A 64,577-nucleotide genomic window follows, 5' to 3' on the forward strand; every position below is an offset into this window, starting at 1 on the left:
TATCAATTATCATCAACAATGACAAGCCAGCTAGAACCTGCCACTCGTTTTCTCTCCCTCTCCTGCACACTCAGACGCGTTCTCAATTAAATGGAGTAGCATAGGGCCTATGTTGAAGTTGGATCTTTATAGAGAGGACCCGAAAAGTATCATCTTTATGTAACATGCTGTTGGTGCATGTTGACATTGTATACTTTCTCTAACAAAACAGTTTGCAGTACAGCTACTATTTATTGGCTAAATGTTGGTCCCTCCTCTGTCTCTTGGTGCCCTATGCACAGTGCGTGATGGGTGTGGTGGTGGGGATATATGACCGAAAACAGAGCCGTATCATGCATGTAATGCCTCATGCATCACCGGCCAAACTGGCTAGTAAGTTTTTATTAACACCCGCCAAAATGAATTTTAACCCGCATTTGGCGGGTTGGCAGGTGTTAATTTAGAACCCTGCTTCTACCATCTCTGTTAGCTCAAATAAAACAACATAATGGTGGCCCAGGACATTTGCACAGTACTCTACCTTTTTAAACTGTTTTAAATTGTTCTGGAGAGAATTGTTTTTAAAAGCTTAAACTGTTTACCATGTTGTAAGTCGCTTTGGTTAAAAATGCATCAGCCAAATGTAATGTAACTTTACATTTCCACCATATGACCACCAGGGGGAGATGTTTCACCAGGGTTAGGTGGCAGGAACCATCAGTGCAGCACTCCACCAATCAGGCCTTTATGGTAGAGTGGCCAGACAAAAGCCATTTTTTGGCGGGAATTTGTCAAAAAGCACCTGAACGACACTTAGACCATGAGAAGTAACATCCTCTGGTCTGATGAAACGAAGATTGAACTATTTGGCCACATATTCCAACAGCGTATGTGGAAGAAACCAGGCACTGAGCTGCACTGATGGTTGTCATTCTCCAAGGGATCTTCCATATCCACTAAGGAACTGTCTGACTAAGGCTATCCGTCCCAGATTACTCAGTTTGGCTGAGCGACCAGATCTAGGAAGACTGTTGGTTGTTCTAGATTTTTCTATTTGAGATGATGGAGGCTACCGTGCTCTTGGGCACTTTCAATGCTACAGAAATGTTCTTGTACCCTTCCCCAGGTCTACTGTCTACGGACAATTCTCTCAAACTTGTGGCTTGGTTTTCACTCTGGCATACACCATCAACTGAGAGACCTTACACAGGTACACAGACATGCAGTGCACTAGCATGCACCAATCAGCGCTTTGAAAAGTCTGGAAAATGCTGACTGAACACCATTAAGTATAGCCCAAGTAAGTTAATTCACTGTTGCGCCTCCAATATTTTTATTAAACTTTGGGTTTGTCCACAGAATCTCACAAAGATTGTATATGTGTGCAGTTTTTTGAAAATGAGAACACATTGACAAGACAATTTACCAAACAGTTTTTAATGAACATGATTGGTATATAACAGGGATGTCAAAGTCAAATACATTAGAGGGCCAAAAAAACAAATTTGCTACAAGCCGAGGGCCGGACTGGTTCAATGTTTATTAAAACATATTAAAATGACTGCACGTAACCTATTGAACCAAGACGTGTACTGGAAATTTTTTAATTATTAATTGATTAATGACTGTGACTGAAGTGCTGGCAAAGTTTGCACAGAAATGTACGATTTTTCCCCATCCTCACCGACCTTGTCATAAAACTTGTTTAAATGACCATATGATGCCTCCTTGCTGCTTTGTCGTCTACATCAGCCTTTCTCAAACTTCTTTGACCTGAGGCCCAGTCAAGGCATACTTTGGGGTCATAGGGCCCACCTACATGAACCCAACCCCCCCCCCCCCCCCCACCAAATTATTATAATGATATCACAATTATTATTATTTTTATACTATATTGCTATATATGCTCTTCAAAACAGTCAATGTTTAAAGTGCTAAGATTGTTCACAAAAGTTTGTGAAAACATGCACATCAGAGTACTGCTTTACTAATGTAAAATATAATTAGGCCTACAATAGTTTAATTGTTTTTGCATTGTTGCATGATGCTTGTATGAGAAATACTTCTCAAAACAACAGCAGTTATATGGGTGCCGTTGTTTAGGGATGTTTCCCTCATGCAAGCATCATACACTGATAGAATATTTATATGCTATTTAATTACATTTAATTTGAATGCCTGAATGTAAGGATTCAGGAATTACATTAATACCAGCTTTTGTGAATGGTAAATGGCGGATCAGATCATGCTTAAATCACTGATCTGGAGATCTTTAACTAAGACTAATTAATAGCTTTTGGCTGACTTTGATACTTAATGCCAAACAGTGTTTTATATAGTCTGTGCTGTTTTTTTATCGAAGTTGCATACATCCACGTCGTTCTATTAAATGTCGTTTCATAATTAAATAGTCTTCCAATAGGTTGAAGCTTAGCTTTGCTACCAAAGTGCACACGCATGCATTGAATAAACGCTCATACCACGACACGTGTGCCGTTCACAGACACCAGAATGAACGAGTTCACAGTAATGTTTATCAGGCCGTAGTAATACAGTACGTTCAGTTCACGTTCGCTCAAAATATGAACGAGTTCATGAACTTTCGTTCAATGAACGCGCTCAGGCACAACACTGGGGAGTGGGGTAGCTGAAAGTTGACATTTGCCCTGACTGAATACCGATGAATAATGAAGTCGAGGCCCACTTGCGGCGCCGCAGTGAGTTCGTGGGCTACCGTTGCATTGTGGGGAATAGAGTATTGGTGCGTGCAAAACAGCAGCCGGCGGCTGTGGCCTGCGGGCCGGTTCTAATACTAATCAAATATCATCCCGGGGGCCGTAGATAATTCATTCGCGGGCCGGATTCGGCCCGCGGGCCTTGACTTTGACATGTCTGGTATACAACTTCAAACAATTTAGATGAATAAAGAAAATCATCGGCAACAGGAAACAGCAGGCTCTAGCTAAGTGTAACACATTAGTAAAGTCTTACTATGATCACATTACATTTGTCTATAAAACAGTTATCACATATTACAGTTTGTGATGTCCTTCCCCAGATCTGTGTCTTCACACAACCCTGTCTCACATCTCCTGTCAACGGACAATTCTCTCAACCTTGTGGCCTGGTTTGCACTCTGGCGTACACCATCAACTGAAATACCTTACACTGGTATGCAGACATGCAGTGCACTGGCATGCACCAATCAGCGCTTTGAAAAGTCTGGAAAATGCTGTAACTTACTGTTGCGCTGCCAGTATTTTTATGAAACGTTGTCCACAGAAACTCATACAGATTGTATATTGTAAGTTTTGTGAAAATGAGAAAACACATTGACGAGACAATTTACTGAAGCATTTTTAATGAACATGATTGGTATTAATTAATGTTCATTAATTAATGTTAAATTGGATTGATTAAAAAAAAAAGTAAGTAAAGTCTTACTATGATCACATTACATTTGTCTATAAAACAGTTATCAAATATTACAGTTCGTGATGTCAGAAGGTTGTTAGACTGAAACACTCCCCTCAGACCTATCTCATAATTGTTACAAACTTATAGTTGTATAATTTAAGAGCTGTAGTGCAAATTGTGAGTGCAAACTTTTTTGAATTTTAATTCTTTAAAATAATTACATACAATCTTAGAATTACATACAAAATATTTGTATAATTAGTGTGCCTGCTTTAGCAAATGTAGCAATTTTATTGAAAACTAAACAGGTCACACACTTTTTGCAATATTCATGATCTTAAGATCAAAGAGCCATCATTAGTGACACATGTCAGGACTCCACACACACACACACACACACACACAGAAAGAGTTCGATATGCACAAAGTTTAGTCTACACACCCACTGTTGCAGGGCCGTAGTCACCATAGACATTGAGGGGGACGTGTCCCCCCCAATATTCAAATATGACCAAAATGTCCCCCCCAATATTCGGACATAGAAAAATAAAGAAAGAATAAAGCTCTATACTAGGCCTACAGGAAACCAACACGTATCTGAAATGTAATCAAACATAAATAACGCACAAATTAGTGACCTATGGTTGCAGAGTAGCCTACACCCCTGAGTGGTTTGTCCTGGTGATTTTCAGTTTTTCGTTAGTGGCGTGCGCTAATAAAAGCTTCCATTTACTGCACCCTACTGCGGTGAGGTAGTGCTGTCAACAATATCGCAAAAGCTACCGGAACAATTTTCACAAAACTTCTCCGAAAGGAAATCCCATACATGTTTGGAGCCAATCAGACTGAAAGGGAACATTTTCCATATTGTATCCTATTCTCGCAATGATAGCGAAAGTGAAACGTTTTATTTTAAATAATGAATTTGTGCAAGCCTGTGTCATTTCTTTCACGTCTTTCAACATAAATAATGCATTCATATGCTAGTAGTAATGCCAGAAATTACCGTGTATAGGCCTCTTAGAAATGATTGTTGCATCTTGCATATTATTTAGATGCGTACTCAATCGCGCATCCATGCAGGCAAAACGTGATCAAATGTGGCGACGTTTACAATACGTGATAGCCTAGTTAATGTGAATCGCGGACAGCAAAGAAAGGAATTTGCACCTCCATTCACCAATTAAAGGCTGTAGTAGGCCTAGTGTTTCTACATGTACATGTTGGCACAAAACGTAATTTCTGTCAGAAGCCAGTCTATAATGCATACAGGGGTAACATGAGGTGAGTCAGCCAGAAGAGGGGCCTGTCTTAGTAGCCTATTCCTGAATCCTGCCCCTTTCAAACTACGTTAAAATTGTGTGATTAGCCGCCAGCATAATAAAATCTAAACTAAAAGACAAAATCTTAGGCTCCAAACCTATGAGTCTAAGCCTAAGTTTAAAAAAATCTTCAGGTGTAAGTAATAAGTCAAAGAACCACATTCTGTGTAATATAGAGGTTATCAAAAGATACTCTAGTTTGTAATTTCTTTTAAAGTATACATTTTGAACACAAATGGAGTCACGGGTCCAGGGATGGACCATTGAAGTTGCTTCTTCTCCACCCTTCTCTTTTCACAAAACTCTCCGGGGGGGTGCATTCTGTTTGGGGGTCCCTCAGACCCCACCACAGATTTGGTCCCCCCCAATGTTGACATCATGACTACGGCCTTGCACTGTTGTCATACAAATGTAACTTTCGAAAACATACATTTTTATACGTTGATTAACAATTAACAGAATACACATTCTTAAAGTTAATATAAATCACATAAAAAATTGATTTTTTGATTTTCAAATTTACATCTTAATGCGCAAAAACATTGTAAAATGGCATAATCTGCCAAAGATGCCCTGATTTCACCCGCTACCCACTACATTAGAATGTTAAAGAAATATCAAGGGCTATACCTCTAATACCCCCCCATTTCCCTCACGGGATCAAAAGAGAATATATACTTATACTCCTTCCATCAACTCAGACAGATTATGTTCCAGGATTCTGTATCACTCATTTAAAAAAGATGCTTAATTTAAATGGTACAAAAATACCAAACTGTAAGTACATTTTGCCTTCCCACGTTAACAAACATTTCATTTGTCACAATGTGTGAGTTATTCAGTCTTATTTCTTTTTATCTGATTTTCCTGAGAAAGCATTTATGACTCCATCAAACAATTTACCCACTCGAGTTCGCTCTGCTTCAACTTCTTCCTGTCCTTCCTTGTGTCCTTCATCATGAGCCTCTGTCACTTTTCTATCCAGCTCCTTATTAAACTCCTCCTCTGCTTGTCTCCTGGCTGCGAACTCCGTCTCTCTCTTCAGAAGATCTTTCTCTCTGTCATGCCTCTCTTTTAGTTCCTTAATGCTTTCTCTCTCCCTCTTTTCACTGACTCTAGTGTCTTCCTCTATCTGTTTTTTCTGCTGCTTGAGCTGTTCTTCCATCTCTGATTTCTGTTTCTGCATATCTACTGATTTTTTCTCCTCGTCCTTCAGCTTTGCAGCATACTCCTGCTCTTTCTTTCTCATCTCAAGCTCTTTCTCTGTAATTTTGAACTCTGCATCCTGCTCTATTTTCCTCCTTTCTTCTTCTTCCCTTTTCCTTCTCAGTTCATCTTCAGCGTCTCTTCGCTGCTTTTCTGCCTGCCTGTCCTTCTCATCTTCCTTTTACATTCCTCTTCATGCTTTCTTTTCTGTTCTTCCAGATCTTTCACTCTACCTTGCTCTGCACATTTGATCTTTTTCTCCAAGTCTCTATGTTTCTCCTCCTCTTTTTTGACTCGGTTTTCATATTCTTGCTGTTTCTTTTGCTTCTCCTCTTCTGCTTTTTTCATCATTGTGTCTCTCTCATTGTCAAATTTCTCATTTTCTTTTCTTTGTTTGTCTTGCCACTCTTTTTCTTGCTTTCTCTCTCTTATTTTCCTCTTTTTTTCCTCCTCCTCTCTCTTCCTCTGTTCTTCTTGTATCTTCTTCTCCCACTGCTCTTGTTGTCTTTGTTTTTCCAGTTGTATTTCCTCAGTCCGCTGTTTTATCCATTCTTCATTCTTCCTCATGTGTGCTTTGTACTCCTTTTCCATCACACAGCGTTTACGTTTCTCTTCCTCCTCTAAGTTTGTCATTGCCTCTTTCATGGCCTGCTCCTTACACTTAATTTCCTCCTCTCTCCTTCTTCTCTCCTTCTCTTTTCTCTTTCTCTCCTCCTCTATCTCCTTTTTAAGTTCATTCATGGCTGCTTCATGTTTTGCTTGTAGTTCCTCTTTCTCCTTCTTTATCTCTTCCTCTCTCTCCTTCAGGATTCTGTCCTGCCTCTGCTTGAGGGCCTCTTCTGCTTTCTGGAACATTTCACTGGTGTAGCATTTACCCCCATTCACCCTCAGCATGGTGTTTATCATATCCAGCAGTTTGGGAACCTGGTCATTGCTGCTTTTGTCTCTGTTGTTGAACGCAAGGTACCTATTTCCACATTTTCGAAGAAGGGCTTTTATATTTGAATAATTTTTAAAATACTCATCAAGAGGCTGTCCCTGTAGATCATCTCCTCTGGTGAATAACACTAAAGTGTACTTGTCTGCTTCCTCACCAAACATCTCTTGTATAATCTTCACAGCATCTCTCTCCTCCTGAGTGAAACGCCCTAATGCTATGACCAGAAGGAACACATGTGGGCCCGGTGCTGCCATGACGATGCATTTTCTAATCTCTTTCTTAGTGTCTTCATTATCACTTTCTGTATCGAACAAACCTGGAGTGTCAACCACAACTATCTGTCTTCCACTGACCATAGCAGTCGCCTTCTGACATGCAGTTGTGACTGAATTAGGGGCAAGACGGTCTTCAAACTTAGAGCCCCCAAGTATGGTGTTTCCAGTGGCACTCTTCCCCTGTCCAGTCTTCCCCAACAGGACAATGCGTATATCACCTGTAATTTCTTGACACAAATAAATTGTATATCTTTAAGATCAAACAATTAGTTATAATACTAATATCAAGCAATATGTTTATCATACATTTTATTTGTGAATAGGATTTCAATCTGTCCAATCACGTCATCATAACCTTGCAATAGGCTAATTCTCAATTCAATGTCCTGCCACCATCTGTGGAGCTTACAGACAGTAACTAGAAAATGTAATTCCAAGGAATTACCAGTGCATGAAAATGCAAAACATATAACATAAAATGCAAAACAAAGGAAACAGTGGGCGGGAGTCATAGTTGATGACAACTGATAGTTGGAATGACTTAACAGTTAAATAGTTAAATTATTTAGTAGTAAATTATTGTAGTGAGGACTTTTATTTTGAAACAGTTGTGGGCAGAGGAAACAGTTGGCGGGACTTATAGTTGATGACAACTGGCAGTTGAAATGGCTGAGCAATTAAATAGTTGGATAGTTTAAGTAGTTTAATTATTTAATAGTGAATTATTCTAGTGAGGACTTTTATTTTGAAACAGTTGTGGGCAGAGGAAACAGTTGGCGGGACTTATAGTTGATTACAACTGACAGTTGAAATGGCTGAGCAGTTAAATAGTTGGATAGTTTAAGTAGTTAAATTATTTAGTAGTGAATTATTGTAGTGAGGGCTTTTATTTTTAAACAGTTTTGAAAGAGTTATGGGCAGAGAAAACTGTTGGCGGGAGTCATAGTTGATGACAACTGACAGTTGGAATGGCTGAACAGTTACATAGTTGATTAGTTTAAATAGCTAAATTATTTAATAGTGAATGAATGTGCATAGGTAGATAGTTTAATGGATGTTGATACACAGATAGTTTAATGGATGAAATTAAGAAAAAGAAGGGAAAGGAAGTGGGAAAATCGTTTCAGTGGTTCATCAACTTGTAACAGGGTGAACGGCATTTGCTTCGCAGCCCTCTATCGGCTATAACCGCTCTATGTAAGTTTGCCAGATCGAGTAGCGGATCTGTAGTTCGATGGAATGAGACATAAGAAACTACAAATTTGACTTGCGTTTGATGTCGCAATACATCATACTTTCATAAATCATGCAACATATTCTACTTTGTCTGTGGACATTATTTGCAAAGCCGGTGCTGGATAAACAAATAGCGTGCGTGCGACAGAGGGAAAGTTCTTTGGTGTTGCTTTAAAGTGGACCCTTTCACAGCAACAGTGGTGTGATTGGCTGGTTTGTGTGACGTCACCTACGTCTACAAACAACGCTGTCTGATTAACCCTGCTGTAATCGCGGGAAAATAAGCTAACTTTAGGTTATACTTTGATCTATTTTTATGTCTCTTAAGTGTAACGCTATTGCATTGCTGTTTGACAGTAGTGAAACAACCGTAAACTAGCTCATATTTGCGAGTTTGGGCAGTCGTGGCCTACTGGTTAGCGCTTTGGACTTGTAACCGGAGGGTTGCCGGTTTGAACCCCGACTGGTAGGCACGGCTGAAGTGCCCTTGAGCAAGGCACCTAACCCCTCACTGCTCCCCGAGCGCCGCTGTTGTTGCAGGTAGCTCACTGCTCCGGGATTAGTGTGTGCTTCACCTCACTGTGTGTTCACTGTGTGCTGAGTGTGTTTCACTAATTCACGGATTGGGATAAATTTCCCTCACGGGATCAAAAGAGTATATATAGTTATTTAGCTAATGCTATTGCATTGCTGTTTGACAGTAGTTAAATCAACAGTAAACTAGTTCATATGCTAGTGGAACATCATATCAAAGTAACTGCAGCAGAAGTTTATTCTTCCTGCCGCTCTCAGAGTAGCACTTGCAATATCAAAAGCAATCCTCAGCCAAAAGCTATATTTATGTGCATAAACGTTCTGTTGTGTTGCCGTGTGCGTTATTGAAAACTTAAGTGTACAACCTTATATCCATACTGGTGTTACATTTATCTTGATTTGTGTAGTCAACATGACAGTATTTTACTTTAGTAGCCTACAGTTTCAGTATAGCATGCTCATGTCTGTTGTAATGCTAGTAACCTGTTGCACAAATATCCCCCTACTGAAAAAACCAGCCTGACCAGCTAAAGGTGGTTTGCTGGTTGACCAGCTTGTTGACCAGCTTGTTTGACCACCATATGATGGTTGACCAGCTAGACCAGCAAATCTCTTGCGAAAACATACCTTCAGCTGGTTTACCCACCTAACGATGGTAATTCAGCTGGTTTTGCTTGTCGTACCACCTCAAGCTGGTCATTTTAGCTGGTGTTGCTGGTCTACGCTGCTGGTTTAACTGGCTGTGCCAGCTTATGTTGGTCAAACCAGCAGGACCATCTTACACCAACAATGTCAAGCTTGGCAGGCTGGTCACCAGCATGACCATCTTGCACCAGCTGTATCCCACACGACAGGGTGGTCAAACCAGCATGACCAGCTTCCTCAGATGGTCACGCCAGCATATCCAGCTGGTAGTCCAACCAGCTACACCAGCAAAGACCAGCAAGAGCTGGAAGAAAACCAGCAAAGACCAGCTTAAACCAGCTAAAACCAGCTACCAGCATAAGCTGGTTTATAGCTGTTTTTTTCAGCAGGGCCCTGCTGAAAAAAACAGCCTGACCAGCTAAAGGTGGTTTGATGGTTGACCAGCTAGACCAGCAAATATCTTGCGAAAACATACCTTCAGCTGGTTTACCCACCTAACGATGGTAATTCAGCTGGTTTTGCTTGTCGTACCACCTTAAGCTGGTCATTTTAGCTGGTGTTGCTGGTCTACACTGCTGGTTTAACTGGCCGTGCCAGCTTATGTTGGTCAAACCAGCATGACCATCTTACACCAACAATGTCAAGCTTGGCAGGCTGGTCACCAGCATGACCATCTCGCACCAGCTGTATCCCACACGACAGGCTGGTCAAACCAGCATGACCAGCTTCCTCAGATGGTCACGCCAGCATATCCAGCTACACCAGCAAAGACCAGCAAGATCTGGAAGAAAACCAGCAAAGACCAGCTAAAACCAGCTGCCAGCATCAGCTGGTTTCTAGCTGTTTTTTTCAGCAGGGATAACATTCAGTACTATGACTATTGGACCTGAATGCTATTGTTATGCTCCATTTGTGGTCTTAGAGTGCCATCTAGTGGCCAATGTATATAAAGACACGGTGCAACTTCTGATTTCTATTGCATTGGCTTCGGTTGATTCCCATTGCTGTTCAGCATTTTGGTTGTTGGCACAGCAATTATTTATTGCATAGCAATTATGTATATATTGCAGAGTGAATATTGTTTAGTGCTCATTAGTCTGTATATTGTGTGCATACATATGTATATATATTTATGTATATTTATGTATGTTATATTCTTTATGTACAATTTATATTTATATATTCTGTATTTCTTTATTTACAGAAAACCACACACACACTCACACACATATACATACCTATTTAAACACACAAAGAACACATACAATTGCAAGCAACAAGCACTTTATTCACCAGCTTGAACTGGATTTCAATAAATCTGTTGAACTAAACCAAAGGTTGCAGCGACTCTCTTACCGGAGTACATAGCCAGTTCAGGTAGCGCCAGCGAATAATGCACACGGACTTCACAGTAATCAGTCCTTTGGTCTTTAAGTAATGTTACCCTAGCATAGTTATTTTGGGAGAAGAAATGTAAGTCTAACAGTGGCTAACAGTCTGCGCGTAACGTATATTTATGAATGGGTTTTCCAACTCTCGGTCAGAGTCAATCTTACAGTTGTAGACCTATGAAACCGTTTTTTTTTTTATGTGTATAGGGAGAGGAAAATACAGATCGTATTGAAAGTATTTCCCATATCGTAGCCTACTAGCTCGCTCGCAACAACAGCAAAAATGAAACATGGAGAGTGGATGTCTCCGCAGAGACACCACTGTTACATTAGATGCGCACTCAATCGCAATTCGACGCAGGGAAAAAAAAAGCAAAGACTGGTAGAAACCATAGGTAGAAACGAAGGTAAATTTGATTAAAGCAAAACTTGGCCAATAACATTGTGTATGCACTTGCGGTGAGCCTAGTGAATTGCAGACTATAGCCTAACCAACGAAAGTAAAGGAGATTTGCACCACATAAAGGCAGTGTTGTGGGTTGTGTTTCTACAACATGTTAGCACCAGAGTTCATTTCTGTTATAAATGAAGTAAGCTAAGCCTTTTCTCCATTGCCAACGTGAACTACCGGTATGTTCAAGCAGTGACATGTGGTTTAATGCATGGGTTAACGTGACGTGAGTCAAACAGAAGATGGGCCTGGGTCATTCCACGTCAATTCAACCAGGGCCCATGCACTTAGGTCTCAAACAATTCTGAAAAAATTACTAGGTGTATCTATGTTATCCAGGAGACACACTGTAAAATTACTCTTATGTAAGATTAATACTTTCCAAGAAACAGCCAGTTTTACAGGGTGAGGGCGGAACTAAACCATGTAGGAGGCTCAAATTTTGCATTCTGCATAATATGTAGCAAAATCGTCACGTTTGGTCTGGATGATCCTGCATGGTCATAGCTGTCCCTCAAAGTTGATTAAAATTTTATTGGAGTTTTTGGCTGGGCTCTGTTTAGGCCTTCAGAAGACATATTTGTACTCAACATAGGCTGCATAATTGTGTGACTCATATTCTGACTAGATTCTGAGTATGACATGCCAGGCTAACCAATCACAAGTCTGCATCAGTCTTTATAATAACATGACTCTACACTTGTCTGCTGCTTTTAGGTGCCGATTTTTCCTCCCTAACCACCACCAGTTTGGCCTTGTCCAGGGGGTAGGCTCCGCCCCTGCCGTCTCATTCCACTGGGGTCTGCACACTCCGTGACCTGGACCGAGGACGAGGCCTATTTCATTGCTTATGTCTTTTGTAAATACTTTGATGGATTAAAACATGTGTTAACTTTCATTGTACCTCTCTGAGTCTTTCGGGTAGAAATGACTGGGATTTGGTATTCGGTTCGGAATTCGGCCAAAACTTAAATGATGGATTCTGTATTCGGGAGAGCCGTAAAAATCAGGAGTTGGTGCATTCCTATAAAAAAAAGGTTACTAAGTTGTTTTCTTTTCCATTTAAATGATACATAATGAATAAATTACCTTGGTTGCAGCCTCTCAGTGAGCTGATCTCATCGAGCTGAATGTGGTAGTTCTGGTGAATTCTCAGTTGTGCAGTGATATACATGTCAGTAGTGTAACAGCCAGGATCATTCTCCTTTCTTATCTTTTCTACCTTCTCCAGCAGCTGCTGCACCTTTGAGTTCTTGTCCAAGATGTGATAACGCACTTTTGGGATTTCAGTGATACCCTCTCCAGCTTCTACAATGTCTCTGATACCCTCAGTGTCCTCCACACCTTCACCAGTTACCACTATCTGACAGTAACCCCTGACTTTTTCACCAAAGAAGTGATTCACTCTCCTGAACTCCTCTTTGTCTTCATCAGATAGTGGACCTCGAGGAACAAGCAGGAGGAAAGCGCCCACTCCTGAATCACAGAGACGCACACACTGCTGCACTGCCAGCACATCCTCTTTGCAGAACTGTGTGTTGGCCAAAGAGGGCAGCTGGACCAGAGTAACATGACGTCCACACACTTCTGCTCCTCCCTTCCCCCACACTGGGCTGGACTCTGTCTGGTCTCCCAGTATCAGGGCTGCTGCTGAGGCCTTGGCTGCTGCGTTGCTCCCACACAACACCAAGTTTAGCCCTGAATCTGCAGAAGAATGCAGAATGTGATGAGAGAAATTATTCAGAGTTTTGAGTCATCACTCTAACATTAGTCTGGGCTACATCACAAATATGGGATAAGAGAACCCGGAAATTTTGAGTAAACCAACGTTTTAAGTTAGAAATAAGGGTCCCTGGCATGTAGAAAGTGCCAGATGCTAACTTTCATATTTTCCGAGTCCACAATAGGGCTGTATGCGCTGGCAAGAAGACTATTTTTGCAGCATGTAGCATATTGGTATGCATTGCTAACCCGAGCCAAAATGTCAGTTTAAGCAACATCAACCATCTTTATCAAAATAATTAAATTAATTAAACCTGTGCACTTCATCTTCTGGTGACTGACCAGTATGGTGTTATTATAGTGCCATTAGTCGAGAGCTCAGTGAAACATGTTCCGAGCAAATAATATTAATTCACACGTGCAGACACAGCACCAAGCGAGAAAAAAACAGCTGTATGGCACGGTTACATGTAAGGATGCAAACAAACAAACATTACAACTTGATGATGGGATAATGTTGAGCCAGATATTTTATACCATGGCTTATGCATTGCAGGTTTACGTTGTGCCATCAATAAGAGAAGCCATTTCATTTTTACAATTTTAGTATAGCCTATTTACTATCAGAAAATGTCCATTATTTAGAGTATTTTGTTTATTTGTGTAGTTTACAGTCTATCGCCAAGCATTAACAGATGTCTTACTACATAAATTTAACATACCGGTATATTAACTCACACTCACCAACATTACAACTTGATGATGGAATAATCTTTGTTGGTTCTCCGTCCTGATCCTGTTGCTTTGAACATTCAGTGGAAGGTTCAGGTGTCTCTGTGGATTCTTTCTCTTTACATTTATCACAGGTCACAAAACTCCAGTTATTTCCTGAAATAATTTCTTTTATAGCCTTCAGTGCACCCCGCCGTGTTTTTTTTTTAAACTGGTATGTCCTTCCTCCACATAATTCAGTTATGCTTTTAATTTCCTCTTTGTCTGTCTTGGGATCTTTGTCAGTGAAGAAGACAATTGAGTTCTGAAATGCCTGCTCTGAGAAAGAGTTCACAATGTCAACCATCCTCTGTCTCTTTGCAAAGTCCTGAGAGTTCACCACCAGCACCAGCGCATGAGGGCCAGGTGCACAGAGGGCCACACACTCCTTTACTTTCTCTTTGATGTCTTGATCTGAGAGATCTTCTGTGAATAGCTCACCAGTGACGGCTACAGTAATAACACTATCCTGCACAAATCTAGTGAATGCTATGTTATGATTCTTTGTAGGAGCTGTGGTAGCTTCTGTCTCGAACACATCTTTGTCCAGGAGGGAGTTACAGACTTTGTTTTTCTTCACCCAGTCAGATCCCACCAATGCAATCTTCAATGTTGCTGTAAATTGAAGAAAGGTATAATTGTGGTTAGTCTCTCTAAATATACTTCAAATATGTTATTATGATGATAAGGAGCCTTCAACATCATCCATGTTAACATACGACCAGGGATGGACAGTATTTGTGATACATGTATTTAAATTACGCATTTCAAATACAACATGGTATTTTGTAGGCTTGGAGTGATGTCATATTCGTTTGAAAACTTGAGCTGGGTTGCATTCCAGTTGTCAAGAAGTCGTAATAACAATATGCTACAATATGTTTGCTCTAATGTCTGTTGTTAGGTATTACTACAAGATATAGCAATGCCAGTTTGTAATGCAGCATTACACAGTATTTTATACCAGTGGTTCTTAAACTTTTCGTCTGGCAACCCCCCAAAAAACATGGGCCAAGTCTCACAACACCCTTCTCTCTAACCAGCGAAATTTGGTTTCGAAATGTTGCAAGATGGGCATTGGAGGCAGCCTATCTCTAGATAGACTGTGTCAATAGCAAAGGCATAATATCAATGTAGCCTTTGACTAAAAACTAGGGCTGTCAAATGATTATTTTTTTCTTAAAGTGTAAGCTCAGTGTAAAATGACCCATAGTCCTGTTGTTCAAGCTCATCGCATGCAGCCCATATCAATTCAAATTCAATTCAAAGAACTTTATTTTTCCGTTAGGAACTTCACATGTGGAGGAGCAGCAGGGTGTGTCCATACCCAACAACACATACAATAAACAAACACACACACGCGCGCACACACACACACACCATCAGCCCACACTAGACATATGGCAGATAATAAAAACTTTGCTGAGCCTGGTGAATAAATAAGTTGTTAATATCTCCACAGTGGAGGGACAATAAATAATAGTTCAAAAGAGTCCAGGTGTTAAAAGAGAGAGAAGACAGTTCAGCCATTCAAAGGTCTAATGGATGCTGGGACAAAGCTTGACAGGGCTCTACTTGTCCTTAGTGTAGGTGCTCTGTATCTGTGGCCTGAGGGTAGGAGGCCATACTGACTGTGTAGAGTGTGTGTGATGTCCAAAGTGATTTGTTTTGCTTTTTGCTTAGACGTTTTGTTGTATATGCTGATGAGTGATTCCTGCTGTTGTCCAGTTATTTTGCTGCTTTTGATGATTCTGTTTAGTGGGTTTCTATGGATGTTGGACAGTGCTCCAAACCATCTGCGTTACCGGAGCTTGGCCTATGCGAGAAAGCTGAACTCCAATCCAAAGACATTTTTAAGGACATTTAAAACAATTTGCAACTTTATTTTGTACTTTATGTTTATTTGCAATAAATACCGACAAGCTTTCAACGACAACATACTTGGATTTTCTTGGATTCGAGTCTGACCCTGTACCCGCATTCTCCAGGTGGTTTCCTATCGTTTTATAGGAAGAAAACAGGGGGTTACAGGAAAAACTTAAACATTGTTTTTAGCCACTACATAATTTGTTTGACATTATTTTGCTTAGATTTGTAGATTTGAGATGAGAAATAAATAATTTACTATCTGATTATACCACTGTTGTAACCATTAATAGTGTCTGGTCTGATATATCAGCCACCTGTAAAACTAATTTATACCATTAGCCTGCTACTGTAGCTTACGTAAGCTAATTTAGTTTGACGTCCGGCTTTTGCTAACGTCATACTGTAGTGTTAACCAAAGATTCTAGAGTGCTATGCAGTGTTGCCACAGTTACCTTGAAAAAGTAATCTGATTACTGATTACCAGAGTTGTGGACTCGAGTCACATGACTTGGACTCGAGTCAGACTCGAGTCATGAATTTGATGACTTTAGACTCGACTTGACAAAATCTAAAAAGACTTGCAACTCGACTTGGACTTTAACATCAGTGACTCGTGACTTCACTTGGACTTGACCCTTTTGACTTGAAAAGACTCGCTACTTTCCTCGAACCAAAAGATCAAAAAGTATGCTCACACGACACTGACCGCTCTATCTCCTTTTGCACCTGTGTGCATCTGTGTGCATGACGTGTGTGGCACGACATCCAATCAAATTAGATCCACGTTGTTTTGATCTGACAGCATCGATATGTGAATGGCCATGAACACAATCATCTACGTCTACGATACACTAAAAACGAGGCTTGGTTGCCTCGACTTGCCGCGAACCTAGACAACCGTTTTGATTACATAGACTCATAGCCTATACCTCGGTTACGGTCTCGTTCAGTAAGTAGGCTAGCCTGATGCGCGGTCTGAAGCCAGCAACATTAACTTCTCTAACATTTAACTTTATAACTACCGAGATGTATTTGTAGCCTATGTGATGTAGGCTACTTCCCCATCAATAATGTGTAAATTGCCATGAACGCAATCATCTAGAATAAGGCTTGGTTAATAACTAACTTGCCGAGAATCTAGACCGTTTGATAATATTAGACTTACCCTCAGTTACAGTCTCGTTCAGCCTGGCATTGTCTTCGTTATTAGCCTACTATGATATGAATCCAGCAACATTCACTTCTCTAACATTCACTTCACTTCTCAACTTTAAGATAATATGACGTGTAGACTAGTATGAGATAGGCCTACTTCCCCATCGATAATGTGAATTGCCATCATCTACGTTGCACTAACAAGGCTGGTTATAATGAATAAAACTTGCCGACATGAAAGGGTAGCCTACAGCAGCATTTCTCAAACTGGAGACATGCCAGGTGAAAAACAGTTTTTAAAAAAAACTTGTAGCCTAGGCCCAGGTAGCACCCGATGCGCAATGGACGCACTCTGTTATTCATAGGGAAGCGCTCGTGTCAAGGCAGCTTAGTCACGATTTTGAACGAGGTTGTGAGAGTGGTGAATTTCATCAAGACCCGGCCCTTAAAAGTGCGTCTATTCTCCGCACTTTGCGAGGAGATGGGAGCTGACCAAAAGGCTGTACTGTTTCACAGCGAGGCAAGGTGGCTTTTACGAGGTAAAGTGCTTTCGAGCGTGTTTGAGCTCCGAGTCGCCTCTTCTTGGAGGAAGAGCGCATGTTTGAATCTGCAAGCACGTTCACTAATGAACATTTCTTGACGAAGCTGGCCTATCTTAGCGATATATTTGGAAAGCTCAATGAGTTAAATCTTCAGTTACAAGGCAAAGACAAGCACCTACCTCACCTAGCAGATAAGATTACTGCATTCACCAAAAAACTTGAGGTATGGAACAGGCGCCTCGATCGCAACAGTATTATGCCTTTGAGAATCTGACTGAAACGTCTGCTTCGGGAGCCACTCTTGTGATCCCGTGTATTAAACAATAGGCCTACATCACATCCCTGCAAAGTTTATTTCAAAAATATTTCCCAACCAGCAGCGCTCACTGGATTATGGATCCATTTAATGCAGCATGTTGGTTTTTCATTGAATATATTGTACAATGCTGTAAAATATTGGCCTATGCTTCCTAATATGTTGCTGGAAAACAGAAATATGTGTGTTTAATTTACAATGGCACATTATGTATTTATTTATTATTACATCTGCAGCACCAGCAGATTGGAACTCTGGTGAAGAGGATATATTTAGAACTTGTCATTATGTCAATACATTTGACAATTTTAAGCTTGACCTACCACTTTCTTAGAGCGATGAGGGACAGGTGGGGCTCGAGAATGCCCCCTTGATCAAAGTGGGGAATGAAAGAAAAAGTTGGAGAACCACTGGCCTACAGTAACATTTGGTCTCATCCTCGTGACAGCCTGCAGCCTACAGTTATTTACTTCTAAGCATTTATTTAAAGTAACTACCAAGATAACATTAGGCCTATGTGTAGGCTATTTGTAGGTATGTGATATAATACTTTCCAATTGATAACATTTCCATGAATATAATCATCTAGTTTATGCACTAGAAAGGCTTATGTGATCGGTTGATTACTGGAACTTGCCGAGAACCTATAGTGAACGGTAGAAAAAGTAGCAATGAGACTCGAGCACAGCCAATCAAGCCAGTGTTGCTTTGTATGTGAAAACCAGAGCGGTAGATAAAACTGATAGAGACATATATTAGGCTACATGTATATTATTTATTTTTTAATTTGAGGATATATTTTATAACGTGGTGACATGGTTGAAAATGTTAAAGGAGAATTCCGGTGTGAAATTGACCTTAGCTGCACTGAAAGATGTTGCCGAGTACTTACATGTGTCCAATAGGCACCTTCGGTCACCCCCTAGTATTCCGAATTGCGCCGAAGGTTTTCAGCTAGCTGTGGGGGCATAGCGTAACCTATGCAGCTAAATCGCTATTTTTACACCATTAAAAATGTTCCAAATAACTCCACACTGCATTGGTAGACTTCTGAGGGTCCTGACATTTAAAACGAGATACTGAGAACTTTGGACTCTAAAAAATGATGGGTTAAAAATAACCCAAATATAACCCAGCCGCTGGTTAACTATTGGACCAACACCACATTGAGTTATCCTAACCCAATGGTCTGGGTACATTATTAAACCCAGCAGATTGGGTATGATTCTAACCCAAAACGCTGGGTTATATCAACACAACATTAGTTAAATTGGCACAATAGACTGGGTAAAGGTAACCAATGTGCTGGGTTATAACTATATACATGTTGAGTAAAATTCACACAGTATATTGGGTATAGATTCAACCCAAACCACTGGGTTATATCAACAGAACTGCTAGTTAAAATTACCAGTTGTCGGGTTTTCCAAACCCAGTATTTGGGTTGCATTGAGAAAAAATGGGCAACAGATAGCCATGCAATGAAATAAAACAGTTAGACAGAATTATTTATTTGACAGTTTACTTTATTTTTTGAACGGATAGCCTACTCTAAAAGCAGCATCAGCATGTGATAAGTTACTTCCATGAAGACAGCTAGATTCCAGGGTCCATTTGGGGGTCAGCCCTGTCAATCAAAGAAAGAAAAAGAGTGAATTAATCACTGCTATTTACAGAACCTTATATCAAGACTTTCACGAACCATTATCAGTGAATGATGTTGACAATGACAAACATTAAAAATCCCCCAGGAGACAAAATATTAGCGCAACACACTCGGAAACCATGACCACCTCATGCAGTTGTTTAACAGCAGACTGACAAACGTTACGTTCAGTAATGTTAATGTTAGTGGCAGTGATAGTTCTACCGTTAGCTAGCTGCTAGATCATGTTAGCACATTCAGTTCGTGAAATCCAAGTTGTGTGTAACATTAATGTTACCACCAAAAACCACCCAGTAAGTTACATGGCTATAATATGAAGCTACCATGAATGCATTCATATGTTGTTTGGCGTGATGATTACCGTACGTGTGAAGAGACTACTTCGACTGTATAGCCTACATTAGCTGACACACATGATGCACTACCACGAAGCATTTAATTAGCCTGCTACAGTAACGTTAGCATACCAACCGTCTGCTAACGTTAACCTAGCCAGCTGTTGGTATGCTAATTTTAGTTCGTTTTAAAAGTTTGTTTTGTTTCTGTTCAGCAGTTCATACCCAGTGAACACAGAACTATGTTTTTAAGAGTCTGTCCTTGTGTAGATTTAACATTAACATGAGCAGTAATTGTAAGTTAATGTTAGCTAACGTTAGCTGGCTTGAATGACACAATTCTTAACCTGCTTGAGGCAAAACAAAATTGGCAGGCAATATCAATTCATATCACGAAGGGTAGCTTCTATCTCCGGGTGGACTTTTAAAATCCTTCTGAATAATAATAAAAAAAAGTTAAAAGCAGATACATACCTTCCAAAATCGCCTGATTTCCACTGCATGTTGACAGCTGCTGGACTGCATGGACGGTTGAAAGAATAACGATTTCCCCCGAACTCTCAAATAACTATGCAGCTGTGTTAAAGTTACCCTGGTGCTGGGTAGTGTACTCACGTCAGGTGGGGGAGAGGAGGGGCGCTGTCCTAAATTATCAACCCAACAAGCTGGGTTACAGAAAATAACCCAACATGAGTAAAAACAACCCCACACAATGACCCAACAGTTTTAACCCAGCGTTTGGGTTGAGAAAATAACCCAGCATTTTTTAGAGTTGGAAGTTTATTAAAAAAGACTGTTTATACAAGCAGTAACTTCAGAGAATCTCTCCGCTGGCCGCCATCTTGTAATGAAGTCGCGATCAGTCGACTGCCGAGCACGAACTAACAGGAAGGACAGGGGAACAGATTGCAAAAGTAATTACAAAATTACTAATTACAAAAGTAAATAGGAAATATATAGTTACTGTCTACATGAGCATAATGAGTACACGGTATCAACGAAGCTCAAAAGGTTTTACATCAGTGATGGGAATCTCGCGTAATGTTGTTGACAGAAGACGTGCTGCACACTTGAAGGAAACAGCTGATCAGTTACGTGATTATTTACATTACTTGTGGACTGGACTTGGAAGTTTGCAAATCTTGAGAAGATGGCAGAATACGAAGAAGACACAGAGTTATATGAGGAATTTGAAATCATCGGATCTGCAAAATATAAATGACTATTACTGCACACGTGAGGAGGAGTGACCGGCCGGCATGTGTGCAGGCTACACTGACATTACGGAGGAAGACGAGGCGAAGAGCAGGAAGGATGGTTCGCGTATGTGCAATACCAGGTTGTGGCAAGAGGATGAGGAGCAACAATCCAGAAACGTTTCACAGGCTACCTTTCCAGAAGCCCACTTTGAAACAGTGGCTTGTTGTTTTGTAACTCGATGTCGAGACACCTGTCATATTCTAAAACAGAGGATTACCGTGTATGTAGTCGACATTTTGATGCAGATGAGTTTGCTATCCCTACAAGAGGATCAAACCCCCCAAGACGGGTACATCTGAAGAAAAATGTCATCCCGAAAGCGACGGTAATTGCTCGGGAGGTATGTATGAAATTGTTTGACTATTTGCATGTAAAGCACACTGTTTTGGAATCATGTAACGTTACATGACCAAACTTTGCTTGCTAACAAGCCACTTAGCTTTGTATTCCGGAGAGCAGTTTATGCTGACGTTACTTTTCCTAGCCCACCATCAGAAATGTAGTTTGGGAGGGAGGAAGGGGTGGGCGTTGTTTCAGTGTGTATTTTGATAAATGGAATAGATGCATGCGTGGGGGACCGAACGCTGTAACCTACCTGGCCGAACGTGACTCGGTGTCCGCCGAGGTGAGTGGGGGATGGTTGCACCCATTGCATTGGGAATGGTGTCCAAGCCAGTCACACAGAAATTTTGAATAGTGTAATAGTCATTTATATTTTGCAGATCCGATGATTTCAAATTCCTCGTATAACTCTGTGTCTTCTTCGTATTCTGCCATCTTCTCAAGATTTGCAAACTTCCAAGTCCAGTCCACAAGTAATGTAAATAATCACGTAACTGATCAGCTGTTTCCTTCACTTGTGCAGCACGTCTTCTGTCAACAACATTACGCGAGATTCCCATCACTAATGTAAAACCTTTTGAGCTTCGTTGATACCGTGTACTCATTATGCTCATGTAGACAGTAACTATATATTTCCTATTTACTTTTGTAATTAGTAATTTTGTAATTACTTTTGCAATCTGTTCCCCTGTCCTTCCTGTTAGTTCGTGCTCGGCAGTCGACTGATCGCGACTTCATTACAAGATGGCGGCCAGCGGAGAGATTCTCTGAAGGTACTGCTTGTATAAACAGTCTTTTTTAATAAACTTCCTGTGCACTTCCAAAGTTCTCAGTATCTCGTTTTAAATGTCAGGACCCTCAGAAGTCTACCAATGCAGTGTGGAGTTATTTGGAACATTTTTAATGGTGTAAAAATAGCGATTTAGCTGCATAGGTTACGCTATGCCCCCACAGCTAGCTGAACCTTATGCAAGTTCGGCGAAAATCGGCGCAATTCGGAATACTAGGGGGTGACCGAAGGTGCCTATTGGACACATGTAAGTACTCGGCAACATCTTTCAGTGCAGCTAAGGTCAATTTCACACCGGAATTCTCCTTTAAGGTTACACTTAGGTTTTGAAATGAGTGTTTGAACAATGTTCTTCCAAAAAAAGGTTTAATAAATATATACAAATCTTAAAAGCATACAGTACATGATCTGTGTAAATATTATTTCTCTGTTGTTAAAAGGACTCGAAATGACTCGAAACTCAAACAGTAGGACTTGGGACTCGACTTGAGACTTGTCGGTCTTGACTTGGGACTTGACTCGGGACTTGCCTGTCTTGACTTGGGACTGACTCGGGACTTGAAGGCAAAGACTTGAGACTAACTTGTGACTTGCAAAACAATGACTTGGTCCCACCTCTGCTGATTACTGATTTTAAAAAGTAACTCCCTTAAGACTCCTTTAAAAAGTAACTTAGTTACTTTACTGATTACTTGATTTTACAAGTTACTTTATTAGTTACTTTCAGCAGCTGCCGACAACACCCCCACCGCCTCAACATAAAAATGATAACCGGTTTTGCCAATACTCACTATACTGGTAGTGCATTTTAACAGTAATGTCAACAATGTATAGCAGACATCCCAACCAACCTTACCTACTTGTTTGTTCAATAATGTCTAGTCAGTACACCAAATAAGGAAGGCCTATTAATAGAAATTCTGATAGTAAAATATGTAGATTTTGGTAGTTTGGCCTTTTCATGTAGCCTTGGCAGCTAGCCATCTAGTATAGGCCTGAGTAATATGCAAATGAAATTAGCATTGCTCATGGCCGGTTAAATGATTGCAAAAGTAACTTAACAAGTGCACTGTTACAAACAGTGCAGTGTGCAAGACTATCATTATGTTTAACTCTTATGAGACAATTGGGTACACTTTTGTCTGATGTGAAATGGGTCTTAAATGTTCCTTTTTGAGGGGCACTGACTCTGCCATGACGCTCCTGTTCCTAGATACACTGACTGAACTGATTAATTAAGTTCGGGAGTAAAGAGATATAAACCCACCTACACTGAAAACTGATTGGTTGATTTAGCAAAACAGACCAGGATGCTCTCTGTCTTGGATGCGCTTCAGGCACACACACCGCTCCTCTCTCTCTCCCTCTCCGTTGTGTGCGCATTAAACTCAGATGCACACGCAATTTGAAGTACGGTCTGGCTTACGTGCTCTTGTTCGCTCTAGGTTCCGGGAGATTTTATATAATTTGCGGCCGTCAGGAATATGTGGGAGACTCCCAAACTTCGGGAGACTTGGGATGTCTAGCTAGACAGCACTTTGTCAACAGCACAGGATGTACAATGTACCTTAATGGTGTCATGTTTAGCTGACACAAACTCAAAATAATGACTGTATAGATAAAATGTGCATCTCTCTCCTCCCTCCATTGTTGTTTACGTTTGTGTCGCTGCGTGGTTTTACACGTGAGTTGTCCTCATGCTGAAAAGGTTGGCATAGCCTACATGACATTAATCCCCGAGACAAGAAGAAAGCAAAGAATATATTTTTTTACTTAGGAAAATGACAAAAATAGTAACGCACAGTGACTTAGATAAGTAACTTTAATCTGATTACTGGTTTGTAAATAGTAGCGCGTTAGATTACTCGTTACCGAAAAAAGTGGTCAAAATAAACTACTAAGTAACGCGTTACTGGCATCACTGGTCGTGGCCTACCGGTTAGGGCTTCGGACTTGTAACCGGAGGGTTGCCGGTTCGATCCCCGACCAGTAGGAATGGCTGAAGCAAGGCAACTAACCCCTCACTGTCATAGATATACATATAAAGGCTAGATGGCTTATGGCGGAGTCTCTAACGGCATCACCGGCGGTCATCTTGTCACAGACAAGCTGTCTGGTGGGCTCTGTGGTACCTGATGTAAGGTGAGTGATCTGCACGAACACAAATACTCTTATCTCGCTGAAATCTTGACGGATTTACAAACGGTTTGGTTTTTTACAAACGTTATTAACATAGCTATAATCTGGATGATTGAAAATGTTTAAGTTATAATTTTTCATAAGTATGCAGTGTCATAACTACATCTCTGACGTTTATAACAAACCAAACCATTTGAAAATCAGTAGAAAATAGAGTTATGGTTATTTAAAAAGTATCTCTAACAGTTATATATTGACTCGACTTACACACGTGAGTTCCTCAGTGTTCGGTTTATTAAACTTAACTTTTACCACACACACATTCCCTGTATATATCTCTTCTTCTACTAAAGGCAGAACAATGCCCCTCTTTTTAACATTGAGGTCTATGGCAGAATCCAAGAATTTCCCAGAATTTTTCAAAGCCTTATTTTTCTGAGCAATGGATGCACATTTCGGACATGGTATCATGATCTCCAAACCCTCCTCCCCATTTCAGGAGAATGTCGTGACAGTATGACCCTCCAGTCGGGAGAAACTCAACATTAATGAAGGTGTACACTAAGTTTGCTTTGTACTCCAGCATCTGTCTGGCGTGGAACCGAGGCGTTCAAACATCAGTCATACGTCAGTGACAAGCCCCTGTGCAGGCGGGGACTGAACCAGAGCCCGTCTCTGACTGAACTCCACTTTGCCCTCATAAACATGAACTAGGACGACCCATCTTGCTACGCATTAATTATCTTTGATTGAAACACAATGTTATGAGTGAGCGAGCTGACTGTGGCAAGATGGCCGTGAGGTGCGGACGTCGACCTCCATTGGCCAGCAGTGCGGACGAGACATCTAGCCTTTTTTATATATATCTATGCTCACTGTTCCCCGAGCGCCACTGTAGCAAGGCAGCTCACTGCTCTGGGTTAGTGTGTGCTTCACCTCACTGTGTGTTCACTCTGTGCTCTGTGTTCACTAATTCACGGATGGGATAAATGCAGAGACCAAATTCCCTGTATACGCAGGTATACTTGGCCGAGAAACCTGATTTACATTTACATTCATTTCTACGAGTGTGAAATTAAATAATACAGCAGAATGCATGTTTTATCGCACTTTTGTGTCGCCATATCCCTACACCATAAGAAAAGAAACCTGTAACTCACCCATTAGAATTCACTCTGAGTATTTTGTTCAGCGAAGTTATTCACGATAGAACTGAAATCCAACTTCCTAGCAAAAGGTTAGATGAACATCCAAGCACTATCCGCATCAAAGATACATTTTCAGTGAGCCTAATCATGAATGACAGAAAATAAGAAATACGATCAATAGGCAACATCTCCCAACTCCCAACAGACCTTGTTCCTTTGTAAATTTTATTTATTTTTTAAATATTTTTTCCGGCTTTTCTGCCTTTAATTGACAGGACAGTAGAGAATGACAGGAAGTGAGTGGGAGAGAGTGTCGGGATGGGATCCGGAAAGGACTACTGGGCGGGAATCAAACAGTAAATTTGTACATTTTGAAAATACAAATAAACAACAAATAAGATAAGTTGTGGTTATGTATTAGCTTATTATTATTTCTGACCAACATTTCAATTTGGAACATCTAAAAAAGGGCTATAAATAGCTGTCATTCAAAGTTGAGTGACAAAATAACGTTGGCCCAAAGTATACAGCGTCATGCCAACGTGTGCTAAGGTGGACTACAGAAGGAAAGTGGAACAGAAGTTGCAGGAAAACAACTTGAAGGAGGCATGGGACTGCATGAAGGTTATCACTGGCCTGAAGAAGAGCAGCAGCTCTTGGACCTGGTCAGGGCGAACCAGTTGAACCACTTCTACAACAGGTTTGACTGCCCAGCTCCAGCTCCAATGGCAGTGGTCTGTCCACCACCCCCTAGCCCCCACCCCCACACCCCCTCAATACCAGTGCAACACTCACCTCCATCATCACAGGCTATCGTACCCCCACCATCACTGGATTTTGCACCCCTGCCCCACATGGCGTTCACGCACAATGAGGTGACAACGACTTCAGTCAACAGCCATCAGACATACAGATCCCAGATGCACCCCTCCCCTCCCCTTACACCCCCCATCATCACAACAGATCAAGTGAGATCCCAACTAAAGACACTGCGCAGCAATAAAGCAGCCGGGCCTGACAGACTGTGTCCAAGGCTACTCAAGGCCTGTGCTGCTGAACTAGGGGAGCCATTGAAGCACATCTTCAATTTGAGCCTATGCCTTGGACAAGTTCCAACACTGTGGAAGACATCATGTCTCACCCCTGTCCCTAAGAAGCCACACCCTAGTGAGCTTAATGACTACAGACCTGTCGCTCTTACATCACATGTGATGAAGACAATGGAGCGATTGGTCTTAAGCATGCTCAGACCTGAGGTATGCCATAGACCTCTCCAGAATATATCCCGCCTCCTAACATCCGTATCCATCCAACTTCCGGGCGTGGATTGTCTATGGGAAATAACATGGCGTTTTGAAAGATCGTACCTGTCAAACTCTGTAGGTGACAAAGTAGAAAAAGCTGCTGGGCAGATTGGCCTACACACTTCTGCCATCTAGTTTCCACTGGATTTTTTGATTTTCGGTGCCGTTTGAGTAGTATAGTCTATAGTATACTACTTAAACGGCACCGACAATCAAAAAATCCAGTGGAAACTATATGGCAGAAATGTGTAGACCAATCTGCCCACCAGCTTTTTCAACTTCGCTACCTACAGATGTTTTACCGGTATGATATTTCGAAACGCCATGTTATTTCTCATAGACAATCCAAGCCCGGAAGTTGGATGGATACGGAAGTTACGGAGGCGGGACTTATTCTGGAGAGGTCTATGCACTAGACCCTTTACAGTTTACATACCAGGAGGAAGTGGGCGTGGACGATGCCATCACTTATCTTCTACACAGGACACATTCTCACCTAGACAAGGGGAAAAGTGCTGTGAGAATCATGTTCTTTGATTTCTCAAGTGCTTTTAACACCATCCAACCCCTCAGACTGGGAGACAAGCTCTTGCAGATGGGTGTGGACGCTCACCTGGTAACCTGGATTACAGATTACCTGACCGAACGACCACAGTTCGTCAGACTGAAGAACTTTCTCTCTGACACTGTGATCAGCAGCACCGGAGCGCCACAGGGAACTGTGCTCTCTCCAGTCCTGTTCACCCTGTACACATCTGACTTCTGCTACAACACCGAGTCATGCCACATGCAGAAGTTTTCTGACGATACTGCAATTGTGGGGTGTATCAGGAACGGGCAGGAGGAGGAGTACAAGAGCCTGGGTACAGGAGCAATGGTGCAAACTCAATCATCTTCAACTCAACACTTCAAAGACCAAGGAGATGGTGGTGGATTTCCGCATGTCTAAGCCCACTCTGCTACCAGTCCACATTGATGGGGTCAGAGCGGCTCGGGTTATTCACCGACGCTAACTTGATGTGATTGGCTGGATGACCGTTCAATCAAATCAACAGACTTATTTGTGTCTCTCTGTGTGTGCGTTATCAGAGCCCACCCTTATTAGACATACGGTTCCAACTCTTTACGTGAGCGTTTATTTCCATATTTTACTTTCGTTTTAATCTGACAAAAAGTGTGGGGGATAGAATCGTGTTCCAGGAAAAGTGTGTACCCACATCCCCCACGCTTGCTACGCGCCTGAGTCTCCATTGATGGGGTCAATGTGAAGGTGGTAAGCACCTACAAGTATCTGGGTCTTCACCTGGACAATAAACTGGACTAGTCAGCCAACACTGATGCACTCTACAAGAAAGGGCAAAGCAGGCTGTACTTCCTGAGGAAGCTGCGGTCCTTCAATGTGTGCAGCAAGCTCCTCAGGATGTTCTACCAGTCTATTGTTGCCAGCATCCTCTTCTATGCAGTAGTATGCTGGGGAGGAAGCACAAGGAAAAAGGATGCGGGGCGAATTGACAGGCTGGTAAGGAAAGCTGGCTCTGTAGTGGGAGCTGAACTGGAGTGCATCACTTCAATATCTAACAAAAGGACCCTGAACAAACTGATCAACATCTTGGACAATGAGTGTCACCCACTCCACAGCACTTGTTAAACAGAAGAGCCTGATCAGCTGGAGACTTCGCTCACTGCCTTGCACAACAGACAGACTGAGGAAGTCATTTGTCCCCAGGGCCATTGAACTGTTCAATGCTTCACTTAAGGGAAGAGGAGAGATAGACTTCTCTGCATAGTCTGTCTGCCTCTTCACCCCCTCCATGTTTGGATACTGTCTGTCCACTAGCCACTTTTTACCACTGTCTTTCTGCCTCACTGTTTGCGTGCTATATTAGCACATTAGCACATATGCATAACCCCTCCCTCCATGCCACAGCCGAACTGTGGCCACACTTATACCTTTCTTAAAATAGTTATATATATAGAATATAGATATATAGACTTTATTTCTGCATTGTTGCCCTGTTGGACTTACTCATTTGCACTATCACCATGACCACTCACCATTGCACTATCACCATGACACTCACTCACACAGAGCACCTTACCTTACCTTACTATGCATAGAGAAACACTGGCTCAGTCCCTACCTCAGTCATTGCAAGCGCCTTCAGATTGATTAATCACCACTATGTGGATACTGTTTTAGAATTGATTCAGATTAAGTGTTAGTTAGTATAATTTGTATTTTAGTATGTTTAGTATATTCTTTATCTTCTACTGTCCTTATTGCTTTTTTTTTTTTAAGAATTTCTTTATTGAGCAACAGCAATACAAGGACTCAGAAAGGATGGGGTGAACCCCAAACATAAAAATGCTCACTTTTTTTTTTTTTAACAGTTTCAGAAAAAACATCCACCCACCCGCCCCTCCCACACCCACATACCCAACAACCCCATGTTAAGTACAGTGTATGAATGAAAGTCAATTAAAATTACAAACAAAGGACAGGGAGAGAAAGAAAAAAAAAAAAAACAATTACAAATTAAAAATAAATAAATAAATAAATAAATAAATAAACAACTCAGACCTGTGTCTCTTCTGGTTCAATGTCTAGAGTGTCTATGATGGACAGCAGGGGGACCCAAGTCCTATTGAATTTACTCAATGAGCCATTAAGGGAAAACCTAAGCCTCTCCAACTTCAAATTGAACAGAACTTCCTTGACCCATCGACTGTAAGAGTTGGGTGCAGTATGTTTCCAGTTAAGCAAAATCAAACGCCTTGCCAGTAAAGAACAAAAAGCCATGCAGTGTTGGGCTTTGCTTGAAAAGGATTTAGTTTGAAGAATACCAAAAAGAGCTGGGAGAGGATGGGGATCCTCCCCAACATCATAGGCCCTGTGGAGGGTACCAAATATTTCAGACCAAAAAGTTTTCAACTTAGGGCATGACCAAAACATGTGTGTGACGCCCCTTTGCTCCCCCTACGGGCCGTCTGCCGTTTTCTGTGGTGGCCACCCGGGCAGGTTGCCGGCTTGCAGTGGGGAGACCTAATTAAGGGAGATTGGCCTCACCTGGCGCCGGTGTAGGCCTATATATATCATCGCCATCCCTTGTATCTCTCTCTCTCTCCCATCATTCAGACACATTTTTGACACACGCACTGCAAACCACTGCTACTCACTTACATATGACTAACACGCATCCATACACTTAATTTTTCACCCCTAGACATATCTATTCATTCTAGATCACTTTAAATAAATATCATTTATTTATAATTGGAATCTGTTGTCAGCCTCTTTTGTGTTGTGCCATGAGCCGGGCGTAACACAAATTGGGAGCTCTCCGGAATTTTTCTCCGGTTACAAATTGTAGCGTGGCTTCATTCATATATTTTTTTTATTTTTCTCGGCAACGTCAACCGCTGTGCACTCCAGGTAAGAAGCAGTTGCTCAGCTTGGTCAAGAGGCTTTTCCTTCGAGCACTGTTTTGTTGTTTTCCGGGTTTATTTATTTTCGTGTTTGGTTGTTTACTCCTTATCGTCGGAAACAATCCCGGGAGGGAGTTTGTTAAAACTCCTTTAAGGGGCACGTGAGAACGGCTGCACTCATTGGAGGGCAGTGAGCCTCAAGCCTGGCACGCTTCAGAAGCGACAGGTGTAGGATAGTATAGTATTAACGACAGGTCTGGAGTGCACGATGGTCCATGCCGGGGTGAGTAGTACTTCTTTCCTCATACACTGATTTTTTTTGAACGAGAGAGAGAGCCAAGTGCGTGTGTGTATTTATATTGCTTTCGTTCGTCAGATGTGGTTTGTAGCCCAATAGCTATTTCGTAACGTTATTGCCAAACACTTAGAGGCCTGTAGCTGCTGGATTTCAGTTACGATTGGTGGTGGTAGCCTATGTAACGTTAATGTGAAATCGTTGTGAACAGCAGTAGTTTAGAGAGTAAGTTTGTCTTGCTTACCTTTGTTGTCGAGTAGCTTTAAATCCAGTGTTGGGCTTGTTTAGCTGATGCTGACGAACTCACCCATTTGCAACTAAGTGGTGAGCTAAACTGTGTTAAACTGTTTTGTTTTGTCCCCTGTTTGGTGCAGTAGTTTGAGCTACCATTAAGTTGCGTCAGAGTTCATCCTTGTCTAGTAGGCCTGGCTATGCTATGGAAGCTGGGATTGTGGAAATGCAATTCCAAATGTAACGTCTGCTTATGGTAAGTCATTTTTAACATTTTATGGGTTGTAGTAGATAGACTGGGGACGCCTAGTTTGTCCGACTAGCCTTATGAGTGTTAATTCTACTAACAAGAGTAAAATGTTCTGTTTGAAGGGTGTTTAATTGTTTATTTGTTTAGCATATATATTTATTTCTCTTCCTTTTTCTGGTTTGACCCAAGTTGTGCGGTAGCACAGCAACCAGTGCACCTTTGTGCTGATTATTTGTAGGCTGTGGCCGGTATAAATTGTATTTAGTCTACATTGAGGATTGACTATACAAGGTTGTAAATAGCCTGTGTCCTTGTAACTTAGCATTAGGATGTCTAATATTGTTGAGGAGTTTATTGCTCAGCCCACTGAGGGGATGTTAGCCTATCTCACTAAGGAGCAACTAGTGCAGGTAGCCGAGCATTATAGAATGATCCTTAGTGCTCAACAAAAGAGAAATAAGGCTCCATTGTTTAATGCTATTAGGACATTTCTTATTGACAGGGGCGTACTGGGTATAGATAGTCCGTTACCCCTTACGCCTATGTCTGATAAAGAGGTTCGAATGCGAGAAATGGCTGTCCAAGAAAAACAGATGGACACTGAGTTAGCTTTGAGGAAGTTGGAAATGGAACGAGAAGTACAACAACGCCAGTTTGAGCTTCGCAAGCTAGAGCTGGAGCTTGCTGCCAAAGGAATCGCAGTTCCTGGCCCTTCTCCTGCTCCTCTTCCCCCTTCTCCTCTAGCCCCGCCAATAGCACCATCTGATCCAGCACCATTAGATATTAGCAGGTACATTAGGATGGTGCCACCCTACTCTGAGAAGGAAGTTGACAAATACTTTTCCCATTTCGAGAGGGTGGCTACTTCCTTAAAATGGCCCAAAGAGATCTGGACCCTGCTATTACAGTGTGTGTTGGTAGGCAGAGCTCAGGAAGTTTATGCCTCTTTGTCTATGGAAGATTCTAGGTCGTATGACTCAGTGAAGGCTGCAATATTGCGTGCTTACGAAATGGTTTCTGAGGCATATCGGCAACGATTCCGTAACTACAGGAAGTTTGATAAACACTCCTATATTGAATTTGCTCGTGAGAAGGAGCACTTATTCAATCGCTGGTGCACTTCTCAGCATGTAGATTCCTTTCCACTGCTTAGGGAGCTAGTCCTTCTTGAGGAGTTTAGGAACTGTGTGCCCGATGGTATAGCTACTTATCTGAATGAACAGAAGGTGACCACTTTGGCCCAGGCAGCTGTATTGGCAGATGAGTATGCATTGACTCATCGTAGTATGCCATTCAGCAAGCCTTGGGACAGTTCTCAGAGGAACAGGGTTTCTTTCCGGGGTAAGTCAAAGCCTGTTGTGGCAGAGTCTAATCCTGTGTCATTTCAAAAGGGCCCTAGTATGTCAACTGAGAAACCATTTGAAATTGTGTGTTTTCACTGCAGAAAGCCAGGACACAAGCTCTCTGAGTGTCAGGCAAAGAGGAAGGATAAGGGGAATATGACTGTGCATTCGCTTAACAATCCTCACTGTGGCTGTGAGGCTGGCAGTGACTGTTCTCATGATGTTTGTGGTGGTGATGACTCAGACTATTCTTCATTCATCACCTTAGGTTTTGTGTCTCTTCCAGGTCAAAGCAAAGTGCCTGTGCGCATCCTGAGAGATACAGGTGCGGCACAGTCCTTTTTGTTGGAGGGAGTTGTGCCTCTCTCTGCTGAGACTGACACAGGGACTCCGGTACTGGTTAGGGGCATTGAGATGGGTTTTCTGGAAGTGCCTTTGCATCGAGTCCAGCTTTCATCCGGTTTAGTCACTGGTAATGTTGTGGTTGGGGTACGCCCTTCGCTCCCTGTGCCAGACATTGAGTAAGTCCTTGGCAATGACCTAGCTGGGGGTAATGTTTGGGAGACTACTCGGGTTACATCACCGCTACCAGTTGTAGTGGGTGCTCCTCTGACCTCTGACATATCAGATGAATGTGCCAAGAAATTCCCTCATGTTTTTCCTGTCTGTGCTGTAACAAGAGCTAGAGCTAAGAAGCTACAGGAAGCTGAGGTGCAAGAATTCTTAAATAGATCTTCGCCGGTGGTCAGTCAGGTTGTTGAAGCAAGAGCTGCCATTCCTCAAATTGATGGCCAGTCTGACACTGGGAAAGAAGTTGTAAGCTTATGTGATAACCATTCAGTTGTGGTGACCGAGTCTGATCCGTCAGTGTTAAAGTCTGAAGTCGATTCAGACTTATTATCTAGTCTGTTCCAGGTCTCATGTGAGGATCTCATCGCTGAACAAAAGGCAGAGGGGGACCTTAAGAGATTGTGGTGCCTGAGGGAGATAGTGAAGGTGAGGCTTCCTGCTACTATCTAAAGGAAGGGTTGCTATATCGGAAGTGGACTGTGACCAAAGACGGCTTCATACATACAGTTGTTCAGGTGGTAGTGCCTCTGAAATTTAGACAGGCGGTGTTGAAACTCTCCCATGATGGGGTGGCAGGACATACCGGTATTCGTAAGACCTATGATCGGGTGGCACGCAGGTTCTTCTGGCCTGGGTTGAAGCGAGATATCTCAAAGTACATCAAAGAGTGTCATACCTGCCAAATGACTGGCAAACCCAACCAGAAGATACCTGTGGCCCCTTTACAGCCTATTCCTGCTGTGTCTGCACCATTTGAATATCTGCTTGTTGATTGTGTTGGCCCATTGCCCCGATCACGAGCTGGTCACTGTTATCTTTTAACAATCATGTGTCAGTCCACTCGTTACCCTTCGGCCTACCCTCTCAGGTCCATCACTTCTCGTGCTGTTCTCCGAGCTCTAACAAGCTTCATGTCTACTTTTGGCATTCCGCGTGTCATTCAGTCAGACCAAGGGACAAACTTCATGTCCAAACAGTTTGCTAGAGCATTGCGTCAGCTAAAGGCTAGACATAACATATCCAGTGCATATCACCCACAGAGTCAAGGGGCTCTTGAAAGATTCCATCAGACCCTTAAATCCCTGTTGCGATCTTTCTGTGTTGAGCTTTCCAGTGACTGGGAGGAGGGTCTCCCCTGGCTGCTGTTGGCTATTCGTGAGGTTGCACAAGAGAGTCTTGGCTTTAGTCCCAATGAGCTAGTGTTTGGCCACGCTGTTCGAGGACCCACAGCCATCCTGGCTGATGAGTGGAACACTAAACAGCCACCTGCTAATGTGTTGGACTATGTCAGTGGGTTTAGGTATCGCCTCTACCAAGCACGTGCTGCTGCTAGGGATGCGCTAGCGAGATCACAGTGTAAGATGCAACGTCTTTTCAATCGAAAAGCTGCAGAGCGGGGTTTTGAGAAAGGGGATCAGGTGCTAGCCATGTTGCCCATCATCAATAGCCCATTCCAGGCCCGTTTTGCTGGTCCTTACACTGTGGTTAAATGTCTGTCTGATCACAACTATTTGATTAGTACACCGGACCGGAAAAAGAAGACGCAGGTTTGTCACGTTAACCTTTTGAAGGGTTACTTCTCCTCTAAGCCTGTGGGCTTGGTGACTTCTCCTGTGTGTCCTCCCTCCTGTCAAGGTTCTTTGACTGTGTCGTCTCCATTGGAGAAGGGTTGTGATGGTTGTGATGTTGATGAGGATGTGACTGTGCCCTCCCGTGAGGTTACGGAGGGACGGTTACGTAACTCTGAGATGCTAGCAGACTTGCAAAAGCATCTACTTCACCTGTCTAGCAAGGAGAGGAATGATATTGTTGACCTTGTAAGAGAATTTCCATCTCTATTCCCAGATGTGCCGAGCCGTACCACTGTCATTGAGCATGACATTGATGTAGGTTCAGCACGGCCTATCAAACAGCATGCCTACCGGGTGAATCCTACCAAGAGGTCTATTCTGCGGAAGGAGGTAGAGTACCTGCTAAAGCATGATTTAGCTGAGTCCAGTTTTAGTTCATGGAGCTCTCCCTGTTTGTTAGTAGGTAAGCCGGATGGGACCCATAGGTTCTGTACGGATTACCGAAAGCTAAACTCAGTCACAAAACCTGACTGTTTTCCCCTTCCCCGTATTGATGACTGTGTTGATCGTATCGGAGCGGCAATGTTTGTCAGCAAATTTGACCTCTTGAAGGGTTATTGGCAAGTGCCTTTAACACACCGTGCTAGGGAGTTGTCTGCCTTCGTGACTCCAGATAACTTCCTGCAGTACAAGGTTATGCCATTTGGAGTTCGCAATGCGCCTGCTTCTTTTCAGCGCCTTGTCAATCATGTCCTGGCAGGAATGACTGAGTGCGAGGCATATTTGGATGATGTGGTGGTGTTTAGCACCACCTGGCTGCAACATCTAGCTAAAATCCGAGAACTTTTCCAGCGTCTCTCCGGGGCCAACCTAACTGTGAATCTGGCCAAGTGTGAGTTCGGAAAAGCAACAGTTACTTACCTTGGTAAGGTGGTTGGTCGTGGCCAAGTTCGACCTGTTGGCGCAAAGGTTGAAGCCATTTGTAATTTTCCCATCCCTTGTAATCGGCGTGAGTTGCGGCGATTCCTTGGGATGGTAGGGTACTATAGGGGGTTCTGCCAAAACTTTGCTACAGTTGTCACACCCTTGACAAACCTCCTGAGTGTCAAAGTTCCTTTTCTGTGGACTGAGGCTTCTCAGCAGGCCTTTGAGGCTGCTAAGGCTCTCCTCTCTAGCGCACCGATTCTGGCTGCTCCCAGATTTGGCGAGCCTTTCCAATTGGCTGTCGATGCCAGTGATTATGGGATTGGTGCCGTCCTATTACAGACCAGCCCAAGTGGTGTTGAGCATCCTGTATGCTATTTTTCTAAAAAGTTCTTGCGCCACCAAATGGCTTATGCTACGGTGGAAAAGGAGGCACTGGCACTCATCCTCGCAGTCCAGTTCTTTGAGATTTATTTGAGCTCCGCTCCCAGCCCCTTTGGTATTTATCGACAGGATGCGAAACTCAAATCAGCGGATCATGCGCTGGAGCTTAATCCTCCAGCCGTATCCCTTGCGGATCCAGCACATTAAGGGTGTTGAAAATGTAATTGCAGATGCTCTTTCTCGAGCATAAGCATGTTTGTTGCTTGTGACCTGTTCTCTCTTTTGTCTTCCCAGTATCCAAGGGCCCGGGTGTTGGGACGACCCAGAGATGGAATGGGGTCACAGAGGTTTTTTTTGTTTATTGATGTTGTTTGATTTGATATTGTGTCTTGATGTTTCCCTAGGTTTCCTGGGTGGAAACCTTTCTGGGGAAGGAGGTGTGACGCCCCTTTGCTCCCCCTACGGGCCGTCTGCCGTTTTCTGTGGTGGCCACCCGGGCAGGTTGCCGGCTTGCAGTGGGGAAACCTAATTAAGGGAGATTGGCCTCACCTGGCGCCGGTGTAGGCCCATATATATCATCGCCATCCCTTGTATCTCTCTCGCTCTCCCATCATTCAGACACATTTTTGACACACGCACTGCAAACCACTGCTACTCACTTACATATGACTAACACGCATCCATACACTTAATTTTTCACCCCTAGACATATCTATTCATTCTAGATCACTTTAAATAAATATCATTTATTTATAATTGGAATCTGTTGTCAGCCTCTTTTGTGTTGTGCCATGAGCCGGGCGTAACAATGTGCATGAGGTCAGCAGGAGACTGGTTACATCTATTACAGGTGTCTGCGACGTTGGGGTAGAATTTTGACAGTCTATAATTTGTATAGTAGATCCTATGTATTAATTTACATTGGATTAGACCATGTTGTGCACAGATAGAGGAGTTGTGTACCAATTGTAAGATATTAGTCCACTGGTCCTCCTCAAGAGTCAGACCTAGATCTTGTTCCCATAGGTTTTTTGTTTGTTGAGGAAAGACAGCGGTAGTGGAGTCTAACACCCTAAAAATATCTGAAATATTTCCTCTCTGATTGGGGTCCATCAAGAAAAGTTTATCAACTAAGGTCAGTACAGGAAGATTCGGAAAGTCAGGGTAATTTTTCTGAACAAAATCTCTAATTTGAAAAAATCTAAAGAGGTGAGAGGGAGGAAGTTTAAATTTGGTCGATAAGCCAGTAAAGGACATGAAAGTGCCGCCATCATAAAGATCATTAATTGACACAATGCCCCTGTCAAACCACAATTTAAAAGCAGAGTCCATAGTAGATGGTTTAAAGTTATGGTTGTTTAGTATTGGTGCATAGATTGAGCAGTCTCCCAAGCCAAAATGCTTCCTGAATTGTAGCCAGATTTTGAGGGACTGTTGGACTACTGGGTTTTTGCTTGCATTACATTTGCTTGTAAGATTTTTTTCCGTATACGCACGGGTTTACTAGCCCAGAGAAACTTAGACAATGATTTGTCCAATTTGCCAAAAAACTTTTTTGAAATGAGTACAGGAATATGCTGTAAGAGGTAGAGAAACTTTGGCAATATGGCCATCTCAACAAGGTTCGCCCTGCCAGCCCGTGACAAAGGTAGAGTGGACCATCTAGTAAAGTCATCCTCAACCTTACCAAGCAAGGGGACAAAGTTTTTATTAAAAGTGTCTGTCAGAGTCTTGGTTATGATTATACCTAAATATTTAAAACTATTATCTGCCCTTCTAAAAGGAGAAGTGCTGTCTGGGAGAACCCCAACCAACTCATTTAATGCAAATATTTCATTTTCCCAAAATTGAGTTTGTAGCCAGACAATTGGCCAAACTGTTTTAAGATGTTTTAAGATGTCTAAGGTGACTGGCAGTGATGTGAATGGATTGGACACATAAAGGAGCAAGTCATCGGCATATAAAGATAATTTATGTTCAGTGTTGTGGCGAAGGATACCTTGAAATCCCGGTTCAGATCTCAACCAGATCGCTAACGGTTCAATAGCTATGGCAAACAATAAAGGAGATAGTGGACAACCTTGTCTTGTACCACGCTGGAGTTGAAAAGGAGGTGAGAATGTATTATTTGTTTGTACAGAAGCAACTGGGGATGAATATAGCAATTTAACCCATGAAATAAAGCCAGAGCCCAACCCAAATCTATTCATTACCTCAAACAGGAAATCCCATTCTACCCTGTCAAAAGCCTTTTCCGCATCCAGCGACACCACAACCTCTGGTATGCTGGAGCTAGGAGTGTTGAGTATATTGAAAAGCCTTCTAGTGTTGTAAAATGAGTGTCTACCCAATATAAAGCCTGTTTGGTCTGGTGAGATAATTTCTGGTAGAATCTGTTGGAGACGAAGAGATAAAAGTTTAGCAAGAATCTTGTAGTCAACATTTAAGAGTGATATGGGTCTGAAGCTACTACAAAGTAGTGGGTCCTTATCCTTTTTTAACAGAAGAGAAATAGTAGCATCATTTAAAGTTGGGGGTAGCCGGCCAACAGACAATGCCTCATTATATACATCACTTAAGATCTTGGAAAGAAGTGGGGAAAATCCCTTGTAAAATTCTACTGTGAAACCATCTGGACCCGGTGACTTACCACTTTGTAAAGCCCTGATAGCACTTGCAACCTCAGATGGAGATGTTGGGCTAGCTAATTTTTCTACCCACTCTTCTTCTATTGTGGGGAAAACAATATTATTAAGTATATTGGGTGTATTTAACTGAGGGTGGTCAGATACATATAGATCAGAATAAAATTTTGCAAATGTTTCATTTATACTTTTTGGGTCAGTAAGGGTGGTACCAGATGGTGATTTTATGGTTGGGATTAGCCTAGAGGCAGCAGCTGCTCTGGATTGCTGGGCAAGGAGTTTGCCAGCTTTATCTCCTGACTCAAAGAATTTTTGTTGGGATTTAAGCAGTTGCAGTTCTGCTTCATTGGTGGTTAAAAGAACTAGTTCAGAATGAAGTTGCAATCGTCTTTTGTAGAGTGCAGGATCTGGGTTTGTAGAATAATCATCATCAACTTCAAAGATCATTTGTGTTAACTCTGTCTGTCTTTTCGCATTTGTTTTCTTAAGGTAAGCTTTATAAGAAATTACACAGCCTCTCAGATATGCCTTGTAGGTTTCCCATAAAGTGCCCCTTGATACATCTGGAGTGTCATTTATTGTAAAAAATACTTGGGAGTTGGTTGTGGCATGCTCAACAAAGAGGTCATTAGCTAGTAAACTTGAGCTGAATCTCCATCGCCTCAGAGGACGTCTGTAAGTTGGAAAATGAATGTCTAGAGAAGTGGGAGCATGATCTGAAATTATAATACTATGGTAGTCACATGAGCATATATTAGAAAGTAATCTGTTGTCTAAAAGAAAAAAGTCTATTCTAGAATAAGAATGATGGACAGGCGAAAAAAAAGAAAATGATTTTTTGTATGGAAATTTAAACCTCCATGGATCTGAAAAACCCAGCTGTGATGCAGTGAATGAAAGTAGTTTGGCTGACTTTGTAAGGGAGTGTGGTCTGGCTGAAGATCTGTCTAAGTTAGGATGCTGAACAAAATTGAAATCCCCCCCTATGATTACATGGTAAGTGTCAATATTGGGCATGGATGTAAAAAACTTAGATATGAACTTATCATCATCCCAATTTGGTGCATAAACACTGGCTAAGATGACAGGGGTGTCGCACAGCTGTCCTGAAACTATAACAAACCTACCAGATGAGTCAGATACAAGTTTTTCTAACTTAAAGGGAATGTGACGTTGAATCAAAATTGCAGCCCCCCTAGCCCTGTCACTGAACTTGGAATGATACAGTTGGTCGAACTGACCCCTTTTAATACGCAGAATTTCCTCTGTACGCAGGTGTGTCTCCTGCAAAAACACCACCTCGCCTCTCAACCCCTGAATATGAGACATGATCTTATTTATTTTCGTCGCTTGGTTTGCCCCTTTGACGTTCCATGATATGAAACGGATATTATTCATTGACTTTTTATTATCCATGTAAGCAGTGAGTTCTGTGTGAAGTATGCATAATACACCATGATATTAATGTGCATGGAAAGTAAGCACATGCAAGAGCACAATGTCTGAGAGATAGTAAAGGAGAGGAAAAAGAAAAGAAAAGAAAAAGAAAAATAAAAGCCCTGTGGACACCCGTCCCCAGTACAACCCACTCCCAGTAACCCCTTATACCCACAATCCCTGCACAAATGTGCCATCTTCACTTAGCAAAAATCTCCCGGGGCTCTACTCCACTCTCTCTACCCCCACCACACAATAATTAAAAAGTGTTATTATAGAAAAGTGAATTGAACCATTCTACATGGCATGACACTAAAAGGAGTGAACATAGACTAGACAGTAACAGTACCCTAACTCCAAAAAAACACAGAACAGAATGAGTTAAACTTCACGCCGTTTCATGCACATTTAGCCTACACATTATAAGGCTTCAATAAGCAATTAAACAAAGCTAACAATAACTGTAACGATACAGAGATGACTATGGTTCATAATCTTGCCCATGGGCAGTGAACAGGCAGTCCAAGCTTATGTCCAGCGCCACTCGGTGACATAGTGAAAGTGAAGCAACGCATAGCCTACCATAGAAGTGGTCGCAGTCTCTCTGTACACAAAAAACGAATCAGTCCTCCTCCATCCTCGAAGCAGGCTCGTACGTGGCCAGAAACTGCTCAGCTGCTCTCACCGATTTCAGGTGCCGTCTTTTGCCATTTTCCGACCTGATAAACAGTCGCGCAGGATACTGCAGTGAGGGCTTGAGGTGGAGAGTGTAGAGTTGTTGCATCACTTCTTTGTATTCTGCGCGTTGTTCTAGGACTTCGGGGCTGTAGTCTTTGTAAATGTATATCGGCGTATCATTGTACTTCAGCTCGCCTCGTTTTCGCCGGGCTGCACGAATCACCGCTTCCTTCGTTTGAAACATGTGAAAACAAATGATTACCGCTCTGGGCTTTTCTCCTTCGGCTGGTTTGACTCTAAGCGCACGGTGGGCTCTCTCAAGTTCTGGGGGGGAAGGCAGCACATCTTTCCCCAGTACCTCAACCAAAAGATTAGAAAAAAAACAACGTTGGTCTCGTACCTTCGATCAATTCAGGCAGTCCTATGAGGCGAAGATTGCACCGCCTGCTTCTCCCCTCCAGGTCTAGAACCTTAGCTTTCAGCTTTGCATGGTCTTCAGCCAGAGCAGTCACCTGTGCTTCTAGGCGCTGTAAATCGTTCAGCCCAGATTCCACATCGGAATTGTTCACTGTAGACTGGATCCCGTCTAACTTCGTTTCAATGGCACCAAGCTTGTTTTCAAATCTTGCAGGAAGCGAGTCAGGATTAGTTAGCAGGTCCGCTTTGAGGTTGTGTAGCATGCTAGCCAACATAGCGTTGTCGACAGCGGGACCAGCGGCAGAAACATGTTCTTTTTTCTTGTCTTGTTTGCTTGGTTTAGAAGACATATTGGCTGGCAGTGCGCGTAAAACACATTAAAACAAGTCGTAGTCACTAATTTCAGTAAATTTCGGCGAATAGATGGTCAAATACAAGTTGTGTGGCAGGAGCCCCAAAAAACACCACTACTCCATTCCTCGTCCTTATTGCTTAACTGGGTTTTTATATACTTTAATTACTTTTTCTGCTGTTAGTGAATGTGTGTGTGTTGTCTGTATGCCAGACATCCCAAGTCTCCCAGAAGTTCCGGGAGTCTCCCGCATATTGATAGCGGCTCCCTGATGCCCGCAAATTAGATAAAATCTCCCGGAATCTAGAGCGAGCGAGCAAGAGCGCGCACGCAAGACCGAGACTTCAAATCACGTATGAGTTTAGCGCGCACACGACAGAGAGAGAGAGAGGGAGGGGTGGTGCCCGTGTGCCTGAAGCAAGATGCATCCTGATTGGCATGTTTTGCTAAATCAACCAATCAGTTTTCAATGTAGTCAGGCTTTTATGTCTTTTATCCCTAACTAAATTAATCAGTTCAGTGTATCTAGGAACAGGAGCATCATGGCAGAGTCAGAGTGCCCCCAAAAAATGAACATTTAAGACCCATTTCACATCAGACCACACGATGTGTAGGCCTACCCTTGTCTCATAAGAGTAAACAATAATGATACTGTATGCTGCACTGTTTGTAACAGTGACTTATTGCCCATGGCAGGTTAAATGATTGCAAAAGACATGTTGAGGTGAGTTGAACTAATGTCATTTCATGTGCATATTATTCAGGCCTATACTAGATGGCTAGTTGCCAAGGCTACATGAAAAGACCAAACTACCAAAATCTACATATTTTATTATCAAAATTCCTATCTATAGGCCTTCCTTATTTGGTGTACTGACTAGACATTATTGAACAAACATTCATCTGTATTTCAGTATCTAAGTATACCTATAGGCTACAATAATTCTTTTTTTTGGGGGGGGGGGGGGGGGGTCTGGTATGCTACTGAGACCTTGAATTTCCCCTGGGGATCAATAAAGTATCTATCTATCTATCTAAGCCATTGGGCCAACATGTGGCTAGTGTGTGCTTGCTATTCATGTGCACTCACGGTGATGGCCTACTGTCAGGATCCCCACCTGGACTTTTAGTTTTGTCTCCCCATAACCTGTGAAGACAGTTCTTTGTGCTTTGTTTGTTTTGTTGAGCTAGCCATGCGCTGTCATGTGCCCGGTGCCACGCCCATAACCTTATTTGGGCAACTTCCTGTCTTTGTTCTTTTCCCTCCATTTTGTCCGTTCACCTATCCCTCATTGTGCCAGCAAAGAAAGGAATTTGCACCTCCATTCACCAAATAAAGGCTGTGGTAGTGTTTCTACATGTTGGCACAAAATTTCTGTCATAAACCAAATAGGTTACAATGCATCGGTAACATGAGGTGAATCAGACAGAAGAGGGGCCTGTCTTAGTAGCCTATTCCTAAATTTGCAACTTTACTTTTAAACGGAGATGCACCGATATGGAATTTTAGGGCTGATAATGATAACCGATATTCATCAGTCTGTTGTGGCCAATACATATACCATAACTGATACTTATAAAAAATTGTAAAACACTGCTCCTTGGGGTTTGAACAAGTAACACTTCTGCCTGCAAATCAAAAAATGAGAATGGCCCCAGACTAACTAACACACCAACAATCCACACACAGACGCAACCTCTGTGATCACGATTGCCACTCCTGCATTTGTTTTGCCACCAGAGATGCTTATCAAATCAAACAGACCTGTAGGAATGTGCTAACCATGGTCAACTACTGGTGGTGATCTTCAGAAAATGTAATTCCTTCCGTCACTGATATATGGTTCTCACCTCATTTTACATCTTTCTCAAACACTGAAAGAACGACGCATTAGACACTTTTATCCTGTCATTCCACAGAAGTGTTTCCCGTTGTTGGGTATTTCACTTATTTCATTCTTTGGGTTAGGCTCCATCCCTGCCAGCAATTATCAGGCAGGATCTCTTGTTCTCCGATGTTAACATAGAAAAAATATGCAACTATGGTCTGTCATGAAAGATACTATTTTACAAGCCCATTTACTACCCTAAAATTAGACTAGGGAATGAGATGGCCCATATTAGCAGATATCTAGTGCCCCCTCATGGTTTTCTGGCATCCACATGAATAAATGATTACCTTGCAGCAAATGACCTAACTCGGAGTTTAACTTAAGCTTTTTTTTAATGTTGCACAGTCCCAGATAACCACAGAGGGCAGTACACAGAGGTTTTGTTCTGTTTAGGTGGAATCTGCCGAATTACAGACATCCCATAATTTTGTCATGCAGTTATAGCCTATATCATTCTAAATTGATTTTAATATGAGGTGAAGTTACAAGGTTTGAGATTCACAAGACAAATGAAAACTAGCATAAGGACACTGAATTGTGTATGATTATTGCCAGAGAAGAATTTCCAACTACTTTTTTTCATGTTTAACCCTTTCCAGCTTTTTTTTTTTTTTGCTCATGTGAAACAGCTCGGCGCCAGCAGAGAGCTTGTGAATGTAGAATGCTGATCTTACTGGGACATGAACAGCAGACACACACTGGGTGAACTTGCTCTGCAGGTTTGCCTGGAAAGGATCCCATTGATGCCGTCTCCAAACGTCCTCTTTTATGACTTCCACAGGTATAACCAGCAGTGAAATGAAACTTGAATTGGTAAACTATTACCAAATCACACACACAAACATATAGGTGGTTGCAAAACACTCTCCCTCTCTCTCATACACACACACACATACACATTGTTGCTCCCTCTTTGTGTTTCATGTGATATACAATGATGACTTAAAAGATTTCCATGCAATGCTTATCTTTTTGATCACTCAAATGAAAGGTAAGTGCTTGTAAATCTACTTACAAATAAACCCACAAACTGCACCATAAACTTATGACATATACTCTATTTTCTGGAAATGGATTTCCTCCTGCATATTTAAATTCCATCCACATGGATATGCAAACAAAACTGGGAAAAGTAAGTGAGTATCTTGATCCCGTGAGGGAAATTTGGTCTCTGCATTTATCCCAATCCGTGAATTAGTGAAACACACTCAGCACACAGTGAACACACAGTGAGGTGAAGCACACACTAATCCCGGCGCAGTGAGCTGCCTGCAACAACAGCGGCGCTCGGGGAGCAGTGAGGGGTTAGGTGCCTTGCTCAAGGGCACTTCAGCCGTGCCTACTGGTCGGGGTTCGAACCGGCAACCACAAGTTCGAAGCGCTAACCAGTAGGCCACGGCTGCCCCCAAAAGACAAGAACACCTAAATCAAACAGATGTTGATGTGACATCACAATCCCGACACTCTGTTTTCTTGGTCCACATGCAGTCACAGAAACCTGAGGTTTCACCTGAGGATCTTCACTTAGGTTCAAGAGTGTCTATATTATATTTTACTTTAGTTTTATTATTATTATTACTATTATTTTAATAATCACTTTAAGTAATCATATCAGAGGTTTTGCATGTATGAAAGGCTAAAACACATACAAATCTATATATTTTAATTGTTTTTACCCTGAAGAAAATATAGCTGCTTATAACAGACTTCTCTTTTTGTCACAGAAACAAATGAATAAGCTTTTATTAAGATATTAGTGAATTTACATTTTGGAGATATTGCAGGAGTAAAGGAAGTATTTTACTGTAAGATGTTAAGTTAAAGTTAAATTTGTCCAGTGCAGAGATGTGGAGAAGGTCATTTCTTAGGAGTAAAAATGGAGAAATGGGCGTAAAGAGTCAAAATTGATGTTAATAGGAGTATGAAAGTTAATGTACAGTACTTACGAGCATGTTTGCTGGCCATGTTTGGCTTGATAGGCAGTTGATCTGTAAAGTTGATCTCTTGAAGTCCAGGAGGTGAGTTTCATGCTCATCTCAATCACACTTTATAACCTGCATCTAGTCCACTCCCTTTCGACAATATTGGTCTACACCCAAGAGGTGGTTGCAACACACATGTATGAAAAACAATTGTTTTTTTTCTCTTTCTGTCAGTCAAAGTTCAAAGTTCAATAATGTATTGCCATGTCAACATAGTTGATTGGAATTTGTCACTCACACACACACAAACACACACACATTGTTGCTCCCTCTTTGTGTTTCATGTTATACATTGTGATCATATGCCTACAATGATGACTTTACTTGGGATATATTTGCAAATGGCACTTGTGCCCTGGGAGGTAATATAACATATTCAGTGGCTTACATTATCTCCTCAGTAACAATAGAAGTTTTCAGGACTATGACTAATGCACATCACAAAAGATGTTGAGACAACAGATTTTGTTTTTCTCAGAAATGCCACACCCAATACCAACTGTAAATGTGTGTGTGTGTGTGTGTGTGTGTGTGTGTGGTGATGGTGGTGGGGTGGCACTCCACAGAGTCACTGGAAAGAACAAAACCTGTTTTTACTTCAACCTTGCTGACTTACCATTTTAACCACATCCCTGAAGTGTTAGTATTAGGCCGCGTTTACACGAAGGGAAGACGCAGATATTTTCCTGCGGTTTAGCCTCTCATTTAAACACGAAAACCCCATTTTTCTCACAGAAAACGATTATTTCTAAAAAGTGGAGATTTCTGATAACGCCAGTTATGTGTTGTCGTGTCAACTGGGAGAAACAGGGTTTTAGGTCTCAAACGTCACATTACGCGCCAGAAAATGCTTAACGTCATGTGAGCGCCCTATGTTTACAGTTTGTTTGGCTACTGTTTATGGATGCTATTAAGGTGGTACACATTTTTACGTTTGTGCAAACGCTTTAGGCCTGTTTGCATTTGCACATATAGTTCAAAAGAGAAATAGGAAGTGATTAATTTCTGTTGTTGCTAATTTTTGGATTCTGATTGACTAACGTGGGATTGAGCTTCTCCTTACACCAAGGCCGTAGTCATGATGTCAACATTGGGGGGGACCAAATCTGTGGTGGGGTCTGAGGGACCCCCAAACAGAATGCACCCCCCCGGAGAGTTTTGTGAAAAGAGAAGGGTGGAGAAGAAGCAACTTCAATGGTCCATCCCTGGACCCGTGACTCCATTTGTGTTCAAAATGTATACTTTAAAAGAAATTACAAACTAGAGTATCTTTTGATAACCTCTATATTACACAGAATGTGGTTCTTTGACTTATTACTTACACCTGAAGATTTTTTTAAACTTAGGCTTAGACTCATAGGTTTGGAGCCTAAGATTTTGTCTTTTAGTTTAGATTTTATTATGCTGGCGGCTAATCACACAATTTTAACGTAGTTTGAAAGGGGCAGGATTCAGGAATAGGCTACTAAGACAGGCCCCTCTTCTGGCTGACTCACCTCATGTTACCCCTGTATGCATTATAGACTGGCTTCTGACAGAAATTACGTTTTGTGTCAACATGTACATGTAGAAACACTAGGCCTACTACAGCCTTTAATTGGTGAATGGAGGTGCAAATTCCTTTCTTTGCTGTCCGCGATTCACATTAACTAGGCTATCACGTATTGTAAACGTCGCCACATTTGATCACGTTTTGCCTGCATGGATGCGCGATTGAGTACGCATCTAAATAATATGCAAGATGCAACAATCATTTCTAAGAGGCCTATACACGGTAATTTCTGGCATTACTACTAGCATATGAATGCATTATTTATGTTGAAAGACGTGAAAGAAATGACACAGGCTTGCACAAATTCATTATTTAAAATAAAACGTTTCACTTTCGCTATCATTGCGAGAATAGGATACAATATGGAAAATGTTCCCTTTCAGTCTGATTGGCTCCAAACATGTATGGGATTTCCTTAGCCTGTGCTACACCTTTCCGAGAAGTTTTGTGAAAATTGTTCCGGTAGCTTTTGCGATATTGTTGACAGCCCTACCTCACCTCAGTAGGGTGCAGTAAATGGAAGCTTTTATTAGCGCACGCCACTAACGAAAAACGGAAAATCACCAGGACAAACCACTCAGGGGTGTAGGCTACTCTGCAACCATAGGTCACTAATTTGTGCGTTATTTATGTTTGATTACATTTCAGATACGTGTTGGTTTCCTGTAGGCCTAGTATAGAGCTTTATTCTTTCTTTATTTTTCTATGTCCGAATATTGGGGGGGACATTTTGGTCATATTTGAATATTGGGGGGGACACGTCCCCCTCAATGTCTATGGTGACTACGGCCCTGCCTTACACTGCCACCGACCGGTTTGCCATGCTCTGGCGGCTGGTGTGCACGATGTTATTTTTGAAAACGGAGCGGGTGAAATGTCCGTTTATGAAAATAGCCGGCCATGTATAAACGTAGCCTTAGTATGGTGTTAAAACATTAAATTAATGGAGCCTGACTTTACACAATGGGCTGTTGTTAGAAGTGCAAAGCCCTACTGTTTCTGGAAGGATTGTTATTATTACACATTACACATCAGGTGTCACAGTCATTACCCAGGAACAAAGGTTTGGTCCCAGGTCGCTAGCGCCCCTTGTACAATGCATTAGCCACACCCAATTGGAAATGAGGTATTTGGGATTTTGTGCACACTATGATAAAATTGCAAAGAGAGGTGCTTCTCCATGGGTGAAAACTCATTAAATTTGGCACACAGATCAATTGGTATAGTGGAATACACAGTGATAAAGGCTTGGCCCGTGGCCCAATTGCATAATAGAGTACCGAAGTGTGGCGTTCTGTTTCCATGACGGCAGTGTCACTGGATCTGAACAAACTTTCGAAGAGGCCTCAATAGCATTGAATGTAGACACGTGGCATCATTTCTAGATAATACATTGTTTTAAATGTAGGCTAAAGCCATTTAAACGTGTTTTACCTGCTAGGCAGCAGCTTAGCCACATAACACAGATTCCCTGGCAGGTGTAATAGAAAGAAACAAAATTCCAATGGATATTTCACATTTTATGAAAGACTGGCGGCTGTTAAGAGTGACGTTAAGCCAAGACACGTCTGTGAATTTAAGCAGTGGGGGCCCTAAGCAGAATTTGATTTGGGGGCCCCTGTGGTGTTTTTTCCTTGTGTTAATGACCCTCTGTAGCCTCACAAGGCCTCAGTATTATTGCATTTACTATAATATGTCAAAGGTGCTATATTGTTTTGTAAGTCAGAAGGCTAACTGTCAGAGCAAGTGGGCGTAGAGGGTGAAACCAGGTGGCGAAAGAGAAAGTGGTCAGGGGGTGAAACCAGAAAGGGAAGTCCTGGCAGAAAGCAATGCATAAGGATGTAGTCTAACGACGCCTAGTTCCAGGAATGCACTAATATTTTGTTCATAGTACCAGTTTGCAACAATTATTAGTTAATACTAAGTTGTAAACACTTCAGAAAAAGTCATTTAAAACTTTGGATATACCAAAAAACTTTTACTGGCTTTTCCCAAATCACGGAAATAACGTTGACACAGCGTAAGTGGTAGCAGCAGAGAGTAGAAGCCATCAGGCAAGTGTTATTTAAATACACTCCTGGTGTAGGCTACTTACAAACTTCCCAATGCCTCATTTTATGAGTACAAACCCTGTACTACTGTAGACGTTTGGTTCTATTATTAGTGGTCATTTACAAGATACACTGTTGGTTCCATTAGCGCCTGCACCAAGCCATTTGGCTGATAGCGCTAACTCGACTAATGTTTGACCAAACGAAAAAAAAGCTTCGGGGGGGGGGGGGGGGGGTTTGGCTCGAGGTCATGGTGCAAAGGACCCTAGAATGAAATTACTCTGAACCATCGCTTTTAAGGCGAACTATGCAGGTTTTCTTAATTTACTTTAACTTAACAGCTTCGGAGTCATTGGAATGGTTATATGACTTTTTACAGGTTGAATGGTGGCTGTCTCGCTTCCCCCTAGCACCTGTGAGCGGAAAAAACAACCTTGCAACTTTGGGCCGGCAGGCCGGCGGCCTCAGTGTCAGGAAGTAACGAGTTGCTTTGCTGCATTTAAATACACATACACGCCAGGCACCGGCTAGAACAAGGTAGCGATGGAGTTTCTCAGACATTCGTTATGACAGAGCCAGCCAAAAAGAAGCAAAAACCGAGAAAACAGCAAAGAAATTACCAATACTGTTTCTCTTTAAGGAAAAGTTTTTTGAACATTTACTTTATAACTATCCTTTATCTGGGTGTGTCATGGCATACATTTTATAAGTTGTGTTTTAGTGCCACCTTGTGGATTATTTTAAAAGAATTTCCATATGTAGCAGGGTTAATTATGCTTCCCTGAATTTCCCCATTGTTTCTACAAGTTCTATGGACATACTTTGTAGTTTGAGGTACAGTAGGTCGTAGGGGGGTGTGGCTTGGGTGTGGCAGGGGTTGGTTCCCGCGCTGAAGACCCCTTAAGTGTTCATGCAGCCCCCTCCTCTGCCTCTTTTGCTACTGTCCTGAGGCAGAGGTATGTTGAGTCTTGCATACAATACATCATATCTTTTATATACTTGTATTACACATTTTTCACATATAACTGTTTTCTGGTGTTACACACCTTATATACGAGTTAAGTTTGTTTAATCACTGTTTTTATGTTAGCTCGTTACACAATGCATATTACCTCAGTTTTACATGCTACAGTGTGCTAACGTGGCTGCAGGTGTAGCGGCGTTAACTAGTTAGCTTACAGATCTTCATACTGGTGAATTGACTGAATGTATTTAAACGTGGGTTACCTGTTTGATTGGCAGGAGCTGTGACGCGACTGGCTCGCTCCCTGCCTGATTTGTGTTTGTTTTGTCATATTCCAGGTATGCCATGTTTGTTTTATTGTGTTATTGTCTTTTCACATGTACTTTTATGGCGATTTACGCAACTGCGTGTCTCGTAGGTTTGCCGCGCTCTCTTTTGCTACTGTCCTGAGGCAGAGGAGCTGTGACGCGACTGGCTCGCTCCCTGCCTGATTTGTGTTTGTTTTGTCCTATATTCCAGAGAGCAATAAACAGTAAAAATTAAGGTCGGTTGTGGCGTCCATCATTTATACACAACGCAGAGTGATCGAGGGAGGGGAGAGACGACCTCTGTTACACATAGTACTTTGATTTGACGTCTTTATCTCTTGTTGGGTCAAAGTTCAAGGTAAACAAGGAAGTAGTAGCTTGCAATCGTTCGAACCATGTTAACGTTAGATTTCTTCATACTGTTAAACGCTCCTTAGAAAATACGTTCTTGCTTTGAGAAGGCTTTGCTTGTAAGTAGATAGATAGATAGATAGATAGATAGATAGATAGATAGATACTTTATTGATCCCCAGGGGAAATTTAAGGTCTCAGTAGCATACAGACAACACACACACATTCACTAACAGCAGAAAAAAAGTAATTAAAAGTATATAATATAAAAAACACAACTAAGCAATAAGGACAGTAGAAGATAAAGAATATACTAAAATACAAATTATACTAAATAACACTTAATCTAAATCAAATCTAAAAACAGTATTCACATAGTGGGTGATTAATCAATCAAGAGGCGCTTGCAATGACTGAGGCAGGGACTGAGCCTGTGATTCTCTGTGCATAGTAAGGTAAGGTGCTCTGTGTGAGTGAGTGTCATGGTGATGGTGCAAATGAGTAAGTACAACAGTGCAATAATAAAGTCTATATATATCTATATATATAACTATATTAAGAAAAGGTATAAGTGTGGCCACAGTTTGGCTGTGGCATGGAGGGAGGGGTTATGCATATGTGCTAATATAGCATGCAAACAGTGAGGCAGAAAGACAGTGGTAAAAAGTGGCTAGTGGACAGACAGTATCCAAACATGGAGGGGGTGAAGAGGCAGACAGACTATGCAGAGAAGTCTATCTCTCCTCTTCCCTTAATTGAAGCATTGAACAGTTCAATGGCCCTGGGGACAAATGACTTCCTCAGTCTGTCTGTTGTGCAAGGCAGTGAGCGAAGTCTCCAACTGATCAGGCTCTTCTGCTTTACAATAGTGCTGTGGAGTGGATGACACTCATTGTCCAAAATGTTGATCAGTTTGTTCAGGGTCCTTTTGTCAGATATTGAAGTGATGCACTCCAGTTCACCTCCCACTACAGAGCCAGCTTTCCTTACCAGCCTGTCAAGTCGCCCCGCATCCTTCTTCTTTGTGCTTCCTCCCCAGCATACCACTGCATAGAAGAGGACGCTGGCAACAACAGACTGCTAGAACATCCTGAGGAGCTTGCTGCACACATTGAAGGACTCCTCAGGAAGTACAGCCTGCTCTGCCCTTTCTTGTAGAGTGCGTCAGTGTTGGCTGACCAGTCCAGTTTATTGTCCAGGTGGAGACCCAGATACTTGTAGGTGCTTACCACCTTCACATTGACCCCATCAATGGAGACTCAGGCACGTAGCAAGCGTGGGGGATGTGGGTACACACTTTTCCTGGAACACGATTCTATCCCCCACACTTTTTGTCAGATTAAAACGAAAGTAAAATATGGAAATAAACGCTCACGTAAAGAGTTGGAACCGTATGTCTAATAAGGGTGGGCTCTGATAACGCACACACAGAGAGACACAAATAAGTCTGTTGATTTGATTGAACGGTCATCCAGCCAATCACATCAAGTTAGCGTCGGTGAATAACCCGAGCCGCTCTGATCAAATTCAAAGTGTGCGTCTTTCAAGGCTGCTTGAGTCTGCATTATAAAGTCTGCAGTGATCAGATTTGAGGTAGAATTGAAATGATAATTGTTACCACATTATTAGTAAACCAAAATTCACTGTCTCTCTGACAGTTTTTGTCACAATGTAGAAATGCATGAGTCAAAGTGAGAGCGGGGGTGCGCGCACCAAGGCCCTTGGCTACTGTTCTCATTATTCTCTGTCTATGATCTGCAGCTTTTCTCAAACTATGGGCCTCCTCAACAATTAGCTTACTGGTCCACGTAGCCGCGAAATTAAGTTATGCCTGGTGCTTCACGTCTGATAATTTGCAGGAAGATTGAATGGTATGGAACAGCGGACTGAAAGAAAGATAGGCTAAAAGTTTCCCAAATCAGAAATAGCCTTCTTATTAATTTGGTGTCATCAACTATATAGACATCCAGGCCAGCACATATACGTCTCCAAGACGCTTGGAAAAGATCTGAACAGCTTATGCGCGCGTTCCATTTAGAACATCTTATTTGATCTTATTGATCTTACAAACGTCGGCGGCATTTCACTGTCAATGTGTGTCGTTCTACATGTACTAGAGATCTCAATGTCTTAAATACGATCGCGTTCCATTTAGAACATCTTATTTTGATTTTACAAACAGCGGCGTCAAGACACATTTGAGTTCTACATCTGAGAACTAGGATTTCCAGCATGTAGAACTCAAAGAACGCGTATGAGCGCTCATGCAATGTGTGCGTCCCTGCAGCAAGTGAAAGGTAACGTGGGCTACAACACTCGTTTAAACAACAACGTGGCTTCCTGTAACTATTATTGAAAACAGCATAGAAACTGCTAATCATAATCTTTAAACTGACATTAATTAAGCTGGCTATATGCAACACAATTTATTTATATTCCCTTTGCATATGTTTGGGTAGACTTAAAACGTTTTTGAATTTGAGCTTACAGTTCTGTCATTATTCTGTGTCCTTTACATTTATACATAGGTATTATATTAATAGTCCAGTGATACCTCGAAATTAGGCTGTTGTCTGTTAGGCAATTTATTGTAGCCTGCTAACCATATGCACAAAACATAATTTCTGAAATGATTTCTTCATTTATAACATGACATATGTCTCCATGTAGGGTAGTGTCAAATAGTGAAGTGATAGCAGGTAGATCATGTAGGCCTACATGTCACATGAGCCACACATATGAGGGGCGCTGCTTGTTCTGTCCCTGCCAAACTGCATTAAAATGGTGTATTTATTTAGCAATCAGAATTTCAAAAAAGTTTCGGGGGAGAAACTCCCGGATACATGCCAATATAGTCCGCACCCCTCTCAGAAAATACTTACAACGTAACAACCCCACACTTTTAAAAAGCTTGATACGCCTCTGTGGAGACTGGTAGCAGAGTGGGCTTAGACCTGCGGAAATCCACCACCATCTCATTGGTCTTTGAAGTGTTGAGTTGAAGATGATTGAGTTTGCACCATTGCACAAAGTCCTCCACCAGGCTCCTGTACTCCTCCTCCTGCCCGTTCCTGATACACCCCACAATTGCAGTATCGTCAGAAAACTTCTGCATGTGGCATGACTCGTTGTTGTAGCAGAAGTCAGATGTGTACAGGGTGAACAGGACTGGAGAGAGCACAGTTCCCTGTGGCGCTCCGGTGCTGCTGATCACAGTGTCAGAGAGACAGCGCTTCAGTCTGACGAACTGTGGTCGCTCGGTCAGGTAATCTGTAATCCAGGTTACCAGGTGAGCGTCCACACCCATCTGCAAGAGCTTGTCTCCCAGTCTGAGGGGTTCCCAGGTAAAAAAGTAGTATACTTTAGTGTGTTAGAAATATGATTAAAGTACATGAAGTATAAAGCAAGTATGCTTACACTTTTTGTACTTTATGTAAAGTATGTTTAATGTGTACTTTTAGAAAGTATACTTCAAAGTAGATGTTATTAAGTTCAACTTCAGTGTACTAAAATTAAATATACTTATTGTGCAATATTCAAAGTGTTTTTGTAATGTACTTTTTAAAAGTGTACTTTGTTGTTAGTGTATTTTAAATGGTAAATAAGTTTATTTAGTTTAAGTGTATTAAATTGCTAATACTTAGAGTTGTAATATAGTGTACTTATGAAAAGTATATTTTTTGGTAGGTCTAATACATTGTTTGTATAGTTTCATAGTCATAGTATTAAGTTCAACTTCAGTGTACTAAAATTAAATATACTTATTGTTCAATATTCAAAGTGTTTTTGTAATGTACTTTTTAAAAGTGTACTTTGTTGTTAGTGTATTTTAAATGGTAAATACGTTTATTTAGTTTAAGTGTATTAAATTGCTAATACTTAGAGTTGTAATATAGTGTACTTATGGAAAGTTTATTTTTTTGGTAGGCCTAATACATTGTTTGTATAGTTTCATAGTCATCTCACCTTTAATAAAATACTAATGTGTGTAGCTTTTAGGCCTGTCAGCCGCATGGATGGCAATGTGCAATAACCTAGCCTAGACACACTGATCTATCAGAGACATGCCAGAGACATTGGTCCTACAGAGCCAGAAGGACTCGTCATATGAGATAACAAGGGCTGAAGCCAGTTGGATCTAAAGTGCCAAGTTATTCGTTATCAGGTGAGTCCCAAAGCATATATATAAGTGTCAATTTATCAATTTCAATTACCCCCTACATTCAGAACTATTTTCTGTCATAGGGTCCATATTTTTTAGCAGCGCCCCTAAAAGGAGCTACACCACTTTTATGACAAGACACTAAGCTATTCTGTTGACTCAGAAACATTTTCAGCACATTTGAAAAATGCTGTGATAATACCAACAACCGGGGATTATTTTGGTCAATAATCCTCATGTTAAATTTGCATACTGTTAAATCTCTATTTTACTCAGGAGTTACACTTTAAGGTTGCTGCTGCTGTACATGCGGTGAGTTCTATGACGGAATGGAACTAACGAAGAAACGGAGCCGAATATGTTGTGCAGCAGTCATAAAGTTTTACGGTAAAAGAGTAGAATGTACACAGCTCCACCTACTGATATATGAGAGGTACTACAGTATCTTCTGCTTGATAATTGTGCTGAATACACAATCATTAACCACAGTACTTCATTTTCTAAGAGAAGAAATCAAGTTGTTTTGATTTTACCAGCAGTGAGGGAGTAGCCTAGATTCTTACCTTGCCGTCCTGTGCTGCTTCATCTATGGGCCTGAAGGTGTGATTGCTGTGCTTCTTTGAGGTCTGACAGACCAAACATGCAGGCTGTTGATCCTCCAGACAGAAGATCTTGAGTTTCTCACTGTGCAGACTGCAGAGCACCTTAGATTGTGATTCTGACACATCAGACACAGATTCTGAAGAAGCTTTCTGACTTCTCTCCTGTACGAATGCCTCGCAGAGGTTCCTTAGAGCCAGATTAGTCAAGTCAAGTCAAATCAGATTTATTTATAAAGCGCATTTAAAGGAACCGTATGTAAGAAAAATATTTCAATTGATCATAAAATGGACCTGATATGTCACTAGACATTAAGAAATCATGTTCATTTCAAATACTTATATCACTGACAACAGTAGTCCGGCCAGGATATTGTCATTTAAAGAGTGAAGTTGCAGCCCTCAACTGATTTTGATGTTGTGTTTTGTCATGTCATGTTGTGTTTTGGCCTGATGCGCCACCCTCCACCTATCTACTAATCACAAAGTCAGTAGTGTTTCGCCATCAGGGTTGGCAACCTCGAGTCAGGGGGGAGGGGGAGGGGATACACCGCTCTTCAGTATTTTGAAAGTGATTGCAGCACCAGTTTTGGCCACAATCTTATGGTTCCTTTAACATGCACATAGTGCAATCCAAAGCGCTCCACAAACAAGACACATAACAACAAGACACAAGATGCCGGATGGAGCGGCGTAGTCGCCAGCGTGCCCATGACATCAAGACAAGACAAATACATTTAAAAAATAACAAATACAAAAAAATGCCGGACGGAGCGGCGTAGTCGCCAGCGTACCCGTGACACCAAGACATACAAGACAGTAGGGCTGCACGATTATGACCAAAATGATAATCACGATTATTTTGATCAATATTGAGATCACGATTATTTATCACGATTATTAATTAATTTTAGTGACAAATATTTTTTCCCTAAACATATTGGACTTGCTATCTGGCTCACCCAAATTCTTCCCCTCACAATTACTCCCCTAAATTACTGCAAATATAGATTTGACTACGACTTCCAAACAACTTCCAAACAAATGTTTTGTGCGTGCTACTTTGTTAATATTTGGGAAAACGCCCACGGGGAATCCTCCCAACGCTCCCCATTAGCCACTTAAGCTCTGCTTCGTGTTCATGAGTTTACTGTAATCGTTAGTCCAGGGGTGTCCAAACTTTTTGACTGAAGGGCCACATTGGGTTTTGAAAATTGGCCAGCGGGCCACACACAAATAATAATAATAATAATAATAATAATAATAATAATGTTTTGTATTATTTAAATGACAAAAAAAAAAAAAAACATAGTCCAGTCCATACAACTTCATTTCAATTTCGAAAGAAATACTGGACTATTGAAATGAAGTTGTATGGACTGGACTATGTTTTTTTTTTTTTAAACGGCGACGAAATTGTGAATTTCCAGAGCGTGTTACAACACACCCAGCAATAAGACTCCTACAGCAAAGATGGCAACATTTCCGAAAAGGTACTGGCTTGATGAAATTCATTCTGGACTCTCTATTCGACCACATAAAGACCTCGGGATACTTCGGTTTGGCTTTAGGGACACTCTACTCACTACCACGTAAGTGTTATGTTGTTTGGAACTGTAGAAGAGGTATAAAAATAGCGTTTTGTAGCGGCGAAATTGAAATGCCCTGCTCACTTCCAGGCTACGAGTTGTGTGACTGAAAACGGTACAATCGAACTTTCTCAAAACACATCCGAATGACATGATTTTGATGTCAACTCAACGTATGTACCCCCAATCATCCGTAAATAGATCTAAAGTGCATTTTACTCCGGATAATTCCTTTAACTTGCCTGAAATCCGAAATATTTTCGAACAATGGATGATCCGCTTCGAGGGACAAGCTCTTGGCCTTCTGCTGTGCCACACATTTGATTTTTGATCGTCGTTTATTGTATAGTCTAACTAGCCTACTAATAGTTAACATAATGTCACTAGTCCACAGTGCATCAGGCTGAGCAGTGCAGGGAACAGCTGCCATTGGTAGGCTGCATGAAGGCACATGGGTCAGACAGGTTTAAGGAGCGCTTGATTTGTTTTGTAGCGGAGCGTTCTATGGGTTGCCAGGTTGGTTCTATGGGTAGAGCACGCATTTGAAATATCGCTCGATCACGCAAATTTGATCGTGGGAAGCCAAAATCGTGATCGTGATTAAAATTCGATTAATTGTGCAGCCCTACAAGACAGACAACAAAACAAATAAACAAATAAAAAAAAATATATATTTTAAAAGGGGAAAAAGTGATGTTAAAATTAGTCCAATTTCCAAACCAGCTGAAAATGTCCAAGGGCAATGATGAGCCGTGAAAACTGCGCACAGAGCTGTGTCTTTACAACCGATGCAATGCCAACAAACTGCAGCTGACCAACCCGGTGAATTCACTGGCAGTCTGGAGATAACGTTAAAGGAATTATCCGGAGTAAAATGCACTTTAGATCGATTTCCGGATGATTGGGGGTACATACGTTGAGTTGACATCAAAATTATGTCATTCAGATGTGTTTTGAGAAAGTTCGATTGTACCGTTTTCAGTCACACAACTCGTAGCCTGGAAGTGAGCAGGGCATTTCAAATTCGCCGCTACAAAACGCTATTTTTATACCTCTTCTACAGTTCCAAACAACATAACACTTACGTGGTAGTGAGTAGAGTGTCCCTAAAGCCAAACCGAAGTATCCCGAGGTCTTTATGTGGTCGAATAGAGAGTCCAGAATGAATTTCATCAAGCCAGTACCTTTTCGGAAATGTTGCCATCTTTGCCGCCACCTTGAGGGGAAAGTCCGTAGGAGTCTTATTGCTGAGTGTGTTGTAACACGCTCTGGAAATTCACAATTTCGTCGCCGTTTTTTAAAAAAAAAAAAACATAGTCCAGTATTTCTTTCGAAATTGAAATGAAGTTGTATGGACTGGACTATGTTTTTTTTTTTTTAAACGGCGACGAAATTGTGAATTTCCAAAGCGTGTTACACAGCAATAAGACTCCTACGGACTTTCCAAAGTACGTAGGCACAGTCCAAAGTACTGAGCGATCGTGTAGATCCGCAATTCGGTGGACTTAACAGCGACTTTGTTGCTCCGTGAGAATGCAGCTCTTCACCGTTAACGTTAGTTTGCAGTTGGCAAGGCAGCTCGCAGGTCAGCAACAGCTCGGCGGGCACGGTAGATCTTTCGCAGAGTAGAGCCTAGGTCCGGCTGTCCCGAGAGATCCACTCGACCAGACAGTGAAGTGCACTGTTCACGGATGGATGGAAGGATGTCAGAGGCCCAGTTAGTCTGCAGTTGGCATGGCAGCTCGCAGGTCAGCAACAGCTCGGCGGCCACGGCAGATCTTTCGCAGAGTAGCCTAGGTCCAGCTGTCCCGAGAGATCCCCTCGACCAGACAGTGAAGTGCTGCACCACTCACGGATAGATGGAAGGATGTCCGATGCCCAGCTAGGGCAAAAGCTAGCCATAGCAAGCTCCCAATGGACAAATGTCAACGACATCAGCTGACTTAGGAGTAAAAAGGACTAAGAATAACACGAAAACTATCAAAAATAGCGTAAATAAATAGGGAAAACATTTAACTAGACAAACCAATACAAAAAATAAACATGACATTACATAAAATTACGAACATTACATAAAAACAAACAAAAACATGATGCCAGACGGAGCGGCGTGTCTCACCAGCGTCCCCGTAACCTAGCCAATTAGGGGGCGGAATATCCTTTGAAGATTTCCTCCTGCAGACTGGACACTCTGGATCCTTTGGCTTTCCAGAACTGCTGCAGACAGGCCTTACACACACTGTGACTGCATGACAGGAGTACAGGATCCTTATAGATGTCACAGCACACAGGACAGCAGTAATCCTCCTCTGACTTTGAAGCCATATTCTCCTAAATTCCACGTCTGATTAAATTTACTTTCACTTTCCAGATCTTGATAAACTGTGTCAGTCACATGTACCTCTCAACTCCTTAACATACAGTATACTGAACATACACAAAACTGCTGTTTCAATCTGTCTCTGTGTTCAGTACTAAAGTATTAATTATTTAAGAGCACTAACAACAGTCTTTCTCTGTCTCTCTCCCCTGCACTTTCTCCTTCAGACTAGTTGAATCAGAGGGAAGGATTCTAGTAAAGAAGGATTCTGATTGGTCAGTCAGATTGTTCATATTCCATTTCCTGTAACTGATATGCAGACACAGGCTGTCCCCAGATCAGTGGATCACACAAAGTCTGACCTCACAGGCTGTGCTCAACATAGATATACATACAGTAATGTAACCGTTTAAAGCTTTTTAAAACAATTTTCTCAACAATTCTAGAACAATTTAAAACAATTAAAAAACGGTAGAGTACAATAAAAAGTGCAACAGTGAGTGCTGTTTCTAGAGACATCTATATGCTCTTTCACTACCAACACACCAACAGACGTACCAACATCAGCTGCAGAAGGGTCACATGGACACTGGGGGGCGCCATTTCCCCACAATCGTCTTTGTGGGCAACACATACAGTCCGTTACGTGTAAGTGCAGTGGTTTACAAAATATTAATTTAATATCAACATGCTGGAAGGTGCTCAAATGTCTTACTATTTCTGCAACTAAAGCCTTTAGGGTTTTTTATTGATAGGAAGTGTCACGTTTTGCTTCAGATAAACCGCATCATTTTTAAGTATAGTTAAGTCACTTTGTTTGTAACACATTTAAAGACAACAGCAGTTGACCCCAAGTGCTTTACAATAGAGGCAGTTAGGAGTTGACAATACAATACAAATACTTACCTGGCAGGAGAATATACTTACCTGGCAGGAGAATATACTTACCTGGCAGGAGAATATACTTACCTGGCAGGGGAATATACTTACCTGGCAGGAGAATATACTTACCTGGCAGGAGAATATACTTACCTGGCAGGGGAGATACCATGATCAAGAAGGTGGTTCACCTTTGGCGAGGCTCTGCCATTGCACTTCGGCGGTAGCTGACCCGAACGAATTCCCCAAATGTGGGAATCTCGACTGCATCATTTGTGGTAGTGGGGGACTGCGTTTGCAGCCGTGGCCGGTTTCCAGGTCGAACCCCGACCAGTAGGCACGGCTGAAGTGCCCTTGAGCAAGGCACCTAACCCCTCACTGCTCCCCGAGCGCCGCTGTTGATGCAGGCAGCTCACTGTGCCAGGATTAGTGTGTGCTTCATCTCACTGTGTGTTCACTGTGTGCTGTGTGTGTTTCACTAATTTACTGATTGGGATAAATGCAGAGACCAAATTTCCCTCACGGTATCAAAAGAGTATATATACTTTCTTATACTTATACAAAAACGTTAGATAAAATCATGTAACACATAAAAGGTTAGATAAAAGAAAAGTTACATAAGAGGTCAAATAGTAAATAAGAATACTAATCACTAAAACATGAGATGAAGACAAAATAATAAATAAAACATGGACATGTTTAAAAAAGTTAAATAGATAAATAATCATAAAAATAGCTAATCAAATACTGAATACTAAAAAGATTAAATAAATAAATAATAAACTAAATAAAATGAATTGAAATAAACAGATAACTGTACAGCATCATTGTAGGAATGATTGTAGGAATGAATACCTTGCTTAGAATGGTTAATAAATATAACTCACAGTTTGTCTTTTGTTGAGATTACTTGCCTAAAATGAATATTTCATTTTGAGGAGGAAAAGTTAACATTCTCATTTAAATCAAGTAAACTATATTTTATTATACTGTATTTTAAGATTACAATTCAGTTGGGATTAATATGTTATCTCTTATACACATATTGTGTTGTATTGTCTTATATACATATGCCGGGACTGTGGCAATCTGGTAAATGCATTGTGAGAAATGTCATATTAGTTAGCTGAACTTAATTATTGAAATAGGATTTCTGAGTGTAGACTGGAGATGGGGCCAGTGACACACCAACAGGCCAGAGTCCGCTCGTGAACCTGTCTGAAAAGGTGTATTACTCCCATCAGCAAAATCTGTGTCAGGATGAAAGAAATGCATTTTGGAGCTTGGAGACTTTCCACATCAAACATAGCTAAAATGGTATCAGGAGGAAGATCTTGGAGTTCAGAGATTTTATTAATTACATCTGTAGAGTCTTGTACATAAGCAGGCAGATTTTGCACAAAAGGTTTGATGAAATAATCCACAAAGTTGCAGAACCGCCCTGAGGATGTAAATCCTCCTAACACTTTCATCTGTGATCTGGCATCATCAATCCTCAGACTAAATGTCTTTGCCTTCCACCAGAGAGTATTACCTCCACCTAAGTTAAAGGCATTTCTTAGACATGTGGATGATCAGACTAGAAGATGAAAGACTGACCACAACCCTCTATCGACAAGAGACTGATCACAATTCAATTCATTCCTTCTGGCAAGCAGTTCCCATCCCATTGCCCTAAAAACGGCCTACCTAAGAGCCAATTCTATAGACTGGATTTGCCACTCAACTGAAGAGTATTAGAGGCCAATTCACACCAAGATCGATAATGATAACTATAACCATAACGATAAAAGAGTTCACACTGAACAACGATAAACAAAGTCTCTCCTTGTGTTAATGAATGTGACGGTTAAAATTTGATCGGTTCTGATTGGCTATTAGCTTTTTATCGTTCTGAAAATTGCTCTGAAAGTGATCTACAACGATATCATTCTTCATGTCGATATAGTTTATGTGTGAACGTCGTCATTTATATTAACGAGAACGTTATTTATTTATAGTTATCGTTATCGTTCTTGGTGTGAATGGGCCTTAAGGAGAATGCAATAGATATGAAACAAAGATTTCTGGCCAGGGGTTATCCCACTAAGAGAGTATTGAAGAGGCATATAATATCGCCCTCTCCACACCACGGACACACCTTTTGAAAAAGAGTGTTAAAAAGGATAAAAAGTTTTCTGTTTCCTGCATAACTACTTTTACTCCGAGATCCTTAATAATTAAAAAAACACCATAATGAAATATTGGCATCTAATATCTGATGATCCTTCCCTTTAGGGTAAATTTAAGGATCCACCATTGTTTGTGTCCAGACGGGGCCCTAACCTCCGTAATAAGGTAGTCAAAGCATGTATAAGATCAGCCCCTACCCAAACACTCTTAGCACCCCTCAGGGATGGGAACTATCCCCATGGCAACTGTGCCCAATGTAATAATACACACAAGACCTATAACTTTAAACACCCCAGGTCTGGTAAAAGTTACAATGTGAAGGGCTTTATTACATGTAAAACTAAGAATGTTATCTACATTTTAAGATGTCCCTGTGATATGGTGTATGTGGGAAAGACCACACATAGTTTAAAACAGAGGATCAGTGAGTATAAAAGCTCTATCAGATGTGCCGATCCGAACTACCCTGTGAGTATAAAAGCTCTATCAGACGTGCCGATCCGAACTACCCTGTGAGTATAAAAGCTCTATCAGACGTGCCGATCCGAACTACCCTGTGAGTAGCCTATAAAAACTCTATCAGACGTGCCGATCCGAACTACCCTGTGTTGCCTGTCACTTTACAGAGTGCTCATAGACCTCTCCAGAATATATCCCGCCTCCTAACTTCCGTATCCATCCAACTTCCGGGCGTGGATTGTCTATGGGAAATAACATGGCGTTTTGAAAGATCGTACCTGTCACGTACTCTGTAGGTGACAAAGTAGAAAAAGCTGCTGGGTAGATTGGCCTACACACTTCTGCCATCTAGTTTCCACTGGATTTTTTGATTTTCGGTGCCGTTTGAGTAGTATAGTCTATAGTATACTACTTAAACGGCACCGACAATCAAAAAATCCAGTGGAAACTATATGGCAGAAGTGTGTAGGCCAATCTGCCCACCGGCTTTTTCAACTTCGCTACCTACAGATGTTTTACCGGTGTGATATTTCGAAACGCCATGTTATTTCTCATAGACAATCCACGCCCGGAAGTTGGATGGATACGGAAGTTACGGAGGCGGGACTTATTCTGGAGAGGTCTATACCGTCTCTTCCCTCCGCTGTCAGGGAATTGAGCAAGTTAAATGACCTAGAGGTGGCAACATTGATAAAGCGTTATGCCAAAGGGAAAAATATTGGATTCATACTTTGGATGCCTTACATACTAAAGGTTTACAGTAAATGTGGACTTCGATATGAGTGTCATGTTAGTCACAGCTGTACTGTTTTGGTGAGTCTTGAAAACGGCAGTTTATGAAGATTTTTCTGATGTCCATGCAGTTTTCTTGCACTTGTGCAGCATGTATGTATGTATGTATGTATGTGCCTGTATATGTATGTATGTATGTATGTGCCAGTATATATGTATGCATGTATATATGTATGTATGTATGGATGTGCCTATATATGTATGTATGTATATATGTATGTATGTATGTATGTGCCTGTATATATACATGTATATATGTTTGTTTCTTGGGGTATTTTCACCATGGGGTGTAAATATGTAAAATAGCTAGATATCTCGGCATGTTGGGTAGGTTAAAGAAAAAACTACAACTCCCACCACTGGACTACAACTCTCCCACCTGGCTTCCACAGGTGTGGTAATCACTATTGATTGTCCTGATGTGTCTGAGCACATTTCACTCTATGTGTCAAAATGACACATTGCATGTTAGCTCGGGGACAACACAATTTTGTGTCAATATTTTTTGCAGGTATGTTACACTATTTTTTTTTGTTTTGTTTTTTGAGATAGCTGAGATCTGTTTTTCACTTGGCCAGCCACACAATTGTGTGTTGAAATTGACACAAGATGTGTTGTCCCTGAGCACACACATTTTCAACACATCTCTTTTTAGAGTGTACACTCAGTGTCTTGTATGCTCAGAGGATAGTCTGGCCGAAAGCTTGCCAAATAAACTTGCATAAAGTGTGCAGGCAGTTTATTTTGAGATTTTCAGTTTGTGTTTGTCTGGCACCTTTTTGATCGTGAGTGCGGTGTAACTCCTCCAAAAAAATGAGAAATGTGTGAAAATTGCATGGCTGTTTTGCCGATAAGTCAAGCAGGCTACAATAGGGGTTCATGGCGAAACGCTTGAGAGAGCCCATCTATAGCTACCTTTAGGATTTTGATTTTTTGAGAGGTGGAAGTGTTCATGGCAAGATATGTCCGAGTGAAATATGGTGATGATTGATTGCTGTTTTTGGGCATTAAAGTTATGCTAGGCGCCACTAATCTTTTCCACGTTAAGCGTTTTAGAATGTCCCGCATTCCTGGAATTCCTCGGTTCTGATGTCAAGAGGGACGGACCATACGTATCGGAGCCTATGCGCACCCCTTCCTCGGGAGGGATTTCAAGGTTTTTTGTTTTTTATTTTGTTGAAACGGTACGCAGTAAAGTTTGGGAAAGTGAAACGCATCCGTAGCCTA

General features: G+C 41.6%; 2 protein-coding genes, 1 long non-coding RNA gene and 1 other non-coding gene across 4 annotated transcripts in view; 3 read left to right on the forward strand and 1 right to left on the reverse strand.

Annotated features, from left to right (window-relative positions):
* Positions 1 to 6,044: 6,044 nt before the first annotated feature.
* LOC143110250 (GTPase IMAP family member 8-like) lies at positions 6,045 to 45,184 on the reverse strand. The gene is made up of 4 exons (XM_076273138.1): positions 45,117 to 45,184; positions 13,863 to 14,504; positions 12,486 to 13,100; positions 6,045 to 7,366 (listed from the first exon to the last, which is right to left on the reverse strand). The coding sequence occupies exons 1-4, from the start codon at positions 45,133 to 45,135 to the stop codon at positions 6,045 to 6,047; spliced, it is 2,598 nt and encodes an 865-aa protein (XP_076129253.1). The 5' UTR covers positions 45,136 to 45,184.
* On the forward strand, positions 30,427 to 36,378 carry LOC143110377 (uncharacterized). Its single transcript, XR_012984133.1, has 3 exons — positions 30,427 to 30,464; positions 30,851 to 30,963; positions 36,154 to 36,378. It is a non-coding gene; the product is annotated as an uncharacterized LOC143110377 (long non-coding RNA).
* A 14,888-nt stretch (positions 45,185 to 60,072) lies between the features above and the next one.
* Positions 60,073 to 60,234, forward strand: LOC143110900 (U1 spliceosomal RNA). The gene has a single exon (XR_012984457.1). It is a non-coding gene; the product is annotated as a U1 spliceosomal RNA (small nuclear RNA).
* A 4,253-nt stretch (positions 60,235 to 64,487) lies between these two features.
* Positions 64,488 to 64,577, forward strand: part of LOC143110369 (tyrosine-protein phosphatase non-receptor type 14-like) — a 61,932-nt gene continuing 61,842 nt past the window's right edge. The window contains exon 1 of the mRNA XM_076273239.1: positions 64,488 to 64,577. This exon is cut by the window's right edge and continues 296 nt beyond it. The gene's annotated coding sequence lies outside the window, so the exon portion shown is untranslated.

Source organism: Alosa pseudoharengus, unplaced genomic scaffold (genome assembly GCF_046254945.1).
Source record: "Alosa pseudoharengus isolate Yale_2024_CS ecotype anadromous, Long Island Sound unplaced genomic scaffold, YU_APseudo_1.1 YU_APseudo_1.1_scf_7, whole genome shotgun sequence".
Lineage (NCBI taxonomy): Eukaryota > Metazoa > Chordata > Actinopteri > Clupeiformes > Clupeidae > Alosa > Alosa pseudoharengus.

What these genes read in the sequence shown, in the direction of transcription:
- LOC143110250 (XM_076273138.1), bottom strand. An exon ending in ATCATCAAGTTGTAATGTTG is followed by an intron (nt 13,101 to 13,862) that starts GTGAGTGTGAGT and finishes ATTCTTCTGCAG; the next exon opens with ATTCAGGGCTAAACTTGGTG. An exon ending in ACTGAGAGGCTGCAACCAAG is followed by an intron (nt 7,367 to 12,485) that starts GTAATTTATTCA and finishes ATTTGTGTCAAG; the next exon opens with AAATTACAGGTGATATACGC.